At 43.4% G+C, this 72,089-nt stretch overlaps 2 protein-coding genes across 2 annotated transcripts in view; one reads left to right on the top strand and one right to left on the bottom strand.

Moving 5' to 3' along the window:
- The window catches only part of GNA15 (G protein subunit alpha 15), a 148,499-nt gene extending 140,250 nt beyond the window's left edge, over nt 1-8,249 (top strand). The window contains exon 7 of the mRNA XM_082259721.1: nt 7,593-8,249. Coding sequence (XP_082115847.1) covers nt 7,593-7,822 — 230 coding nt within the window. The 3' untranslated portion in view covers nt 7,823-8,249. The remainder of the gene's footprint in view (nt 1-7,592) is intronic.
- Nucleotides 8,250-25,792: 17,543 nt separating this feature from the next.
- LOC309544919 (mast cell protease 1A-like) lies at nt 25,793-70,183 on the bottom strand. The gene is made up of 5 exons (XM_082243926.1): nt 70,111-70,183; nt 44,972-45,116; nt 41,277-41,412; nt 30,974-31,225; nt 25,793-26,156 (listed from the first exon to the last, which is right to left on the bottom strand). Exons 1-5 carry the CDS (start codon nt 70,178-70,180, stop codon nt 26,004-26,006), a joined length of 756 nt encoding a protein of 251 aa, XP_082100052.1. The 5' UTR covers nt 70,181-70,183; the 3' UTR covers nt 25,793-26,003.
- Nucleotides 70,184-72,089: the final 1,906 nt, after the last annotated feature.

Below are 72,089 nucleotides of genomic sequence, written 5' to 3'. Positions count from 1 at the left end.
CTGGAAGTATAATTTTTTTTACAGGAAACACATCTAACTAATGATACGAATATCAGATTGTACTCAAAAGATTACCCGATTATGTACTATGGAGACTCCACAACTAAACGAGCAAAAGGAGTAGCAATAGGGTATAGTGATACTGGCTGCAGATTTCAGTTTCTGGATGAACCCACAAATAGATAGTACATCACATGCACTGGGGAAAAATAGCTATCAACTGCGAAAAGTGAAGAAAAAACTATATCAAGCACAGTTGGTAGATGCATGGAGGGTACAACACCCAGGTGTCAAGGACTATACATTCTAGTCACCAGTGCATGGGATGTATTCTAGACTGGATTATATTATGATAGATCATAAACAGCTAGATTTAGTAGTTAAACATCCATTGAAATATTATCCATATCAGACCAGGCACAAGGTATAATGGAAATAAAGATACTGGAAACCCAAAATAGAATAAGTAGTTGGAAATTAAAGAAGATTGAAGATTTTTTACAAGAGAAAGAGCTAGAAAAAAAAAAAAAAAGCAAGGAAGAATTACAACAATATTTCTTGTTTAATGAAATGCCAGGGATATCAGATACCACAATTTGGGAGGCACATAAGGCTTACATAAGGGGAATCCTGATTGTTACAGGTGCAAAAAAGAAAAAGGAAAGGATAAGCAACAAGAGAAAATTATTCTCAGAAATATATGAGCCTGAACAAATACACAAAAAAAAAAAAACAGATGTAGGAAAACAACAGGCCTTGGTGCAAGAAACAGATGTAGGAAAACAACAGGCCTTGGTGCAAGAAACAAGAAAAGTATTTAAAAGAGTGGCCAAACAGATATAAATGGCAAAATAAACCTGGAAAATATCTTGCAAGATCTTTAAAAAAAAATCAATGAACTTTATAGGGAAAATAAAAAATAAAAATGGGGAGATGGTTTATTCAACATAAAAAATTGCAGAAGTTTTTTAAAATGATTATAGTTCCTTATACTCCGTAAGATTAAAAGGATCCCAGGAAACAGAAATAATAAAAAAAATAAAAAATACAGTATATTAGGGAGGCAAATCTACCTAGAGTATCAGCGGAAAAGCTGCAAACATTAGAAGAACCAATAATGAAAGAAGAAATTGAGCTAGCATTAAAAAACACAGCAACAGGGAAGAGTCCAGGACCCGATTGGCTCACAATTCACTATTATAACATTTTTAAAGATCTATTATTCCTCAAATTTCGTTCTTATATAAATGGGTTAGGCGAAGTAAATATATAATACCTAAAGAGGGAAAGGACACAACTGTGTGTTCTAGCTACAGACCTATAGCAATATTAAATGCAGATACAAAATTATATGAAAAAATATTGGCCAGTAGACTAAAAGAGTTAATGCCTGAATGGATTCATGAAGATCAAACAGGATTTATACTGGAAAGAGAAGGAAAGGATAAAGGAGTAAGAACTGTGCTCCTAATGCAAAAAGTGGATGGAAATAGATCCCCAGCACTAATTCTGTCAATAGATGCTGAAAAAGCATTTGACAGGGTAGATTGGGGATTTATGTTCAGTACAATAGAAGCAGTGGGGTTGGGCCCCAAGATGATCCAGTGGCTTAAAACATTATATAAGCAACCAACTGCTTAGGTTAAGGTAAATGGCACCCTGTATGCACAATCGAGATGTACAATGGAACAAGACAGGGATGCCTGCTCTCCCCCCTATTATTTGCGTTATCATTGGAGCCATTATTGACTACCATATGGAACAGCAGTGACATAGAAGGGGTAAAGATAGGAGAAGTAGAATACTAAGTAGCGCCATGCGCTGATGATATGTTGTTCTATATATGTAAACCTAGAATTACATTACCAAATTTAATAAAATAAATAAAAAGATATGGTAATCTTTCAAACTTAAAAATGAATCCTATGAAATCCGAAACCTTAAATATAAGAATGAACAAAAAAGAAAAGTTAGCCTTACAAAAAGAATTTCCATTCAGCTGGAGGAAAAAAGACCTAAAATATCTGGGGATAAAATTAACATAATCTCTAAATAATCTATACTAAGCAAATTATATACCACTTTTGAACTAAATAAAGTTGAAAAAAAATAACAAGGAACCCACTCTCATGGTTGGGACAGATTACCCTGGTAAAAATGGTGATATTGCCGAAAATCCTGTACAAGTTTCAGATGCTACCAATATCAATCCCATAGAGGTAGAGTATTTTAAAACACTAAATATAATGATAAACAAGGTAATATGGCAAAATAAGTAACCGAGAATACAGCTCTCAATACTAACTAAAAATAAAGCACAGGATGGGGTAGGAGCATCAGATTTTAAAGGATATTATAATGCCACTGTACTATCACGATGGGCAGAGTGGACAATAATAAACAGCGATAAGGCATGGATGTACATTGAAAAAACATTGAGTAAAACACGGTTAAGAGATAATATTTGGGTTCCACATAAATATAGAAAATTAGATGTAAATATTCACAAATTGACTAGAAATTTGTTTAAGGTTTGGGATTCTATATATAGACAACTAAAATGGGATTATAACTCACCATTCATTTCACTCATGGGGACAAATTATTTTTTACCGGGAAAATATACACAATTTGGGGATTTGATAGTAGACAAAAATGCACAGTTAAAAAATATAATGGAAAAGGGGAAGTTACTTTCATATGATGATTTGAAACACAAAAAGGAATTATTGATTTTCAACGAATGGCGGTATTTACAGGTAAGACATTCTGTAACAACACTACCTCAGCCTATTAGGTCAGAATAGGAACTTTTTCCATTCGAATGATTGTGCAATTCGCAGTTGAAATTATAACACTGCATGTCTCAGATATATAAGATTTTAACGGAGATAGCGGAGCCAAGAATGCCGCCATACATTGAAAAATGGGAAAAAGATGTAGGATCACGGTCAGAGGAACAACAACTAGATAAAGTATTGAGAGCTGTTCATGAAGTAGCGGCAGATATAAACTTGATCGAATTGAATTATAAATGTTTGGCCACATGGTACATAACCCCGTGAGAGTCAGTCAGAAAAGTCTTCACTGTGTTGGAGAGGGTGTACAATGGGGCATATATGGTGGGAGTGCCCAAAGATAAGGGAGTACTGGCAGAGTGTGTGGCAATATTTATAAGAGATCACCGACATAGAGATTGCTGACGACCCATGGGCATGCCTTTTTCATAAGACAAACAACACAATAGGGCAGTACAGGAAAACAGTAGTGCCATACTTGATGAACGCCACAAAGGGGGCCATACCAAAAAAATGGTGAGAACCAGAAAGCCCCATGATAAAAAAAGTGGTTTAAAAGAAGTGAATATATATATATATATATATGAAATGGAGTATCTGAGTAGTTGTGAAGAGGGACAATTTGAGAGGTTTAATACCACCTGGGAAAAATTAGTAAAATTTATGTATCCTGGATAAAGAATTCATTCTAGCCTGTTCGGTGCTGTTCTATCTCTTTAATGTTGGGGCTTCTGTGAAGTGATGGTACAATGGATTGTGGGGAATGTAGTTGCGAGGAAAGTGGAAACTATGAATGACTCGACTGAGAGAGTAGGCCGGAGGCCTAGCGGAAGGACGTCCGAGAGAGAGCGGCGTTTGTGACAGAGCTCGGGGGTAGACCGAGAGGAGAGACACTCAGAGAGACTGCGGGTGCTTATGAGGAGTGCCGGACTCTGGTGCGGAGGACAGGGGGGACGCGGATCCCCATCATATCGGGTGAGAGAAATCCAAGTGGAAGTAAACACAGTGATTTACTAGACAAAGTCAGAGAAGGCCTGTGAGGCAGTTTAGTTGGACAGAGAGCTGCCTTGATATACATATAACAATTGCCATCGGACATTTTAGTGCTGAGTGATACGCGGCAGACCAAAAGGCCTCACTTTACACTTTCAGTTTCCAGATTGTACATCAACTTGACTGAGTTCAGAAGCCTAAGCTCCTTCCCAGTTTGGATTACAATTGAACTTTGCCCTTACAGTGGATTACAAATTGCCCTTACAGTGGATTACAAATGTCATTCCTTGAGTGATTCGAGATTTTTTGCCGGCGAAGACTAGCAAGGCCTTGCTCAACAAGGAGACTCACGCAATTCATAATAAAAGGGGGCCCCCTGTGGGAGTGCACTCTGATAGGCTGCATAGCAGTAGGTAGATAGAGTCACTGATAGAAGTTAGATTGGCAGTAGTACTGTTCAATATTGCATTGAATATATTCCTGTGGTCGCTCTCACACTTCAGTTGAGGAATGGTTTATTGATGAGCAATTGATACATCAATCCTCTTGCAATATTTCATAACACGCATGTTTATTTACCATTTTGTAATATCAGATCCTGAGTGCTGAATCCTAGATAATTTTGGGTTTGAGGATTCAGGATCTCTCTGTTATTCTTGGACTTTTGTACTCCTTGTTATATTGAAGTTTCAACTGTTTATTCTCTTTTCCTAAAGACAGTAAAACTGGTCTTTTATTTAAACTTGGCTGTGTCTATTCACTCAACATGTCCGATCCTATGGTGTCAAGTGGGTTGGAAAGTGCTCAGGGCCAAAGAAGTGAGGAGGATGTGAACACACTCAGAAACCCCTCTGGGGGTAGGGCTACATTTAAAAAAAACAAGGAAATACACAGAATTATGGAGAGAACAGAAGTAGTAGGAGGGTTAGGCTGGCCATACATGTTCAATTGTCTTGTACAATTTTCTGTTAGATTTACCAAAAACCATATAATATGAGGTCAAAACTAAATAACACTTTCAATTGTATCCAATTAGGCACGCCTTTGTACTACATAATTGAAGGTAAATCTAAAGAAAATTGTACAGAAAATTGTGCTGGATCAGGTAAATAGTGGAAATGGAAAAGCGTGTGGCAAAAAATAGGTTGGGAGGGGAGGGAGTAAGAGGGGATGGGGGGAAGGGTAACAGAGGAAATATGTATAGTAAGTGAGGAGATTTTAAATGTATTACCGTGTATTCTTGTTTGTTATTAAATGGAAAAAATAAAGATTGAAAAAAAAAGTTAGTACAACGCTAAAAATGCATCGCAAAGAAGGTGACTTTGTGGAAAAGTGATGTAATTTATGAACTCTTGATAATCCAAAATTTGATGAAAGAGCCACTCCACTGTAATGAGTACTTGACACACACAAGTGTACTAAATGTTTCCTTATCTCTTTGGCCTAGAGACTGGTACTTTTGCAGAAAAGAACCGGTTTGATTAGCAGCTTTCGGTCTTTCAGAACATTCCTCCCTTCCCCATTCCATTCAAAGTTTGTTAGTGAAGTGCTGAGATGTTGGGTTCTCCTGCCGGTCCCTGTGGCCAACTGCCCTGAACTGAGCCCAACACTCACAGACACACCAGTAATAATTCAAAGGGATTTATTACAGCATATACAAGCCCTGCAAATGAAGTATAATTCTAAAAATTACAACAATAACAGTGATAAATCCGATACCATACACAAAAGCAAAAACAAGATAAAAATGGTGGTAGCAAAATACAGTAAACCAAGTGCACAAAAAAGGAAATTTATAGGAGGCAACATCAATAGACTATCTATGGCTTTCAAGGCTTTAACTAAAGGGTTGTAAAACCTTACATACTGTATATGCAGCAAAGGGACTAGCCTCAGGTGATATAAAGATATGAATTCAATTCTCCTACATAGGTGTACCTGTTTATCAGCAGCCCTCTCTCTGCTACATCAGTGAAAAGTACACAGATCAAAGGACTTTTCTTAGCAGCAAAAAGCAGGGATTTGATGTCACACACATTGCACAGCTAAAGCACAGAGCTCCCTGTAATCTGAGAGCCAAGTGGAGGGAAGGGGCACACTTCCTTTACACAGGCCCATAGAGAAACAAACAGCTGATGCTGTCACCTGCTGTGTGCTGGAGGGTGAGCAGGCTGTCACCTGGGATGTTGTGGAGTTGGCTTGACCTACAGTGAGGTGTGAGTGAGTCATGCAGATGGCAAAAGGAAGAAAGTGCAGATAGAAATAACACTTGGTTCTGTGAAATGAGGCAAGTACATACTATAAAAGGTTATGCTTTGTTCATTTTTCACATTTACAGCCGTCACCCTCCTCCTGGGACCTGGCTTCCCGCCCAAAGACTTCCTGTCACATGTGCCCTTGGCTTTTATGACCTATCCCAGGATGCACCACTGTTGTGCCAACCCACTGGGACAGCCAGAAAAGCCTGTGTGTCATTGGCTGGGTTTCCTCCACTGTCCAACCGGCTTTCTTATTTGATACAGTGGGGACACTCCCTCAGACCAAATGAATCCCACAAAGACACATGTAACAGGCCTAACTATTGATCAGACTCCCCTGATAAGCAGGCAGAGCAAAAACTATGCTTTTCCTAGTACCTACCTAGGAGGGTGCTACACCTAAAACAAAGCCCTCCAGTGGCACACTGTCGCCACTGACGAGACTTCCATCTTCACCCAGTCTTTCTTCTGGATTTGTGGCCTCCAGCTACATAAGTGGCCGGGGGAACGATGAAGTTACTCCATTGCAAGCACCTGGAAGACACCATTTATGGCACCGGCTCTGCAGGTCCGGCACGGTATGCCAGACCTTTAGAGCGCATGCACCAGTGACGTCACCGGCTGCATGCAGTGTGAATATCTCCTAATAGTCCTAAACAGTGAAAGTTTAGGAGATATTCACAGTACCTACAGGTAAGCCTTATTATAGGCCTACCTGTAGGTACAAGTGGTAAAACTGCGTTTACTACCACTTTAATAAAGCCTTGCATTTCCTAGACATTTGTTAAGCAGTTTATAAGTGTTCAGTGAGTTTGTGAGAGGGATTCTGTATGCTTCTCAAAGACTCACAAGACATGCAAAATAAGCAATTCCATTTAAAAATAGCAGTGAATAGCTTCTCAATATAGAACTGAAATATTATTTAACAATGAAAAACAAGTATGATGAAGATTTGTGGTATGCAAATATACAAAAAAAAAACACTGAATTTAGGGTAAAAGACTGTTTTTTATTGTGTTCTCCTAATTAAAATAGTTATTTAAAATGTAGCACTACCCCCACAGGAACGGCATGGTATGATGGGTTTCCTGTTCTGCCACAACTCTTAAAAAAGTTGTAAAGGCTGAAGGTTTTTTACCTTCATGCATTCTATACATGAAGGTAAAAAAGCCTCTGTATGCAGCTCCCACCCAGCCCCCCTTTTTCTTATCTGAGCCTGATCTCGATACAGCGATGTACATAAGAGTCGCTGCTGTTTTGGCTCTCTGCCTTCTCATTGGCTCAGAGCTAGTTAGGCGAGAATGGGGTGGGTGTCTTATAGACACACAGAGTGGGGCTCGGGAGGGAGCATGCACGATTATGGCAAAATTACCAAGCATTTTCTGTATTTGCAGAAAATGTACTTGGCCTGAAAAAAAAAATGCATCCAACACATCTAAGGACTGGTAAGATACAATATAATACATTTTTGTTCTTGAGTTTAGATATGTTATAAAGCTGAACTACAACTACAGGTTGTATAACTTCCTCTTTTTATCTCTAGGCCCTCGTCAGGATGCCCAAGCTGCTACACAGTATATCAGGGATTACTACAAAGATATCTTTAATAAAACAAAGCCACAAGATATTTCAGAAAAGGATAAGAAAGATGCAGAGCGTACACTTTATATCCACGAGACCTGCGCTACGGAAACTAAAAACATCCAAAGAGTGTTTGAAACCACAAAGGAAGATGTACTCCGAAAGTATCTTAAAGAGTTTGGAATTGTATGACCGCCATTGCCAAAAATCCTAATTTGCTTCTTTATTTATCTGCCACCTGCACAAACATAGAGGAATTGTATCTTGGACATTGGTGCACCTCCATTCAAGTATTTACCTATGTGAACAGTTATCATGCACAGAAATTGACAGAAACTGATGGGCTTGGCTGACCAATGGGTCAAATCTTGTGATCAATATGGCTTCCTTGCTCTATGGATGTTTTATGAAAGATGAACAGGTCATGTTGCAGCTGTGTGTGGGTCCAAAAGATGGAACTTTCTGAACAAGCTTTCATCTCTATATTCCTGTAACTTCATAACAATTGTGTATCCTATTACAAAATAATCTATGTGAAAAAATGCAGATTAAAGCCCCATACAATCAGCCAGTACAGTAGAAACCGTCTGATATTTGGCCCATGTGTACAGGTCCTTGTCCAACAGAAGCCCATCTCACGACCGGCTTCTGTCAAACGAGCATGCTGAAAACCAGCAGCCATTGGTTGCGACGAGAGCTGACCTGTGTGTTCCGGTGATGGGGGGGGGGGGGGAGTAGGGTGTCCCTGTGTCCCCCCTGTCAGAACACAGTAGCAAAGCAGGGAGATTGTTGTACTAACTTTGCATAGTTAGTACAGTGAGGCTTTCACGACTGACTGTGAGTGTTGGAACTTGTGCATGTACCAGTAGTAGGTAAGCAAGAGATGCATCTGAGAATCTGCATGCTTTCAGGTGATTGCTTTTTTGAGTTTGCATCATAGGGTACAATCATAGTTCAAGGAAATCCAGGAGAAATCCTGAGAGCATGAACAGACAAGTAGTAAGGCTGGCCATAGATGTTTTTTTTTCAGCTAGCAGACACTGACTGCATGTTTAGAAGTCCATTGAAGCACACCTGATTGTGTGTGCAGCTGTTGTACTGAGCAGGGGCTGCAGGCTGATTGTTACAGTTTGATATGTTGTAACACTTTTTGAGGAATATATCCAAAATACAGATGTCAAAAGAAAATACCTTTCCTTATGCTTATAGACCAATGCACTTGCAGCAAGATCCCCCTTTTCTTTTCAGAGTAGTTTAATGTGAAATTAAACAAGCTTCAAAATATTCTTAGAGTTCTTAATAAGTACTTAAAAAAAAAAAAACATGGGAGTTACTATTACTGGCCTGCTTTAAAATACAAAAGTGCCCTTGTGTCAATGGTGTCACTGCAAAAAAAAAAAAAAAAAGAAATGTCCTTGAGTCAATGGTGTAACTGAATAGAAAAAATATTTCTGTGTCAATGGTGTCACTGGAAGGAAAAAATGCATCTGCATTGGTGGCTTTAGTAGTAGAAAAGAATACCCCTGCCGCAGTGGTGTCAATTTTTAATCTGTGTGTATCCCTCTCCGTTCAACAGAAGTCAAGCGTTAGACTTCTGTCAAACGGACACACTGGAAAACCTTTGTCGATTAGCGGCTGTGGCCAGTCGACTGCAGCTACTGAGCAATATATTCAGACAGCAGCAGAAGCAACTGTCAGAATACAATGTCACGGCAGGGGGTTTTCCTCCATCCACCGCACTTGTGTGGATGGATGGATCTGTTTTGTTTTTTTGTTAAGCTTAGTGACTGAATGAAGAAAAACTAACCATCTATGACCAGCCTAATGCCCAGTACACACGATCCGAAAATCGGACAACGTTCCATCCGTTTTTGTTTGGTTGCTAGGAACTCTCAATTATATTCGCAAATGGGAGAGGTTACTTACGATACGAATTTTCTCGGACGATTATTCAAAAGCTTCCGGTATGCGTAACCACGTTGTAGCGTGTGAGGGGAAATGATGTCTACTGCTCATGCGCTGTCTACTGCTCACCATTTTTTTCGGACGAACAACATACTGATAATACGATTATCGTACGATGTGTTATAATACGATCAAAATGTTTATGCTTGCACGACCGGATAATATCGGGTGAACTGTCGTGATCGCCTCTCGTAAGCTGTGTACTAACGATCAGATTATCGTCCGATCTTTTCACAAGCGTTATTTTTCGTCCGATTTTCGGATCGTGTGTACGGGCCATAAGCCTAGACAGCTTCCCTGCAGCATTAAGCCTATGTTGCCTACCACTGGGAGTGCTTACATGGCTCTGCTCTCTATTGATCCAGCCTGGGTGGACAGTTTTTTTTTTTCCTGGCTAGGCTAAACTACTGCACCAGTAGAGAGAATGGGTTAGTGAAAGGAACAGGCCAGAGGACTCACAGTGTGGTATGCTGGAGGCAGAACATCTGGATTGAGAAAGAAGTGGGTTCTCAGTGGGTGCTCTGCTGTTTTTCACCCACAGTAGGAGAATATCGAAGGGAGGACAGAACAGAATCAGCAGCTGTAGAGACTGCCAGACATGGACAGCAGTTTTCTTTGACAGAGGTGACACTGCCTATCACTCCTGTTTATCAGATAGCCGAAGAAAGGAGCAGCTGTAAGCTCCCTGTGTGCCCCCCACCCCGACATAATAACATTGTGACCAGGGCACATACCCCCTCTTCCCTCCTCCTTATCCTTGCACTGGTTCTGGGTCATTGACTCAGTTAAGAAAGTATAAGTATGACAACCCTTCAGCTTTCACCTTCAAAATATGTCAGCTGCTACTTTAAAAAAGATTAAAGAATACGAAAACTTTTAGTTGATGTCACCTACTTATCTAATCACATTTCAGACTGTAACATCTTTGTGTAGTCAGGCTACTGGGAAAAAAAAAAAAACACATTTCTGATTAGTTTCTGTGGGTAACCACACTTTGCTTATTGCCCAATAAGCTAATAACAAGGCTGAAATATCCAATGACACACATGCTGTAATTAGCTCAAAAGAAAGGCAAAGCGGACATTATTGAAAATCACAAGCCATAGTGGTCTTCGTCCTGGTTTGTATAGTGAGTGTATGTGATCGGTGTGATAAACCAACCTTTTCATTTACCCTTGCGATCAATGACTCCAGGGCTGAACTTAAAATGACCAAGAATTCTATTATAAACTTGAAATTCTGCAAAATTACAATTAATACAATATGCCTATGATTGCTATTATTTGACATAAAAACATTTTCTGTGCCCATATCTGATTTAGGATTACTTTTTACTGCCACCACTTGTCATCCCCCCTGCTACTGAGGCATTCTTAATGGACAGTGGCAGGACCAAGCCACCTAATGGGCATGCAGTTGCCTTGATAACTTAGGATTGGCTTCATGCAGTGACAGCTTCCTGGTGGGATAGCTCAGGTGGGTTCAGACTAGGATCTAAACATGCCTTAGCTCATACCTGCTCCTTAGTAGCACAAACCATTCTCATGTTCGGCTACTGCTCTGTCCAGTTGCCAGGAGAAAATAAAATGCCTAATACTTCTGGGTAGGAAACCTATTCCCTTTTACCATATGAGACAGCACTGGTGTTTGGTTAAAAAGGAAGTAAACCCTCCTCTGACACTTTTCCCTATAGGTAAGCCTATGATGAGGCTTACCTATAGGTACTGTAAATATCTCCTAAACATGTACCGTTTAGGAGATATTTACCTTACATGCAGCCAGTGACGTCACTGGCGCATGCGCTCTGAAGGAACGGCCACTGGTGCCGTTTCTTCAGAGCCCTGTGCCGTGACCGTCGGCTCCCACGCGCGTGCGCGGGAGTGACGTCACCGCGGCTCCGGCCAATCAGATGGCCGGATGCTGCGATCCCGGAAGACGGGCAACTGGACATGTCGCCCGTCATACAGGTGAGCGGGCGGCACGGCGGGGGCTCGTTCTTAGGTAAGTATTTCATAATGAGCTAGTATGCGATGCATACTAGCTCATTATGGGTTTCTCTTTCAGGTTGCAGCAAAAAAAAAAGTTTCATGAGTTTACAACCTCTTTAATATCTCAGTGCTGTCACATGGTCACAAAAGACAGCCCTTAGGATGACTGCATCAATGGATAGCAGGTTGACTTCTATAACAGATGAGTTGACTGCTAGATCCAACTGGAGCAGTAGAAATTGGTTTTGCTGCTGATAAAAGGTTTCCTTAGCTCAGTCCTGGAAGATGAATGGAATATGGAGTCAGTATATGCTGCCTGGGCAAAGCAGAGGTTCACTTTAGGCATCTGACAATTTAAGCTGCTTAGGGTTGGGAGGTCCTTGATACTGCTTTGTGCAACAGTACTAAAGATGAGTATTCAATATGCCAGTGTAACTTTAACTATTGCAGTCATGGCTGAAAAATGCTTTTTTTTTTTATCTAAGGAGCTGCTGCATGTTCAAACAATCTTTAGTGGCAAGTTGTTTTTTAACACCCAAGTAGTTGTGTGACATATAGTTTTCGCTTGTCAATGTATTATTGTGGTAATTTATGTACTGTTGTGTTCTGTCCTATTTTTTTTTCTTGAAAAAAGAACTAATTTCGCACTGGTTTACTTTATTGGTGTTAAGCAGCCATTCTGCAGTAGTCAGCCTTAATTGGCAAATGATCAGCTTGTGAGTTTTAAACCTTCTGAGTTACCTTGGATAGAATATTACTGGGAAAGGATCTAAAATAAAGCTAGACCCAGAAATTAAATATGGATGGAGGGGCTACACGACTAGTCTGAGAAACTGACCTGGTAAAGGGGGGCCTTATAAAGACCTTCCTGTGAGGTTGTGGATCTGCCCAACTCAGTGATGTCTTTCACTGCCCAGCTGAGTTTTTTGCCAGTCACCATGTGTGGAGCGGTAAAATGACTGGAGTAAGGGGGGTTGTCATCTACCTGAAGAATACCAGAATGTGAGAGGCATGAACCGCAGGTTGGCTTCACACCTTCATTCATCTTTTTTACCTTTCTGACTATCCGTGGAGAACCGGAAACCCAATTAAATACCTGTTAAAAGCCAATATGCCCTTCCACGGGTGCCTGAACTGTATCATGGATTCAGATTTGCTAAGATTTTCACCCAACAGGATTTGCGAGGTGCCTATAACTTGGTGCACATGGGAGCAAAAAATCGAAAAATACTTTTTGAACCTGTTTCAAAAGCTTTGAATATTTGGTAATGCCCTTTGGGTTATGTAATGTACCTGCTACTTTCCAGTACTTCACAAAGGATATCTTAAAACACTTAGTAAATACTTTTTTTATTCTATACTTGAATGACATCTTGTTTTTTTTTCTTTTATCTAGGTTTTGCAAACTTTTCCTGGAAATTTATCAAAGGGGTTCTGCAATTATTGCATTTATCACTCCTCCCACACACCCTAGCAAACAGAACAGCCATTTTCATTGGACTCTTTAGGTCCAGTCAGCTTTCTATCAGCTTTAAATCTTATTTACAACACCTATTCTGAGTCACTCAGATCCAGCTCCATCTAACATTCTTGAAGTGAACGTCAAGGTCCTAAAGCATTGATACATCCAGTAGCATATTTATCTTGACAGAGAAATTGGCCATGACAGAGAAATTGGAGGTATATGATATGAATGTGTAATGTATATGTAAAGCGCTGCGTAAATTGACAGCGCTATATAAGTACCTGAAATAATAATAATAATATATTCTGTAAGAACTTTACCCAATACTAATATTCACTGACCACAACAATCTAGAATACCTGAGAGCTGCTAAACCAAGTTAGGTGGGCATTGTTCTTTCACATTTTTTTTGTCTGCATAACCTACCAGCCATGGTCTAAAAAAAGTATGCCAGACGCACTACCCTGTATACTGTTCAGATAAATACCCGCGCTGAAATTTAAGTACCACAGAATATTTGAAAGCTGCAACCTCTAATGTGTGATATCATCACAAAAATGCTAATTTATATATTGAACAGAGTTGTGCTAAAAATTGATAATGCATACCTTTGAAAGGAGGAAAAAAAAAAGGAAAATATAGGTTGTGACAAAGTCCCATATAAATAATACCAATGTGTAGGATCTCAATTAGCCCACACATGATTCACTATCCAAGGTAACAAATGTCACCGTCCACGACCAATTATGGATATCCACCGGAAACACACCACCACCGTAGAAGCAATACTAATGCCTGCTTACCAGCAGTACTGTACCACTTATCACAGGAGGCCAGCAGTGCCTTGTGGCTGATTACCCCGCCAGGGCCCTGTAGTGATATTCCTGTGGACAACTCTGTTTGTACTACCCTGTATGCTCTCCAGCCATAAAAAAAACCCTCTTCATTTGGCATTATTCTATCTACAGGGATTTTTTTGTTCCTAGTATCAGACCTTTTATCTCAGATTAAGTCTGTAGGAGAAATATACCGCCTCAAGGGGTCATATTACATTCAAATGATGATTTGTTCTGGTTCGAAGATAACATTGTTAAACAAAAAGATCTTAAAGTGGCTGTTCTAGGACTTTGTTCATGACCATCCCCCAGCGGGACATTTTGGCAGAGTTGTATAAAGTACTCGAAATCATACTTGAGTAAAAGTACAAGTGCTCGATCAAAAAGTGACTTGAGTAGAAGTGGAAGTGCTCGATCAAAAAGTGACTTGAGTAGAAGTACTAAAGTATTCAACATTTTTTGTACTTAAGTATTGCAAGTAGTTTTTTTTTTTAAAGTACTGAAAGTAAAAGTACAAGTACTGTGTTATGTAGTTATTAAAGAAAGAAGTCAAAAGTTTATTAAAGTTAAAGTTATTAAAGAAAGAAGTCAAAAGTCAAAAGTACACATGACATTATACACATTTTTTTTGAGCTTCATGAAACCTGCCATCTACTGTTCTGGCAGTGGTAATTTTTATAATAGTAACGAGTAACTATGCAGCACAAAAAAAAATATCGGAGTAGAAGTATTGAAATCATCAAAAAATGTAGTGAAGTAAAAGTGGAAGTAGGAGAAAAAAATTCTACTCTAGGAAAGTACAGATACCGCCTTTCGGTACTTAAGTACAGTAGTGAAGTAGTTCTACTTAGTTACTATACATCTCTGCATTTTGGAGAACACAAAACATCTGATCTGGTAGAAAGTTTTATTCTAGTCCCAATCTGAGATCCCAATCTTGGAATTGACTCTAAGAAATATGTTGATGATTGTGTTACTTGTGTACAAAATAGAGCATTACTGGATCTTGGGGTCTGCTGAAGCCTCTTGAAATTTGCCAGGCCCTGGAATCTGCTATCAATGGCCTTTATAACTGAGCTTCCTCCATCTTAGGTTTATACTACCAACTTGTTGTTGTGGACCACTTAACTAAAATGCCACATTTTTTTATGCATGAAAGGGACACTGTCTGCTATAGATACAGCTCAGGTTTTTGTGAAAAAGATTGTACTATTTTTTATTGTCTCAGACTCAATTTACCTCCAGGTTTTGGAAAGCTCTCTGCAATACTTTAAATATTGAACTGTGGTTTTTCTCAAAATACCACTTGCAAACCAATGGTCAGTAAAGACAAATCAGACATTAGAGCAATACATCTATTGTTGTCCTCTTAGACACAAGGTTACTGGGTTTCATTGTTGAAGTTAGCCAAATTCTCCTACAGTAATTCAAGCCATTCAACCACAAATCAATTTCTGTTTTTTTTTTTTTTTTTTTGCAATTCATGATTTTCATCCACCGTTCTTACCCAGTACAGTTCTTTGACCACTGTGACCTGCAGTCTGGGATATAGTAAATTTATTCAATACAAATAATCCTAATATTTGTTTTGTAGCTTTATTATAAATAACAAGTTGCTTCATGGGGCAGCGGTCAAGTGCAGGAGGACCATACAATATTTTTTTAGAATAAAAAGAAGGGAGATTAATTTCAGGTGACTGTGTGTGGCTGTCCATAACTAACTTAAAGATGTCCTGTGTCATACAAAGAAATTGGAATGTATTCATGTGCGCCCATTATCGATAAAAAGGAAAATCAATTATGTTTTATATGAACTTGTATTGCCAGACTCTTATAGGATACATCCTGTTTTCTTCATATCATTATTAAAGTCTTGGTGGCAGACCTATTTCCAAATTAAAATACAAATCTACTTGAGCTAGTGATGGTGAATGGGTATAAGGAGTATGAGTTTGAAGCCATACTAGACTGTAGGAATTGGAAAGGTCAGGTTCAGAATTTAACCAAATGGAAGGGAACCTGGCTTGCCTTGACCTGTTCTTGCTCATCTGCCTGTTACTGACCTTGGCTTGTTCCTTGACTACTCCTCCACCTCCTCCTTCTGTTCCTGATTTGCTTGTCCGACACTGACTCTGGCCTGAACTCTGACCATGCATTTGCTGCCATCTCTGCCCACCTGTTGCTTACCTGTTGCCTAATTTGAATTTGCACTAGTCACCAGTTCTTGCACCGTGACTACTTACCTACCTTGCTGCATTCATATCCAGCCGGCCACTCCATGCCCTTATGCCACTTCTGTTTAAGGGAGGCAAGTCTCACCTCATCAGACTCATCCATCAGGTACATAATAGATGTATGTTAAGAGTCCTTTAGGAGGGGCCTGTCCTTGAGGATTGCATCAAATTTCATGGTGAACTTGGGGGTTAGAGTTTGATAAAAGGATTTGTAGTATGACAGGATTTGGCTGTCAGGCCTGTGAACTTTCCAAGTTTAATAGAATGTGTGGCAGATACCACTTTTTCTACTGAGATAAGTGATTCAAGGTTGTTGCTCGCAATAAGTGTGAGACAGGGCATAGTGCAGTTCTGAAGGTATGTGTAAATGTCTTCTCAGTGTAAAGACTTGTTGTTAGAGGCAAGGCTTTTTCAATTGGAGCGTGGCGCGGCATGGCGTGGCAGAACAGAGTTCTGCCACACCAGGCCCTAGCCCTGTGCTTGCTTCTCAGTACTGTTGTTTGTAAACACAGGAGCCCAGCTTCTGTGTTTACATGTGACAGTACTTACTTCCCAGCTGCTGGCAAAGAGTCCTTCCTGCCCTGCATATCCTTATGAGAAGGAAAAAGAAAGAAAGCAGCTCAAAGCAGACCACAAATATATTATGTTAAAACACATAATAAAATAAAATTTGTAATCCAGGTCCAAGTCAGATAATTGTAGACACTTTTTCATTTCTATGTATTTTGTTGTGTAAGTGTCTTTTTGATATGAATAAAGTATACATTGAAATAGATATTATGTCATGTTGTCTCCCAGGTCCCATATACATAGGTTTTGGTATAAGTCTCATTTAACAAGAGAGGTTGAGCCTCAATCAGGTTTTTATTGCATTTTTTCAACAATATTATGTTAAAACACCAATTTATTAGAGGAGTCAAAAGTAAGTATAGGTATTGCACTCACAAAAGGGGGGAAAACTCAGGAAGGCAGCATCAACACAGAGGAGAGGTCCAGTCCTGTACACTCCAGCCCCAGTCAAGAAATTACCCAAGCTTCTCTAACTGTTAGAAAAAAAGCCTGCATCAGTGAAAATAATGTAGCACCCTCCTAGGTAGGTGCTAGAGAGAAAGTATAGTTTTGGGTCCTTTCTGCTTAAAAGAAGGACTGCAGGTAAACCTATATTGTTCTCTGCTTACCAGAGAGCAGGATCTATTAGCGAGGTCTTCTCATTGTGCTTGGGTGCAACTCGTTCTCTATTCAGAGTGTTTCACACTGGTCCAATAGGGAGGCATATTGGACAGTGGGAGCAAACCTGATGAATGAGTGCACAGGCTTTTGATACAGCCCTGGTGATTTGACAGAGGAAAAGTGCCTCAGTGCATGCTTGGATAATGTATAAAAGCAAGGAGCACATGTGCTTAAGGTCTTTCAGCTGGATATCGGAGTCCCGGAAGGAGGGGGTGGCTGACTCCTCCTCTGTAGAGGGGATGGGAGGCCTCAGGTGGCCTATGCCAGGGTCCCAGATCTGTCCCCAACTCGCAACTACGCCAGCCTCATCAAAAAAGTGGAGACCTTATACACCCCACCTGGGAGGGGAGACAGGCAGAAACTCCCCAGGTTCTCTTGCTTTCAGCGCTTTGTACAGAAGAAGGTGGCCCTGGAATATGGATATGACTATCCATAAACTCCTCCGGAGATAATGGAGGAGGTGGAGAAAAAGAGAGGGGCTTGGTGTGATGAAGCCATTTGGGATTTTCTTTATGTCCCTAAACCATACAGAAACCAGTCCAAACCTCAACTATGGGACACCTTCAAATCTGTCAAGGCAAATTGGAATCTGGGGCGGTCCATCTACATTGACATGGAAAAGGCCAAGCCTAGGCCATCAACATCCAAAATCCTGAGGGAAAGATCATCAGCATACCGTATCCTGATTATTACTACTGAGGTGTGCAGAGTTCTTGTCCCTGTCAGGAAAATTACTAAATTGAGTTACTAAAGGGGCTAGCTAGCTAGCCTGGAGAGTGTAAAATGTTGATTGGAGAGAGAGAGTTACAAAGGGGCCAGTGTGCCTTGAGAATTCTGTTGACATCAAAGGTGCTGTTAGGGCGGAAGCCCTATTCCCGCATCCCCTTCCCGTCTATCCTTGCAAAAGAAGATGGGATTCAGCAAAACTGCTACAGTTTCTCCACCTGGGAAAAGGACATCTGCCACAAAGAACTTCTCCTGTTAAAGCCAGGGGCTGCTACCTAGAGGGGGCAAAACCCCTTCTTCACAGAGACTTCCTGTTTAAAGGACTTTGTGAAGATTTTCTTGGTCTTTGGACCACTTTTGTCGCAAGAAGAAGTTTTGAGAAAGGACACTTTGCGAAGATCCATTGAGCCAATGGGCCAGGATAATTATGTATAAAAGAAGGGACAGTTTGTGAAAATACTTTGTTTAAGAACACTTTGCGAAGACTCCTTGGGCTAGTGGGCCAGAGCAATGCTAAAGGAAACTTTGTGCGAGTTGCCACCTTGTGAGAAAAGAGTGGCGGCTCACTGTGCTCGAGGTTTTTCGGCTGTATGGTGGAGTCCCGGAGGGAGGGGGTGGCTGACTCCTCCTCTGTAGAGGGGTTATGAGGCCTCGGGTGTTCCACCTGAGGGCCTAGAGAGTGCCAGTGAGGAACTGAACCCAGAGGTCCAGGGAAGCTGACTGAAAGGGGAGACACTGTAGGATTTGATTCTGCAGTGCAGTTAGTACAGATCTGTGTCAAGGGGCCTGACCTGAGGGGGGCCACCCCCACAGCTAGAAGAGTCAGTGGACGGGTGTCAGTAAAGGGGATGATATCAAGTGTCGAAGATAATGTAGGATCACTAAGTCTATTGCTGGAGAGAAAAGAGCAAGGAGACTTAACCCTTTTCATACAAGTGGCAGTATGGATTAAACAGCGCTGCTGTTTCCAGAAGCAACCCATTGAGGCAAGTGAAAGTTGTCCTCATCTATTGTGAATAGTTACAGTAGGAGTATCCCACTATTCTCTTCTCCCATCCAAGTTCCAAAATAAATACTAAAAACCAATACCCCTGGACTTTTTACTGTGTGACGAGCCATCGGGAGTAAGGAGGGATATATGTGCTATTCCTTAAGTGACTTTGTGCTGGTAATCAGAGGAGGCCCGAGAAGTCATCTTACAGCAGGCCGTACAGGGTCAGTGCTACAATAGCAACTTGTCTCAAGAAAGACACAGGACTCAGTTTCAGTGAACATAGCCACCCATCTCAGGAAAGAAGAAGGACTTTCCTGAGACAATCAGCTACGTTCCCTGATGTAAGCTTTTACGTGACAGTTGGAGTGGTTTGATTTGTTTCCAGATGGGGCTGGAGTGCACAGGACCTAACCTCTCCAGAGTGTTTTATTGCTGCCTTCCCGAGTTTTCCCTCATTTTTTGAGTGCAATACCTATAGTTACTTATTACTCCTCTAATAAATTGGTGTTTTAATATACTACATTAGTGATTCACTTTGCATTGCTCTGTTTATAATTTCTTTACACGTGTATGCAGCCCTATTCTCCAATCAACCTTATGGCATGTGGATCCACTTGTAGTGTTTTTTTATTTAGGGTTGTTTTTTATTTAATATTATTTTTATTTACTCCTTAACCCTCCATTCTGTACTTAAAGTATAGGCTCACCTTTGGGAACATGTTACACGTTCCACCCGTTTTTAGGGTGGAACATGGAACATGTTCCCGCTCCTGCAGCCTCCCCCGATCCACCTTCTAACTGTGATCTTCTAATCGCACCCACTGTTACAATTGGAAAAGAATGTGGCTGTGCAGGGCTCCACCCACACAAAGTTCTGTGAATGGATGAACTACAAGTACCGACAGCCTTTGCAGCTGACGGCTTGTAGTTCTCAATGAACTACCAGGGCGCTCTAGGTAGCTCAGTGATGCGTCCTATAATTCAGCACCTGTCTGCCCATATGAGCAGATTCAATACTTTGAACTAAAGAACCTTTAAAAAGAAGTGGATTTATTCTTTTTTTTAGAAAGGTGAACTTATCCTTTAAAGCACCACTCTGTACGTAGCTCACTCACGAACACTGCACTCTGTATGTAGCACACTCCTGAAATCTACACTCTATACATAGCTCACTCCTAAACCTTACTCCCTGAATGCAGCCTACTCCTGAACTCTGTAAGTAGCGTACTTCTGAACCTTGCACTTTGTATGTAATGCACTCATTAACCCTGCAATCTGTAGGTAGAGCACTCCTGAACCCTGCACTCTATACTTAAAGCACTCCTGAACCCTGAACTCTGTACATAGCTAACTTCTGAACCCTGCATTCTGTACTTAGAGCACTCCTGAAACTTGCACTCTGTACATAGCTTACTCCTAAATCCTTCACTCTGTACTTAACCACTTGCCGACCAGCTGCTGTAGTTACACTGAGGCAGGTCGGCTCTGTTACACGAAACAATATACCTGTACGTCCTTTCGTGTAGCAGTTAGTGGAGGTGCGCGCGCACGCACCGATTGGCTAGAGGGGGACCAAATCAGCGGGTCCAGAGGACGCAATGTAGTGATGTCACTGGTCCCATCAAAAGTGTCAGTTAGGTGTCGGATCTGTCCACCGCAATGTCGCAGTCCCGCTAAAAATCATAGCATAAATCTTTCCCCTAGTTTGTAGACACGATAACTTTTGTGCAAACTAATCAATATATACTGTGACAGGAAGTCAGGTAAATCTGTGGATGTAGTCACAGACAGGAGATACATTTCCACCTGGTTTAGAAAATTCACCAATTACTATAGGGTGTCGGCTGCAAAGGCAGCAGGAAAGGTAGCCAGGATGGCTTAAGGAAGTTGAAAGGCCTTCAGCTGTTCGGAATGAGGAAGTTAAGGCCTCTATAATTCGTCCAAAGGAAGTCTATTGATTGCTGCCTCCTGACGCTGTGTGAGCTGGGGAGAGGAGGACAGTCAGATGTGTGCCTCCCGACGCTGTGTGAAGCATGGGAGAAGGATTGCTGCCTCCTGACGCTGTGTGAGCTGGGGAGAGGAGGACAGTCAGATGAATGCCCCCTGAAGCTGTGTGAGCATGGGGAAGACCTCCTGGAGCGATGTGCGCTGAGGAGGGTAAAAAGTGTGAAGACCTCCTGGAGCGATGTGTGCTGAGGAGGGTAAAAAGTGTGAAGACTACTCAAGGTGAGGTCTTGGACTATTTCTATGTGGAAAGAAATAAATGAACTGTTTGCTATGTGAAGAGACAAGCAAAGGAATGGTTGCTATGTGAAGAGACAAACAAAGGGACATGTTCAATGTGAAGAAGCAAAGGGACATGTTCAATGTGAAGAATCAAAGGGACATGTTCAATGTGAAGAGGAAAAGGGACATGTTCAATGGACATTTGTTGTGTGAAGAAAAAACATGGACTATGGAGTGTCTGCTGTAGGATCAGCAAAGTTTGCCCAACAGTAGGATTGAGACAGACTCCATAGGTAGGTTCCTGTATGTGAGAAGGTAGCCGCCCACAGTGGCAAGGATTTATTTTGTGTTTTATTTTTATTTTGATGTTTTTGAGGCTTGCACTTGTGTGAAGTAAATTGCAAGAATAAACCAAACTGTTGTTTGCAACCACTTCTCGGCTATCTCCCTGTGTAAACGCACCCCCCCAAGGGGTCATCCATACCCGCCACCGAGCTAATCTCCCACAATACTTATTAGGATTTTATTTACCAAAAATATGTAGCACAATACATATTGGCCTAAATTGATGAAAAATTTAGATTTTTAATTTTTTTATTGGGAATGTTTTATAGCAGAAAGTAAAAAAAACATAGATTTTTTTTTTTTTTTAGAATTGTCGGCCTTTTTTTGTTTTTAGCGCAAATAATAAAAACCGCAGAGGTGTTAAAATACCACCAAAAGAAAGCTCCATTTGTCAGAAAAAAAGGGCAATTTTATTTGGGTACAGCGTCGCACGACCGCGCAATTGTTGGTTAAAGTAACGCAGGGTCCTTAAGTGGTTAAAGCACTCCTGAACTCTGCACTCTGTACAAATCACTCCTGAATCCTGCACCCTGTGCGTCCTGGTATTTGACAATGCCCTTTACCAGCATTGGAGTTGGTGTGGCTGCCGCAAGTTTTAGGTTGCCGCACGTTGTATAGTGTGCTAAAGTATTCACGGCAACTTGATGAGTTAGGGAGTCTTTGAGGGTGGAAGGTGTGCAATTGTTACAAAACTCCTGATGACGACTACAAGCAGCTATGTTGGCTGTTGGCAAGATCTATGCAATTAAGGTTTAGATCTACTTTAACCACTTAAGCCCCGCAGGATTTGGCTGCTAAACGACCAGGGGGTATTTTGCGATTCGGCACTGCGTGACTTTAACGGACAATTGCGCGGTCGTGCGACACTGTACCTAAACTAATTTGACGTCCTTTTTTTCCTACAAACAGAGCTTTCTTTTGGTGGTATTTGATCACCTGTGCGATTTTTTGATCACGCGCTATAAACAAAAAAAGAGCGTCAATTTTGCAAAAATAACAATATTTTTCACATTATTTATATGAAATTCCCCAAAAAAAAAATGTAAAAATCAAAATTTTTTTACCATTTTTGGCCAATTTGTTTTATGCTACCTATGTTTGGTAAAAAAAAATCGCAAAAAGCGGATTTTTATTGGTTTGCGCAAAAGTTATCGCGTTTACTAACAAAGGGAAAGATTTATGTCATTTTTGTTGTTTTTTTTTTTTAACGCGTAATGGCGGCGATCTGCGATTTTGTTTGCGGTACTGCGACATTGCGGCGGACAGATCGGACCCTTGACTGACATTTTTGACACTTTTGGGGTTACCAGTGACATTTCTACAGTAATCAGTGCTATACATATGCACTGTTACTGTAAAAATACACTGGTAGTGAAGGGGTTAACTTTATTTGAGAGGGAGGGGCTGTGTGTGTCCCTAGGGGCGTGATTCTTACTGTGATTGGCTGTGGCTTTAGCTGTAGGGACACTGATCAACGGTTCTACATTGTAGAACCATGTGATCAGTGTTTTTACACCGAGGAGAATGACAGGTGGCTTGTTTACACAAGCCGCCTGACTTTCTCCCTCTCCCCCGACGATCGCCGAGTGACCGGCGGACATCGGGTCCGCCGGTCATGCGCGCGGGGGGGTCCGTGACCGCGCGGGAGCGGGAGCACGCCTCCGCGGGCGCGCGCTCGCTCCCTAGAGCCTCACAGGCTAGCGACGTAGACCTACGTCGCTCTGCCTGTGAGGGGCTGACTGCCGCAGTAAATATACTGTGAGCAGTCGGCAAGCGGTTAAAGTACACAACATGTAAATGCAAAGATCTGAACTGAACTACTGAATAAAATATGGAAGTGTATAATGAACTAAAAGAACAAGGTAATTTATCTTGGTATCATGTAATAAATAGACTCTGTCCATTGTGAATTTGTTATATACAAATGTCAAAAGGGCATTTTTGGTAAATAATTTAATGGTCAATGCACCCAAAACTGACATTTCAGTTTTTGGTAGATGCTAGAGAGATAAACCCCCTAACAGTTTCTACTCTGACTCGACTGGCAAGATCTATGTACTGGATTCCCTGGATTTGCATTTCTGCTATGCCCATTAGAAGAGGTTTTAACTTTCTTTTTTTTTTTTTTGTATTTACCTTATATCAGCAAGAATGCAAAAGGAGGAGCTGGAATATACAATGATGGGCAGGAATATTTAAAACTTAAAGGTGGACCGGAGATAAATTATAGAAGGAAGGGGTTATCTCAGTTTATTGGGTAGATTGGACTTCTCATGTGGCCTACCTCTAATGCCACATCTTGACTGAAATCATGTGGCTAGGTGATGCTTAAAGAGAGGGAAAACACTTATTAAACAGCAAACACTGGGTTATTTTCATTTTCTTTGCAGCTTCTCTTTCATTTGGTGACATCATTATGCACAGTTAGCCTAATGTTTTCATCTCATCAACGTAGTAGCAATATTCAAAAAAGGGCAAAAATATGTACCTGGAAACTACAGGCCAGTCAGTCTAACATCAATAGTTTGCAACCTAGCTGTCATCTAGATAAAAGAAGGCCTCTGAATGTGGGGTATTTGGATTTTGCAAAAGCACTTAATCCAGTTTCCCAAAAACGCATAATTTACAAATTAAGGTCTGTTGGCTTAGACCATAGGGTATGTACCTGGATAGAAAACTGGTTACAGCGCCACAACCAAAGGGTGATGATAAACAGTGTGTACTCAGAATGGTCTGGAGTAGTAAATGGGGTACCCCAAGGCTCTGTCCTGGGACCAATTCTGTGTACATTTATTCATAAATGACATAGAAGATGGTATAAATAGCTCAATCTCAGTGTTTGCTGATGGTGCAGGGCAATAACTTCACAATAGGATATAAAAGACCTCAATAAAATAATGGGGTGGTCAACTACAGGGCAAATGAGGTTTTATGTTGAGAAATGTAAAGTAATGCACTTGGGGGCCAAAAACATAAATGCAAGTTACTCATTAGGGGGATTCCGGGATAGAAAAAGTTCTGGGGGTCCTAGTAGTTCCGCAATACATGCAATGCCAATCTGCAGAAGCAAGGCTAGCAGAATATTAGCATGCGTTAATAGCAATAAAAATATAATTCTACCACTTTACAGACTTTAGTCTAGCCACATCTTGAATACGCCCTCCAGTTCTGGTCACCAATCCTCAGAAAGGATGTGCTGGAGAGAGTTCAGAGAAGGTTGACAAAGCTAATAAGGAGACTGGAGGAACTAAATTCTGAACGACTACATTAAAAAAAAAAAAAATGTATTCTCCCTGGAGAAAAGACACTTGAGAGGAGATATGATAGTGAAATCTCAATGGTGATTCTAGCATAGGGAAGAAAGGATTCTCTTTCAGGGAGCTTAAAGTGGTAGTAAAGTCCAATTTTTACCTTGTACCTACAGGTAAGCCTATATTAAGGCTTACCTATAGGTATAGTGAATATCTCCCAAACTTTCACTGTTTAGGAGACATTCACACGGGATGCAGCTGGTCACATCACTGGCACATGTGCTCCGATATCTGTGCCGTACCTTCAAGCTCGGTGCCGCGACTGTGACTCCAGTGTGCATGTGCGGTAGTGATGTCATCACGTCTCGGCTATTCATACAGCCAGAGCACTTGAACCCGGAAGGAAGACTGGGTGAAGATGGAAGCCCTGTCAGCGGTGACAATGTGCTGCACAAGGGATTCATTTTAAGGTAAGTATGCCATATTATGCCAGTATGCGGTTCATATTAGCAATTATAACATTAACTTGCAGGTGGACTTTTTTTGAATTTTCTTTACTGACTTTATTACCACTTTAAGAAGACACGTGGCCACTCAGTGAAATTGGAGGAGAAGCGGCTCAACCTTAAACTGCGTAGGGGGTTCTTTACTGTTAGAGCAGTAAGGATGCAGAACTCCCTTCCACAATCATCGGTGTCAGCGGGAAGTGTGGATAATTTCAAAAAAAATCTTAGATGGGCATTTTAGTGAATGCAATATACAGAGATATGGGAAATGGTATTGACCAAACACACTCACACATACTGTACATACATCTACACAGATTGAACTAGAAGGACTGGTGTCTTTATTCAATCTTACCAACTATTAAATTATCATTAAAGTAAGCTTGGTTCTGAACATATGATGCTATATAATGTAAACATAAAATGCTGCTTAAATTTTTTATTAATTATGACTGCAATTATCTGACTAAACATTAATCATGACTCCTGTTACATTTCAGTACTAATGCTAACATATGTGTATGTTCACAGAGATATTTAATTATCATGACAATCTTAATTTGTTAAAGGAAAACAAATGTGGCCAATTGAGCACAAACAGCATTGTTTAGAGTTTTGGGAAATTATTTTCTGACATGGTCTGTTTGATCCAATCCAAGTACTTGCCAACTCTTGCATAGACACCAGGGGGGTGATTATAACCAAATGACACTATACCTTCCTGCACCCCTTTACAAATCAGAGGCCCTCCGGAGTCTCCCTACAAGCAAAGATTAGAGAAATAGCATTAGGTGAATTCAATAAAGATAAATGTGACAAGTTTCATAAGTACTGGTATAATATCTAGGGGCCACAACAGGCTTATCAAATTGGTGTTTAAAGGACTGGATTAAATTCTTCCTGAATGCTAAGTAGTCTGCACTTTCAGTTCTCCTCATCTCAATTAAGGATCGCATCCTGCTTTGTAACCAATAAAGAAACATAATGTGGTGAGCCCATTTATTGCAGTGTTTTCGATACTGAGGCGCTCCAGAATGGACAGCATGGAGACCTGATAGACCAGCTAAAACCTGGAGAATGAAAGGAAAAGGGGAACAGCAATAAGCCCCCTTTTCCTCATGGGAGAGTGGCTGGGGAAATAGATAGAATAGTTATGAGGTGATATTTCCCTCCTTTTTTCCTCAGGTAAAGAGGGAGGGATTTCAAGGGTATCCGGAGGGAAGAGAGGTAGTGGGAGTGGCATTGCAGTGGTCAGAGCACCTATAGGATTAGGATAGAAGTTTCTAGAGCCCTCTGAGACCCTATATAAGGTTGAGCTCCCCTCATTCGCCTCAGAAGATTCAGCAGTGTGAATTCCCCATCCCCCCCCCCCCCTTGTCGCGGCTGTTATATTATGTGGTTGTGTCACCTATGCGGTAGTAAAGGGGGACGTTTTTATATTATTTAAGTGTGGAAGTTGATGCTTTTAATGTGATTTATTTATCCGGCCTGAGCTGTGGTGGCTATACTGTTGAGTGTGTTTAAATCTTTATTTATATATTTATTGATTGAAGTTTGTTGAAATTTATAACCAATAATAAACGGCCGCGGCCTATTTATTTTCCAAATAATACAGGTGTCTGCTTTTTTATTTATTTAAAGTAAGTTTAAGATGTTATTGAATCCTTCCTACTGTCCCATAGTAGCAGGAATATAAATAATGTGCTTCTGGTGAGTGCATATGGTGGTGGAGTCACATAATTATTGATGCTCTTCATGTGGTGGACATCAACATTTGTTTATATGCTATATGCGTTTATATCATGGATTGCTGATAAATGCATTGGGATATGCATGGGGATGGGCATCTTATTTGTTTTTTCTGGAGCTTCCTCATTGGACCAATAAATTAAACTCTTCACTGACACTTTTTTGTTGGAATAGTTTATATATCACTCACACTTACATTGTGATTTTTTTTTCATTTATTTATTTTTTATTACATTTATAAGAGATGCGCGTTACAGTAAACCCCCACTCCATCGCGGTTCAGTTTTTGCGGTCCCGGTATATTGCGGGTTTTTTTGTAATGTTATTTTACTATATAAATCATTAAAAATGAAATATTTTTGTGTTTTCCATAGCTCTTGCTATGTCTCTCAGTATCTTTTGTGTTTAAATGAGTTTGTATTGTTTTAAAAGTGTGTTTAAAGACCTTAAAATGCTTTTACACGTACAGTGACAGTAAAAAAAACATGCCTACAATGCATTTTAATAGGGTTTTTCTATTTCGCGGATTTTCACTTTTCACGGCTGGGTCCGGAACGTAACCCCCGCAATGGAGGGGGGTTTACTGTATTTTGTTTTATATTGCATCTTGTCTATTAGAAATTGAGTAATACATCCTTAGAAATCACTGTAGTAAACACGACTAAGTTCTCACCTATGCGTTTTTGAGGGCGTTTTGGGTTTTGTAGAAACGCACTGTAGTCCATTTAACATGGTTTCCTATTATTCCTATATACATTTTTCAGCCACTGTGTTTTTGGAAAGGGTCAGGGACTTTTTTTCCCGCAGAAAATTGCATTTTGCTTGTAATAGACTTCAATGGACCTGCACCAGAGATGCAAGTGTTGCGTTTTTCTTATGTGTTTTTAATATGTTTTTGCATTTTTTTTCTCCTTAACAAACTAAATGTGGTTTATTCTTTTAATAAAAAAAAACAAGAAGTCCCTCGGTGTGGATCCAGCGTCAATCACGAGAAATACCGCCGTCGACCCAAAACAAAAAAGTCTGCAGTCGTCGCTGGCTCCCACCGTCTGCCTGCTCCGCTGTCTGACAGTTCCTAAAGTGTTACTAAACCCACAACAGTAAAATCTGGCTGTTGATGCAGAATAGCATGCTTGTTATACTCACTGTGGAACTTAGGTGATTATTCCTCTGCATTGTGAAAAAAGACTGTATGATCCTGTATGCACAGATCCTGCCCCTCCTGCAATGTCACTCTGGACAAGTCCAGATAAGCACAGTAAATGTAGTTCAGCTGCACATGCTTAGTTTGGTCTCTAATGCTCAGAGAACACTTCCTGGTTTTAGCTGAGCTATTCAGGTCACATTGTATTAACATCACACATGTGGGCTTGTATACAATTCAAAAATGACAGCCCAGTCCCTTCATCTATCCTCCATGACCAGTAACTAAAAAAGAACACAGTGGGTGGCATGTCACATCTTGATCGATGGATGATTTTTTTTTTCTTGGGAGGGTACATGTGATCAGCACAGGGCCAACCAGCACTATCCAGACATGTTCAGACAGGGAATTATTGGTCTTAAAGCCTGATAGGACAATTGTGGGAGAAATTAAAACTCCTCCTACAAACTATCAGCATTCACTGATACAAGTCACAAGATTGCTCTAATTGCTAACAGCTGATGAGAAAAGGTACTTATCAGTTTAAATGTACTAAAATAATTGCATTTCCATGTTCTGTGTACTGTAGGAGACCAGATATAGTGAATGCAGGATCTTGGTTTAGTAACACTTTAAATAGACACCCGGTGACATTACCAGAGGACATCATCTTGTTACGCCATCAACTGGTGCAGGCGGCAGCGTTCATCGTGATTGACACTGGATCTACATGGGGGGACATTTATTTGTTTTTTGGACACACTTTTTCGTGAATGAGTAGGGGTAAAATATACCCTTATTTAATTCAAACAGGAGAGGCGGGATCTGGGGGCCACCTTGTGTTAAAGGGGGCTTCCAGATTCTGATAAACTTCCTGCCTGCAGAACCACACAACCACTGGCCAGAGTTGCAGGGAAGAGGCCCTTGTCCCAAGAACATGTTGTGGGGAAGAGGTCCTGCCCCACAGCACCCTCCCATGTTGAGGGCATATGGCCTGGTATGGTTCAGGAGAGAGAATGTTTTCTCCCCCTGTCCCCCCCCCCCTTCCCTGCCTGCCAGGCAGCATGTTGGGATAAGGGTCTGGTATGAATTGTGGGGGGAGGATCCCTCTGCTTTTTTTTCTTTGAATTGTGGTGTGGAGTTTCCCTTAAAATTCATTCTTTCTTATTTTTTTTCTTACATGATGACTCATTGGATGTTAGGTACATGGCAGCCGCCTGCTCCTTAACCACTGGCTATTCATAGTTTGTTAAGGAGAAACAAAAACACAAGATGCATGAAAAATGCATAAAAAAATCCTTTGAAAGAAGCAGGTTCAAAAACCCAAAACGCACCGCAAAACTCGCCGGAAAACTGCATCAACCACAACCGCATAGATGTGAACCTAGCCTTTGACAGTGATTTCTACTAGCTTCTGGGTCCCATGCAGAGTGGCTGCCCTGCTGCACTGTAAACATAGGAACTCTGCAGCTCATCATGGACACCATTCAGAGAAAGCTTTGCATGTTCTTACCACCTTACCACCACTCTCTACCTCTTCCAATCAGAGAAAGTTTTGCATCCACTGAGAAAATACAAAGCATTCTCTGAATAGCGCCCATGCCGAGCAGCAGCAAGGCAACCATTCAGCATGAAACCTGAAAGCTAGTAGAGATTACTGTACTGGCGGGGCTTACTACCAGTTTCTAGAGGGATCCTATAGTTGTGGTATCCGCATAGTTACATTGTTCCACACTGGAATACTATTCCTCCCACTAACACCAATGATGGGGCACTATTCCTTCCACTGACACCAATGATGGGGCACTATTCCTCTCACTGATACCAATGATAGGACCCTATTCCTCCCACTAATACCAATGATGGAGCACTATTCCTCCTGCTAATCATTGGGGCACTATTCCTCCCACTAACACCAATGATGGAGCACTATTCCTCCCATTGACACCAATGACGGAGCACTATTTATTTCACTGCCACCATGAATGGTGTACTATTCCTTCTACTGACACCAATGATGGGGCACTATTCCTTCCACTGACACCAATGATGGATCACTGATCCTCCCACTAATATCAATGATGGGAACAATTCCTCATCCTACTGACCACCAACCCTGAGCCATTGATATTGAGACATTTTCTACTCCCGATAGCCACAGCCGGCTCCCATACAGTTTTAAAGACAATAAACTGGCCCTTTGTTTAGAAAGTTTGGAGACCCCTGCTGTAGGAGATTGCTCTTCATGCGAGCTTCCACTGAACTACAACTGTACATGCAGCCATTCAAAGTGCCACACCCACAGACAGTGCAAGAGGGACAAAGAGCAACTGCAACCTTTCCCTGCAAACAGCATCATAAAGGGCCTTTACAAGTATATTAGTAGTGATTCACCATGTGCAAACATTCTCTTGATAGCAAACCTGGTTACCTGCGAATTACCATGCATATTGTGTTAGAGGGTCCATTAATTTGAATACCATACCAAAAAGCACAAAAAAGGTGCATGTAACAATTTTAGCAATGCAATGCAACACAACGTATGTTGTGCTGCAACACAGGTCCATCAGCATAGTGCATCGGAATGCTATTTAGAATAATCGGGTTACTGCAGTGCAAACCCTACAATGTTTTTGTCCTGACTGGCATACTCCTTGAACTTGAAAAAAATGTCATTACATTACCTGACTAGAGTCTGTGATTTTTGTATTGCTCCCTGCGCAGATCATCCCATCAGTCAGCTCATGATAATAACGGTGGCACAATCTTCGGCTTACAATAGTGACGTTGGTCTCAAATAATTTGTCAGAAGAATGGATCTTGTCAATCAGTCCCCATCCAGCAACACTGCAGGGAATGTCCTTTGGAAGGTCTCTGTTAATGACTGGAATTTCAATTGTCTGCACATAGCGGTTTATCTCAGCTGAGGATATGAGCTGGTGGGAAAAGGAAGTAAAAAAGAACTGGTTAAAAAAAAAACAGTACTTGACTAAGGCTGGCCGTACACTATACAATCTTGTTGTACAATTTTCCTTTAGATTTACCAAAACCATATAATATGAGGTTATACCTAAACACTTTCAATTTGTATGCAATCAGGCAGGCCCTTGCACTACATAGTTCAAGATAAATCTATAGAAAATTGAACAAGAAAACTGTATAATGTATGGCCAGCCTAGGTCTTCTAGGACCAACAAGTAAACATCACAATTTAAATATCTGGTCAACAGTAAACATCATAGGTGACAAATGACCAATAGTCATGGGTAAATCTGCCCAAGTTTGATTCAACAAGGTTCCAGTGAGTCTTCTTAAAAAATCTGGCAAACTCAAACTTAGGGCAAATCTCATCAAAGTCTATGAGGGCAAATCTTGTGACTAATTGCTGGCAATTTGTTAGGGCTAACGGACAAACTACTGTCCCCAAAAAACATGGAAAGCTGGGTGCTGGCATAAGAGACATGTACCAATGCAAAAAATAAATAGCACAGCAGGGGGAAGGTCTTTTCATGCCATTTGGAAGGCAGCATTGAAAATATACAAATCCAACAAGCATAGAGTATGCCTTGAAGCTTAATGTGGTTATAAAACAACGTGGTTTTCATGGACCGTCTCAGCAACAGAGTACACTGACAGCATATATTTGCCTGTGAAATAGTTTTTTTTTTCCTTTTACAATTAGCTTACATACAGCAGCAGCACTCCAATATAAATGATTTTAGTTTGAACAAGAAAGGCTTTTTCTCATATAGTTTTAGCAACAAAACATGCTTTTTCCTCAACTGGTAATGAACGAACTTTGACTGGCAGATAGAAATTGGCTAGGAGTTCACTGTGCCTGTCTTTGTTATCTGTGATGTAAAACTGCCCTGCCACTGGCCAGTACTAGAGATTGAAAGTACAGACAGGTGTTTTACTCCAAGGATTAAGATACTGCAAACGACACAGCAGTGTAAAACTGGCCAGCAGCAAAATTATAAATTTCAAGGCTAGGCCCAAATTTAATAGAGACAAAAAGCAAAGGCTTGGGCTTTACTCGAATAATTAGGATACTGTACAATTTTAAGCAGAGATAACAAGTCTAACTGGTGTATGCCTAACTTTTATTTTATCTGTGGGAAGAGGTGGATGTGTTATTTTAAGTGATATAATTTAAGGTGGTTTAGGGGCAAAATGTTCTTGCACCCCAAAATACCACCCTTGAAAATAAAGACCATTTTTTCTAAAGGAAAGATTTGCAGGCTGATTTTACTTCTAGTGACCTGCACATATTTTTTTCCACCACTCATATAAAGATGGTGTTTATTTTACTCCTACAGCTATGATGGAGATTATTTTACTCTCACTGACACCAACCATGTTATGTCTACTCCTAGTGACCTGCACAATGGAATATTTTTTCCCACCACTCACACAAAGATGGTGTTTATTTTACTCCTACAGCTATAATGGAGATTATTTTACTCTCACTGACACCAACCATATTAAGTCTATTTTATTTCAATGACACAAAAATTAGACTTATTTTTACTCCCACTGACACACAATAATGGTGCTTGTTTTACATCACTGTCTGCAACAATAGTGCTTGCTTTATTGCATTGATACCAACAATAGAACATATTTTGTTCCCACTGACACCAGTGATATCCAGTTTATTGTTTTCTGCCAACACTAACAATGGAGTTTATTTTTAAACATGCTGACACCAACGAGGGCACTTCGTTTATTCCCATTTTCTCTTGAGTGTAACCCAAAGCAAAATGAGAAAGATGCAACACAAGCAGTCATATGCAGTAAAACCACCCATACATTTTTTGCCACTTTTAGCCATGCCCCTTCAGGTGCAGCTGCCTTTTTCTTATCTGACCTTTTAAGGTGTTCCTCCTTATTATTTCAAAATGTTGTCAACTATGTTACCACTAAACAGTACTTGCAACTCCCCCATCCTTGCTTTATGAAGTGATGCATAGACTGATGGGAGTGTGGGATGGGAGGAAGAAGTGACATACATGCACCCATCAGTACATGCCCCCGACCCTTGCTACAAAGAAAAAACAGAGTCAGAACAGTCACAACTAGAAAAAAAATGGGAAAAAATATATTTTTCATCACTGTCTTGAATAAATGCAAGGCTATAACAAGAGATCATTTGTTCACTACACTGACATTTAGAAGAGGAGCCTAGCTATGGGAGGTTATCCCTGTTGGGGTTTTTTTTTATTATCTGTGTCCCATTGGGGAGATATCCCTTCACTTTCTGTCCTGTAGACTGCGACTGGTAAGTGTCTCCACTGGAAGATTTCTGCCCTTTTTACTGGCAACTCAAAAGTTTGGATGTTGTCTCACTTTCATTCCCCATAGTTGTAAATCTCTGACATGAAATATGAACAAATCTTATCCCTCTACAGTATGTACTTGTCTCAATCCAAAGCGCTAAGCAAGCATCATTTCTTTCTGCTGTCTTGTTCCTCCTTTATCTTAAAGAGTTACCTCTGACAAGTTTTCCTGAGGGAGGGAGCTGTGCGAAGGGGGGTGTGTCCCTTCTCTCCAATAACTTTGGAGAAGCTTTCAGAAGAATGGGGGGAAATGTAAGAGGAGCTGCATGGAGTATTCATGAGGGCCCTAACCAATCCCCAGAAGGACTGGAAGGGGGTAGGCACCTCATATATACTCAGGGTTAGCCCAGCAGGGGCAGAAGAGTTTGGGGGAAGTATGGAGATGGAGTGCTGAGGAGGCTGTCGGTGGCCCTTGAGGGTAGCCCCCTAGTCTGGGGGGTGACCTAGGGGCCTGGGGTTCAGGTGCAAGAGGGATCCTCTCACAACACATGGTGGAGTCCTGTCCAGTGGCACGGGAGCAGGTGTGAGGCAAGCATGTCCAGAAAGATCTCCAGGGAGAAGACAGCAGCGTGGCTGGTGAGTAAGACAGTTGGGGAGGAGCAAAAAACAATCAGCGCAATCAATAATTAACCTTTAAGTTGGCATGCAAGCTGAACACTGACCCAGGTACATTGAGAAAGCCAAGACAGAAGATATACAAGCATAAAAGTGCAGCGCAAATCATGAATAAGAAAATGAGTATAACAGAAAAAAGTCCATGCACAGATGTTCAAACCCCAAACGTCTTATTTTATAATCACTCAATGATAGCTCAAGTCCAAAGACACTGCGCTGGAAGAAATCCACTCAGAGTGATGGTCCTTTCACCAAAGGCACTCAGATGTGCTCACAATAAATAAAGACCCCTGTATTACCAGCAGGTCAAATGGGCTTAATTCAGGAACACAGGAATTTCCTCCAATCACCACCAGCCATATAGTCAATATTTGAGCTTATGGTAGACAGATTTCACTCCCTCCAAAGGAGTGGACCACACATCCGATAAGTAAAAATATAGGGGAAAGAAACGGATCTAAGTGCACACTGTATGTTTAATATAAGTTATTTAAAAGGAGAGACACTTACAAGATGACAAACATTACAAGCTTCTTTATAACCAATCCGATTCCAACTGTATGCAGGGTACAGCGTACAGCAGTCTCCAGCCCGCAGCGAGAGCCGAACGGTACATGAGAATAGCAGAGGGTGACGTCAGAGCAGAAGACTCTTAGGGAGGACTGGCAGACAGCCTGAGAGGACTGAGGAGTGGCAGTCTGGGATGGCTGTAGAGTCAATCTGGGAGGACTATAGGGAAGATAAGTCAGAAGGGGTAGTGAAAGGGGCAGCTGCAAACAGGTGGGCTGGCGGTGCCTGAAGAGGTGGTGATGGGCTCAGTAGCCTCAAGAAAATAGAAATATAGCTGGACACTGGGACTTTTTCTACACACCAAAGGGGCCCACGGTCCCTGCCTGTAAAGGGCCATTTCTGGATCTGGAGTGCCTTCTCAGATCCCACCCAAACAATGTTTCAGCTGGGTCTGTGTTTCTGCAAGAAAGTGATGTGCTAGAGGAAGAAGAGTGTAGATAGAAAGTGTATATAGTTGGGTGTCCCCGAAGAGACTTTTGTTCCAGTCAAGTGGGCAATGGCATTACATAATATCCCTATTCCCATGCAAGTTTAATACCCCTAAAAAACAAAACAAAGCTTCATGGACTGTTTCCTGTCTTAGTGAGCCTGTGGAAATGTTGGTGTACCTGGCTGTGCAGGGTGGGGGATCCCTATTTAACAGTGGTTCCTACGGGGGGAAGCACTACAAACAGGTACATCATATGTAAGGGGGTTTGTTTCATCTCTGTGTATCACCTGAGGCCAGTCAGTTTACTAGGTATATGTAAGGGTTTACAACCACTTCAAGCAATACAGACAACAATAAAAATCTGACGTGTGTTCTAATTTTTCACCACTCTATCTGAAAATACAAAAACAAAAATATTTTGCCTTAGTTTTCTGGGGCAAATGGGTACTCTCCCCCCTGTGACATCCTTGCTAACATTGTCTAGGGATTAACCAAAGAGGTATTCCCTGTCAAACGGTATTCACAAGAGGCCTTTAGTGAACACTAATGCTCCTCAGACCAACATTTGAGCCAAAGGGTCCTCCGCATGCGTACCAGGAGGCCCATTTTGGATATTTGGTTTATAATATCAGCCAGTCCATCAACACTATAGAGTAAATCCACAAGTATGCGCTCCTTGATCCTGGGACATAACCTTGGACCAGACAGCTAAGGCTGGCAGATTTGCTATGGTCACAATGGCAGGTTGCAAGGCAGGACCTGCAAGAAAAACAAAAGGCCTTAGAAAAGCCATCTAGCCTTTTCAAAAAGTGTGCTCAACATGACAATTACAGTCTCACTAAGACAGGAAATGGCCGAGTACACAATGGGGACAGTCCCTTTCTTTAATAATACCTTCATGGGATATTGCTGGGCAAAAAGTGTAGGAGGAACAAAGACTTTTTCCAGGTTAGTCCAATCACTATACGAGAACAGCTGCAAAAAGGAATGCACTGGAAAATTGTTAGCGGCCTGATGGCTTTTTAGAGGACCCAGGCTTGTAACTTTAGGCATAGATGATGCAGGTATCTGCCAATCTAGACATGTGCGGACTGCGTCCAAAAGGATGAAATTATATCCATAAGTTTTGTAGTTATGTCTGTAGACTAGGACTCCTCTTATACCAACTCCTCAAATAAGGATAGGGCACAATCCACCTCATCCTTGGCTGACTGTGTGGGTCAGATGGACTTTGGAGGAGAGCGCATGGAATTACATTTAATGTCCCTTTGTTCTCATTCTATCATGACTGCAATTTTGTCCAAAAACTCAGACATAGAAGCTGGGAATTCTTCCCTAGATAACATCTAGGAAAAAGTAACTTTGGAAGGGGTTAAGGAAGACTCAGAGAAGTGCTGTGACTGGATATAATGATCCAAGTTATCCATGTCAGGTCCTTTGGAGGGGGGCACTGCAAGACCCCAAAGCACTCTTAGTGGATCTCAATCCAGGCCCCTGCACCCCCATAGGTATGAGGTAAAAGATTGTTTACAAGTGCAATCAAAAAATATCTGCTGAAGCAGGAAGGGTTAACGCCGTCCGTGACCAGGTCACTAAAAGGCTGCAGGGAGCCCAGATAATATCAATAGAATTGTAGGTCTGCTGTAGGTGCAGAGAAGATGGTTGAAAGTCAACAAAGTCCATGTGCACCTGGAGAAAAAGGTGCACATATGTGGAGTATGACCACCATAGAGGAAACTCACACAGGATAAAAAGGGCCAAGAGCCAACAATGCAGCAAAAATGCCTGCTTGAGTGCCCCATTTGAAAACTGCAAAGAAGTACATACATATGTGCATGGGTTTCCATAGTTACATAAATCAAGGTATGACTTACAATCCAAGGTGTAAATGTATATATGATAAATCTCTCTACACGTTTCACGAGACAATGCTCGCATCCTCAGGAGAGACATATATAGACGCCTGAAATTAGAGACAATTAGAGACAAGGTTGTTAGGCATCAGAGCATCCTTATCCTTCCTTTCTGATCTGATGCCTAACAACCTTGTCTCTAATTTCAGGCGTCGATATATGTCTCTTCTGAAGAAGTGAGCATTGTCTTGCGGAACGCATAAAGAAGTTTACCATATATACATTTACACCTTGGATTGTCAGTCATACCTTGATTTATGTAACTATGGAAACCCATGCATATATCTATGTACTTATGTCTACCAGAATTATTTTTAATTGTATGTACCAAAGTGTTTAAATAATCAATACATTATGTACAATTTATACCTCGTGGTTTGTGTCCCACAAAGTCCCTTGGGCATTCTTCTTCTTTGTATTTATATATATATCGGGACTGAGCCTCTCTCCTGCCCCTCACATGCCAGTTCTCCTCTGTGCCACTTTGAAAACTGCTGTCACTCACATTATACCGACCAACCAGGTGATCATTAGAGCCTGATGGATTAACCACTTAGGTGAAGCCAGGGGTGTATACACTGAACAGGCTCCCTGTATGTACTATCTCCCTAAGGTTCATAAAAATCTGATTCACCCGCCCGGTCGTCCCATCATCAGTGGGATTGATTCGGTAACATCAAGGGTGGGGAAGTACATTGATGGCTACCTACAACCGTTAGTGGTGTCCACTCCCACCTTCTTGAGAGATTCTACCCAGGTCCTGAGGCTTTTGGATGATGTTGTGTGGAGGGATGGCTATTTGTTAGCTACTGCTGATGTGGCCTCCCTCTACACCATCATCTCTCATGACCATGGGCTTAGTGCAGTATCATCATTCCTACAGAGAGACCCACAATTCATCCCGGCACAAAGGGATTGGATACTTGAACTCCTCTCCTTCGCCATGACACATAACTATTTTTGGTTTGGAAGTTCTTATTACCTCCAAACCAAGGGTGTTGCCATGGGCGCTAAATTTGCGCCCAGTATGGCGAACCTGTTCATGGCGAAGTGGGAGGAGGATTTTGTTTTCAAGGACCAAAGGGATGAACTTATTTTGTGGAAACTATATATTGACAATGTCATTTTAATTTGGAATGGCACCGTTGAGTCTCTTACTGCATTCTTTGAGGAATTGAATGACAATACCTTCGGGATTCGGTTACAGCATGAGGCAAGTGATTGTAATATTCACTTCCTTGATCTCAATATTACTGTTAGGAATGATGCTTTGGTGACAACCACCTATTTCAAGGCCACAGACCGCAACAGCTTTATTGGCACGGATAGCTTCCATCACCCTTCATGGTTGAGATCGGTGCTAAAGAGTCAGTTCATTAGGGTTCGGAGGAACTGTACCCGCTTGGAGGACTATTTACATCAGTCCCAGACGTTGAAAGATAAATTCTTGGATAAGGGGTACTCTGGCTCCGAGTTGGACCGGGTGATCAACGAAGTGGCCAACATTGATAGATTTGATATGCTGCAGGAGAAACCAAAAGACAATGATGCCAACGGGGGTTTCACAACTTCCTTTGTGACCTCATACACTCAGCAGTTTCGAGATATCAAAATAATTTTTTTCCCGACACTGGAAGGTGCTGAGGAATGACAGATTCTTGGCCCCAGTGGTTGGTGAGCATCCCACAGTGGTCTATAGGGGGGGCTCCCCCTCTTAGACTGAGAGTAGCACCCAATATTGTAGATCAACCCATGAGAAACACCCACCTTTTCCCATAAATCAAACGTTTCTTTCCTTGTAGGAGATGTGTGGTCTGTAGGATTAACGCCATCAAGGAAAGAAAAGTCACTTCTTTTTGTTCCAAGACAACACATAAGACCTATCCCATTGATAAGTTCATTACTTGCTCCACACGCAATGTGGTTTATCTGTTGGAATGCCCATGTGGGTATCAATATGTGGGCAGAACCACCAGAGAGATGCGGATTAGAGTTAATGAGCATCTTGGCAATATTCACCGTGGCTTCCCAAAGCACAGTGTATCCAGACACTACTTGGAATGTCATCACAAGAAATCAGCTGGCACTAAAATCATAGGTATTGATAGATTTACTGCCCACTGGAGGGGTAGTAATGTGAGGAGGGAGATCTCCCAGCGTGAAACCCGCTGGATATTTGACCTCAAGTGCTATACTCCTTATGGCCTTAATGTGGACTGGGACGTCAACAGTTTCATTAACAATAGTTGATGGACAGGTTAGCGTCCCATTCCAGAGAAATCTCTAGTCTCCACTACCTATGATTATTTTTGTTCAAAGAGTTATTTTAAAAGTTTTTTATATTCTAATATTTATGTATCAAATTTGGAAGTTTAGTTACACTTATCATTTTGATCATGACCATTATGATTTTCCGGTCTACATGCTACTAACTAGTGATGCACTGTGCCATTCATTTGAGGTGGTGTATCATTTATCATGTAATATGTGGCATTTTTAAGTTTATATATTGTTTTGTCTTACATGCCACCCAGGGGGTATTTTTATGTGTTTTGTACCTTCTGCGTGGGCTTGTGGATTGCATATTTATTAATTTTACCTACTAGCTTGGCTAAATTCATTTTTGATAAGCTTATTGTTTAGCGAAATTAGTGACAATACGCTTGATGACTTATTATTTCCTTTCTCAAGTGGTGCGCCGCTTAGCCTGGGACATATTCCTTTGGCTTGTCACTCTGGAAGTGATGTGCAAGTCGTTTGGATTAGGGCTTGCGGCTGTGCCTCATCTAAGCATTTTGGTTTACTGCAAGTTAGGGCGGAAGTGCTTCATTGCGCTTCTCGCCGGAACCGGAAGTGCGTCGTCACACACACCGCAACCGGAAGTGCGTCATCGCATACCGGAAGCGGAAGTGCGTTACCGCATTTCCAACGAGGGGACACTACAAATAGCGTGCTGCATGTGGAGGGCTTTGCCTTTGACAACGTCTGACAAAGATGAAACGCGTCAGTCACGCCAACCCTCATGCAGACATGCCTCCAGCCACAGCGATTGCAACTGGAATTACATGCTTTTATCATTTGATGCCATGTGAGTTTTATTCCTTGATATTATTATTTAATAAATGTACATACTTCACCATTGGAGCCTCATTTGTTTTTTGGAGGGACAACACCATTCATTATCCAAGGCATTTAACATTTCAGGATGCAATATTCTGGATGAAGTTAATTGGTGGATCTGGTGCGGGATTCTGGAGTGGACCCTATCCTGGTGGTTATTTCCATGTTTCTGGCTTGGTTGACCTTCCTTAACAGGGAGTCTATAGTTCTGGTAAGAGCATTACCTCATTTGAGCATGTGGTGACCGTCAGGATTGTGTTCTTGTCTATGGTGTTGGACTTTCCTGCATTCATTTCTGCACCTCAGCAACTGGTCTCACAGGATCTCATGGACTTTGCATAATCTGTGTTTTTTCCAGTATTTGTTATTTGTGGCGCTGTACCTCATTACATATTGTTCTTTGGTCTGATATCACCTTTGTACTGGCAGCCTAAACTACTTATTTGTGTATTGAAGCGCAGTATTTTGTATAATAGCCGTATTCACAGCAGATGAGATCGAGAGGAAGCCTTGTGGCACCCCAGAAAGTACATCAGGGGTAAGATAGGCCAGAACCAGGAAGCATGTCGCTCCTGCCAGTCTTTTCTCCTCTGCAGGCACACCCTAAGTGGTCATCAAGGTCAGGGTTCCACCAGACGGGTATACTACAGCCCTCGACTTGTATAGCAATCTGTGACTCAACATGATGCACATACAGTAAGTATCTAGGCAAGTGTCTTCAGAAGGGTTCAGTGTCAAAAGATACATTATAGGCCAGCCCAGCTTTCTGCTCAGTGGGTCACATATTCAGCTGCAAAATTAACCTTCCAGCTACTGAAGAAACTTACTAGACAGAATAAAAAACATAAGAAGAGAAGAAAATACATCTGTCCTCCTTTGACACTTGCAAAAAACTGAGGCAGGCTTGAAGTGGGAGGGGTTATATTGGACTGTCCATGTACCTAAATACTTCATCCTGTGTCCCTTTATTTACATTTAAGAAAGAAAGTTTTCTTCTCACCTTTAACAACATGATATCGTTATTTGTAATCTCTGGATCATACTCTGGGTGAACGTGATAGCTCTCCACACCCAAGATCTGTTGACTACTTTCGGGTTCAGATACATCATGGGCCCCAAGGACAACTGTGATATCCCTGTACAGACAAAGCCACCAGCAGGGTCAATGAAATTGAATCAGGTTTCTTCACTATTAAGATTGCATTAACAGTAACAAGCTTTCCACGGGGCAGTATTTTGTTCAGACATAAAGTATATAATTATTTTGTTTAATGTGACAAAATGATTCAGCAATCCCTGGTTCTTTTTTATGTTCATTTAAAGGCACAGATAAGTAACAAACAATAAGCAATGTTGACAATGTTACTGGAAAATGGGGCCTTTGGGTGTCCTCAAACACACTATTTAAATTAGTTTGGTCCTTGCCCCTACCAGACTGAACAAGAAACCAGGCTCACATGCTCTAACTTTCCTTCAGCTCCTGGGGATTCACCAAGTGGAAGCACCATACCACCAGGTTGGCCCCTGATTTTTATAACAATGGGACCATTCAGCTGAAACCCTCAAAGACCTGTTATCTGCCCTCTTGCCAATTAGGTAATTTAAAACCCTAAAATGAAGGGTGGGTGGGAGAAGTATCCCTTTGCACTTTTCAGAATTAAAGTGGTTGTAAACTCTTAGACTCCATTCACACTACCGCGACTTGTCAGGCGAATGGTCAGCCTGACAAGTCGCGGTCCATTGTGTGCTACGGGAACCGTTCTAATAGGAGCGACTCAAGCCGCTCCGACTTAGAAAAAGGTTCCTGTACTACTTTGGGGCGACCTCGGAGCGACTTGCATAGACATTCATTATATGAAGTCCGTGGAAGTCGCGGTGCACGGGACTTCACAGGTCACCCCCGAAGTAATTCCGTGTTAGTGTGAACCGGCACTTACATATACCCAGTAAAGTGACTATCCCCAGGTGATACACAATCTGCAGTCTCCTCTTCTCTACATCTGTTCAAAGTCCAGAATTTATACAGCTTTTCCGAGAGTTCAGAAAGCAGGGGATGGAGAGCGGAGATAACACTTTGCAGAGCTCAGTGAGCACAGGTCACCCCCCCCCCCCCACCACACACACATACACACAAATACACACACACGCAGATTACAGGAACATAACTGAGGCTGTCAATTAGCTCCTCTGTGTTTTTTTTTTTTTCTTGGTGTCAGGAAAACTTGTCTGAAAAGAATCATGCTGATAGAGAAGCAGCAAACAGAAATTACACTTTGTAAGTGCTTATAATTGAGACAAATACACACTATAGAGGGATGTTCTTTGTTTATATTTAATGTCTGAGATTTATAACCACTTTAAGTCCCACAGTCCCCACCGCATCAACCCCTGGGGCTCCTCCCTGCTAATTTAACCTTTACCTCCACACCTTAAACTCACAATTTACCCCTATCTTGGACCTATTCCCCCTTAATCATGCAGACCCTCTATTCATTTGTTCTTCCTCAGACCTTGCTTTCTATCTAGTTGTTATTTACAGAGTTTTTCTGATAACAGTACTGATGACAATAATTGAAAGATGTCTTCATCTAACATTTGTATCAAACTTTCTATTGTGGCAAAAACATTGATTTCCAAATATTGGACAGAATACACTACATAAAGAATGTTTTAATAGTCTCAGTAGATAACAAGTCATAAATGGAATATATTGCTTTGCATATAGTTTATTTCTTATGGCTAGTGCCAAAAATTTAAATATAACATATGAAATATTATATAGAGATATTTGGTTTATTAATTTTCAGCCAGTTGGTGGAGCCTTAGGCTCCTTTACCTGTATATCCTTAAAGCAGAACTCCGGGTATGATCTGTATACATACATTTCATGCCTGTGGGGCCATTAGAGAAGATAATAATCACTGTAGCAGTCAGCATTACTGCAGTGATAGCTACGATCTTCCATGAGCAGCTTTCCCTTTGCGCATTGACCACAGGGGGTCGCTTGCTTGGCAATGCTGCCATTCATTTCATTTTTTCAATGCATACAAGGCATTCTTTGATTGGAAGAGGTGAAGAGGAGGGGCAGTGATGTCATAATCCCCACCTTGGCCAATCAGAGAGCGCCTTATATTCAGATCTGTAGAGCAGATTTTTCCAGCTGAAATCACAAGTATATATGAACAGCTGCAGCCAGGAAACCTGTACAAAGCAATGACAGGCTGTGAGGAGCCAAGGGTATCCACAGCTGTTCACAAACATCCACACATTAAGCAATTACCTGTGGTTAGGACAAATGATTGGCCCTGGACGGGGGCAGATTGCATCTATTGCATCTGTCCCTAACGTCCGGTAACCCTTGGATGAAAACTGCTAACCGGCTTTAAACGTAAGTGTGAATAGGCCTGAAGAGTCCATGCAGAACTTGCTGGCTTTGTGAGCCTTGATCATTTAAACTGTTGGTCTGGAACTTTTTTTGTTTTCCTATCCTAGTCCTGTTTTATATCCTGGCAGGACTTTTAAGCCTCATTTACACTTGTGCTATATTCTGAAGAGATATCTGCGTTGGTTCACTCCTCAGAGTATACTCTGGGCTAAAGAAGTGTACACAGATCCAACGCATTAAAGTGTACTGTATACCTTTTCTTAATGAAGTGGCACTAAAGCACTTTTTTTATTAAACGGGCGCCTCTGCTGACCATACATTGGTTCCATTGTATTCTATCTACCAATGTTCACCGGATCTGATCGCAAGCTAGCATGGTGCAAGGATTTCCAGAAAACCCAGCCAAGCATTGAATGCGACCACCCACACTCTGTGTGGAGACATATTCTTCACATGTGTTAAAATCGGTTGCTTGACCCTAGAATGGGTATCCAGCAACCTTAGGAATGTGAGTTTATGCTTACTACACTTTTTGACTTACTTTTCTTATATGTTCCCTTAGAAGGATCTCTCTTGTGGCTTTTAATCCCCTTTTTATATATTTTTTCCTTGGCTCTGTTCATCTGGAGCACCACTGATTTACCATTCAAATGAATGGGCTGGCGATGCATCAAAACGTCCAAAAAAAACCACCACAGAGGAAACATTTGAACCCAGTACAGTTCAGAGAAATATAATGTCATCAAATGTATGGAAAATAACATAATTAACATGTCAGGTTGAATCTGGTGTTTGTGGGATTAAGAAACTGATGATTTGATACATGCAGAGTGTAGTTCTATATATCAGATCAGCATCTCTGGAAGGTTTCAAAGAAACATTGTGAATTGAAGGCATGTAAGCCCAAATTTGTTCATGGCAGCAGCAATAGATATATTTATGACATCCACAAACATTTGCTTCAGGTGTATCTCCCTGGTGCATGTAGTGTAAAGAAGTAACAACGTTACTTCTTGGTGCATCCCTACAATCCTCCTGTGTGTTACTATTACTGTGTGTACCAATAAATAGTTTGCACTGCTCTCTTTCTCTATCCTTATAGATATATTTATGACATCTACAAACATTTTCTTCAGGTGTATATTCCTGGTGCATGTAGTGTAAATTACAGTGATGGATTCACCTACAGTGAATATTTAGTAAACGTCACATTCATTGCTTTACAAACATGCCCCATAAATTTCTTTTCATATCTGAATTACATGTATTTACACTTGATAACAACACTAGGATAGTATCTTGTCACTTACCCAAAACAGTGGGCTGCAGACAACACCCAGTTTGGAGCAATTAGCGAGCCTCCGCACGAGAACTGACCAATGTCTAAGTATGCCATGTAAGGCCGTGAATGTGGTTTTGCCTCATCACCTCCAATAATCCCATAGCGGAGCTTCCCTGCAAAATACATTGGAATTTATCAACCTGCATATTTTAGGAAATGTATTTAGTTCTTTTGTAGTATGGAGTTATCAGCACTTCAGACACAAGCAAGCCAATGAGACTTTGAGAATGGTTTACTAAATGGGTTGAGAATCTTTGTTCATAAATTAAGAGAATTTTCAGTTCATTTTTCTAATCATGAAAAAAAGTTAATTTATAATTGGTAGGTGAAAAAAGTAAGCAGGAATTTAGTATGGAGTAAATAAAGAAAAGAAACGGAATAAAAACTCTGCATCTCAAAAAATTAGAATATTATCAAAAATTTTATTAGACTCATTACACACAGAGTAATAGATTTCAAGCATTTCTCTCTTTTAATTTTGAAGATTATGGCTTACAGCTACTAAAAACCCAAAATTCAGTATCTCAGAAAATTAGAATATTGGGAAGAAGTTCAATATTGTACTCATGGTGTCAGACTCTAATCAGCTAATTAACTCAAAACACCTCTTAGAGTTTCCTGAGCCTTTAAAGCGGTAGTATCCCGCTTTTTTACTCTTTTACCTACAGGTAAGCCTATAATAAGGCTTACCTGTAGGTACAAATAATATCTCCTAAACCGGCATGGTTTAGGAGATATTTACAGTGCATGCAGCCGCTCGCGCGAGCGGCGCATGCGCTCTGAAGGTCCGGAGGGACCTTCAATCTATTTGCCGGGAGCTTGCCGGAAAATCACTCCCGCGCGCATGCGCGGGAGTGACGTCATTGCGGCTCCGGCCAATCATCGCGCCGGAGCCGTCTCTTCCAGCCAATCACCGCGCCGGAGCCGCCGAACCCGGAAGAGACGGCGAGGGATCATGGCAGCGCCCGCAGCGATGTCCGGGGGTCCGTGTCGGGGCTTCGTTCTAAGGTAAGTAATACATAATGAGCTAGTATGCGATGCATACTAGCTCATTATGCCTTTGTCTTGCAGGTTTTTTTTTTTTTTTTTTTTGAACTTTGGGTTTACAACCGCTTTAAATGGTCTCTCGGCCTGGTTCAGTAGGTTACACAATCATGGGAAAGACTGCTGACTAGACAGTTGTCTAGAAGACATTGGCACCCTCCACAAGGAGGGTAAGTCACAAAAGGTCATTGCTAAAAAGCTGCTGCATCCAAGTATATTAATGGAAAATTGAGTGGAAGAAAAGTGTGGTAGAAAAAGGTGCACAAGCAACAGGGATAACCGCAGTCTTGTGAGAATTGTGAAGCAAAGGTCATTCAAGAATTTGGGGAAGATTTAAAAGGAGTGGACTACGGCTGGTGTCAGCACTTCAAGAGCCACCACACACAGATATATCCAGGACTTGGGCTACAACTGTTGCATTCCTTGTGTCAAGCTACGCCTGAACCAGAGACAATGTCAGAAACGTATCACCTGAGCTAAGGAGAAAAAGGACTGGACTGTTGATCAGTGGTCCAAAGTCCTCTTTTCGGATGAAAGTAAATTTTGAATTTCATTTGGAAATCAAGGTCTCAGAGTCTGGTGGAAGTGGGGAAAGGCACAGAATCCAAGTTGCATTAGGTCCAGTGTGAAGTTTCCACAGTCAGTGATGATTTGGGGAGCCATGTCACCTGCTGGTGTTGGTCCACTGTCCAAAGTCAACACTGGAAAATCTAGAAGTCTTCATGCTTCCCTCTGCTGGCAAGCTTTATGGAGATGCTGATTTCATTTTCCAACGGGACTTGACACCTGCCCACCCTGCCAAAAGTACCAATACCTGTTTTAATGATCATGGTATTACTGTGCTTGATTGGCCAGCAAACTCAAAAGAATCCGTAGGGTATTGTGAAGAGGAAGATAAAAGACACCAGACCCAACAATGCAGGCAAGCTGAAGGCTGCTATTAAAGACACCTGTGCTTACACAAGCCACCTCAGCAGTGCCACAGGCTTGTAGCCTTCATGCCACACCACATTGTTGCAGTAATTCATGCAAAAGGAGCCCCGACCAAGTATTGAGTACATAGTATACTGTACATGGACATACTTTTCAGTAAGCCAACATTTCTGTATTAAAACATCCTTTTTTTTTTATTGTTCTTATGTAATATTCTAGTTTTCTGAGGTACTAAATTTTGGGTTTTTACTAGCTTTAAGCCATGATCATCAAAATTAAAAGAAAGATATACTTGAAATATAATACTCTGTGAATCTACAGTATGTACAGTAATATATAAGTTTCACTTTTTGAACTGAATTACTGAAATAAATTAACATTTTGATAATATTTACATTTTTTGAGAGAGCACCTGTATATCTACCAGCTATTTGAACCAGGCAATAAAAAGCTCCAGCACCCAGGGTACTCCAACATTAGGAAGATTTACACTGAACAGTGGACCAATCACCATGCAGCGGGTGGGGGAGGATGAAGATGGAGGCTCTGCAGTGGCTCTGAGGCCTACACCATGTGCTCAAGCTGCAATGGATCCTGGGCTTGTCCCTATGCAAGGGGAGTCCTTACCAGCCTTCCAGGATTGAGTGGTGAATAGACTTCACCGTTATTACTAAGGAGGAACAAAAGCTTGCTGTCCTGAAAGCAGATTTCAGGAAAAGGAAATGCACAGTAAGACCAGGAGCAGTAAGATGGAAGTCTTCAAGCTGAAGTTTCTGAATGAGGCAATAAAAAAAGCAGAAGTTGGTGGCCTCTCTGAAGGAAAGCAGCGGTGTTTTCAAAGAGAAGTATGAGAATGAGGAGAGATTCCAACAGATGAAGGAGAGTGCCAGTGTGAGTGTCAGCCTGAGGGTGGATGCCACAGCAACGGCGACAGTACGGATGGGAAGGAAGGGAAGTGGCTTTACATGGTGGTCCCAGTACTACCCCTGTCTCAGGATCTGTCAAGTCTGAGGAGTCGGTATCTGCCCACCTCCCTTCCCAACAGCCTGGGCCATGATCATCTCAGGAGCAGGTTGAGGAAAATGGCAGATTGCTTCAAGCCATTGTGGAAATGGAATCTCCTTTGAGTGGCAGAAAGTTTTCCACTGACTCGTCAGATGAAGATGAGGAGGAGGTTGTCATCCCTTAGCCTGTAAGGGAAAAAATTGTGGACAAATTTATATTTGTTAAGTCTGATCAAGATGGCGGCAATGCTACAGTGTCTGCAGATTGCGGACATGCTGGAACTGTTTCAGTTCATAAAAATGCTGGTGAAGTATTGTCTATGGAGAATCTAAGTGTGTGTGTCACGGAACCATGAACCAGACGTACAACAACAGATAAGTGAAAATAAGACAGCTTTATTGAAAATCAAGCTATAAAGCAAAAGTCCAAACGGATGGCGAAACCGATGCAGAGTCTTTGCGAAGCCAGGGGTCAGGAACCAGCAGGGTAGTCAGACGAAGCCAGGATCAGGAACCAACAGGGTAGTCAGACGAAGCCAGGATCAGGAACCAACAGGGTAGTCAGACGAAGCCAGGAACAGGAACCAGAAGTAGCAGCAGTCTTAGTAGCATGTGAACACAGGAGGACCAAGCAGGGAACTGAAGCCACAGACCTCCTATATATATGAGCTAGGCATCCAGGTCCTCCCAGTGGGAAGGAGGAGCCGCAGGGTGGGAGGCTACAAGAAACCCAGAAACCAAGATGGCCGCCAGCACATGTCAAACGAAGGAGAACAGCAAGAAGGTAAGACCATGACAGTACCTCCCCCTCAAGGGCCCCTCCTCCGCGGAGTAAAGAACGGTTTCTGAGGGAAGCGTGCGTGGAAGGCTCGGAGCAAGGCAGGAGCATGGACATCTGCGGAGGAAACCCAGGAACGCTCCTCTGGACCATAACCACGCCAATGAACCAAAAACTGCACCCGACCGCGGACCAGGCGTGAGTCCAGGATATTGCTCACCTCATACTCCTCACGATTGCCCACTCGGACCGGACGAGGCCGAGGAACCGAGGAAGTGAAACGATTACACACCAGAGGCTTCAACAGGGAGACATGAAACACGTTGGAGATCCGCATGCCAGGAGGAAGCGCAAGGGCATAGGCTACCGGGTTTACCCTGCGAAGCACTCGGAAGGGACCAACAAAGCGAGGCGCCAGCTTGGGAGTGGGCACTCGAAGGTTGAGGTTGCGGGTGGACAACCATACACGGTCTCCGGCCTGGTAGGAAGGAGCAGGCGCTCGTCTGCGATCAGCCTGGAGTCTCTGGCGCTGCGCAGAGACCTCAAGGGACTTCTGGATCTGTACCCAAGAAGCACGTAGGACGGAAAGGTGATCCTCCACAGCCGGAATATCCTGGGGAGAGAATACCTCCGGTAACACGGCAGGTTGGAACCCATAGTTGGCCATGAAGGGAGACGTCCCAGAGGAAGAGTTCACTGCCGTGTTCCTGGCAAACTCAGCCCAAGGCAGGAGGTCAACCCAATTGTCTTGGTGATCGGAGACATAGCAACGAAGGAATTGCTCCAAGGCCTGATTGGAACGTTCTGCGGCCCCATTGGACTGAGGGTGGTAGGCCGAGGAGAAGGAGAGATGAATCCCCAACTGGGAGCAAAAGGCGCGCCAGAACCTGGACACAAACTGACTCCCCCGATCCGACACAATCTCCTTGGGCAAACCGTGCAACCGGAAGACCTCCCTGGCAAAAATCGTGGCCAACTCCTGTGCAGAGGGTAACTTCTTGAGAGGAACACAGTGACACATTTTGGAAAACCGATCCACAATCATGAGAATGACCGTATGGCCTCGGGATGCAGGGAGGTCCACAATGAAATCCATCCCCAGGTGTGACCATGGGCGCTCCCCGGTGGCTAAGGGTTGCAGAAGGCCCAACGGAAGGTGCCGAGGGGACTTACTCTGGGCACAAACGGAGCATGCCGCTACATATGCGGCGATGTCGGAACGTAGGGAAGGCCACCAGAACAGACGTGAAACAGCCCAGGACAGCTGATTCTTTCCAGGATGCCCCGCGGTCTTGGAGTTATGGTAGGTTCGCAACAACCGAGTGCGCAACTCCTCAGGCACAAAACATCTGCCGTTGGGTCTCCCAGAGGGAGCACCAGATTGAGCCGCCAAAATCTGCTCACCCAGGGGAGAGGTCAGGCTGGTGCGAATGGCAGCCAGGATCTGATTCGGAGGTATGACCGAAGTCGGAATCGACTCCTCCCTGGACAGGTCGGAGTACTGCCGTGATAAGGCATCAGCCCTGATGTTCTTGGAACCGGGTAGGTAGGAGACCACGTAATTAAAACGTGACAAGAACAGAGCCCATCTGGCCTGACGTGGTGTCAATCTCTTGGCCTCAGAGAGGTAGGTCAGATTCTTGTGGTCCGTCAGGATGAGGACCGGAACCACCGAACCCTCGAGCAAGTGCCTCCATTCTTTAAGAGCCTGCACGATGGCCAATAACTCCCTGTCACCAATCTGGTAGTTGCACTCCGCGGAAGACAGTTTCCGGGAGTAAAACCCACAAGGAAGCAGAGGACCCTCTGGTGTTCTACGCTGAGACAGAAGGGCGCCTACTCCCGTCTCAGACGCGTCCACCTCGAGGACAAAGGGCAACCCAGGGTTGGGATGCGACAGAATCGGAGCCGACACAAAGGCGGACTTTAGAGCCTCAAAAGCTCGGATGGCCTTGGGCGGCCAGACCTGGGAATTACTGCCCTTCCTGGTCAGATCCGTGAGAGGCTTGGCTAGCATGGAAAAGTCCCTGAGGAACTTCCGATAATAATTGGCGAAGCCCAAAAAGCGCTGCAGGGAGCGAAGACCACTGGGCTGGGGCCACTGTAAGACAGCCGAAACCTTCTCAGGATCCATGGAGAACCCCTCAGCGGAAATGATGTAACCTAAGAAGGTTACCTGGGATCGGTGAAATTCGCATTTCTCAAGCTTACCGAACAGCTTGTTCTCTCGTAACCGTTGCAACACTCGTTTGACATCCAGAATGTGGGTCTCCATGGACTCAGAATATACCAAGATGTCATCCAGGTAGACCACCACACACTGTTTTCCGTGACCTGTTGCAGCATCGTTGATGAATTCCTGAAAGACTGCGGGCGCATTGCACAGCCCAAAGGGCATAACCAAGGATTCATAATGACCGGTCCTGGTGTTAAACGCGGTCTTCCACTCATCGCCCGCCTTGATCCTTACGAGGTTATATGCCGCCCTCAGGTCGAGTTTGGTAAAGACCGTGGCCCCTTTAAGGCGATCGAACAGCTCGGAAATCAAGGGTATCGGGTAAGCGTTCTTGATCGTGATGCGATTGAGACCCCTGTAATCGATGCAAGGCCTCAACTCACCGCCCTTCTTTTTCACAAAGAAAAATCCAGCCCCTGCCGGGGACGAGGATTTGCGAATGTGTCCACGTGAAAGCGCCTCCCTCACGTACTCCTCCATGGCCTCATTCTCCGCTACCGACAGTGGATAGACTTTGCCACGAGGAGGAACGGCACCAGATTGTAACTCGATGGCACAATCGTATGGGCGGTGCGGAGGTAGGGCAACCGCGCGCACCTTATCGAATACATCCCGGTACTCCTCGTATTCAGGGGGCAACAGAGAGTCCGAGGAAGTACACAGCAACTTGACAGGCCCATGGATGCAACTAGTCCCACACTGCGGTGACCACGAGAGGATCTCGGCCGATCTCCAATCGAAAATCGGATTATGCTTCTGGAGCCAGGGGTACCCCAAGACCACCGAGTAGTGTGGTGACGAAATAACCTGGAAGCAGACCGACTCTCTGTGGACGGCTCCAATGGCTAACCCCACTGGAAGGGTCTCATGAGTCACGTGTGGCGGCAGAAGGGGTCTGCCGTCTATCGCCTCAAGAGCCAGAGGAGAACCTCGAGCCTGCAGAGGAATGGAATTGGCGGCAGCGAACACACTATCAATGAACAAACCACCAGCACCAGAGTCCACCAACGCCTGGGTCGTCACCGAGCCCCCGACCCAGGAAAGGACAACAGTGATCAGTGGTTTGTCAACACGGGAAACCGGGGACGAGGAGACTCCACCCAAGATCTGCCCCCGACAGGATCTCAGGTGCGAGCGTTTCCCTGGACGGTTCGGACATGCCAACCGAAAATGCCCACCGAGACCACAGTACATGCATCGGCCCTCGCGTCTCCGGAGTACCCTCTCCCCCTCGGACAGGCGAGCAAACCCCAGCTGCATGGGTTCACCCCCAGACAAGTCATGCCCAGGAGGCGTGGGAGGAGAGGGAGGCACGGGTGGGACAACAAAGGTAGGCGCCAATCTGTTAGGAGGCCTCCGCAGACTCTCCTTAAAGGAAGGTCTCTCCCTGAGTCTGGTGTCAATCAAAATCAGGAAAGAAATAAGAGACTCGAGCTCCACTGGTAGGTCCTTAGCTGCAACCTCATCCTTCAAGGCATCCGAGAGACCATGAGAGAAAGCAGCGACCAGAGCCTCATTATTCCAGCCCACCTCTGCTGCCAGGGTACGAAACTCAATGGCGTATTCAGCTACGGATCGTGAACCCTGTCTGATGGACATAAGGAGCTTCGCAGCAGAGGCAGCACGAGCCGGCACATCGAATACCTTCCGAAGAGAAGCAACAAAACCGGAAAACTCGGCAACCACCGGATTGTTGTTCTCCCATAAAGGGCTGGCCCAGGCCAAGGCCTTGTCCGAGAGCAGCGAGATTAAGAAGCCCACCTTTGATCTATCAGTAGGAAAGGCATGTGGCAGCAACTCGAAATAAATGCCCACCTGGTTGAGGAAACCTCGGCACTGAGTTGGCTCTCCCCCAAAGCGCTGTGGAAGGGGGGCAGAACCGGACATACCCCGAAACACCGCGGGCGCAACAACAGGTGTCGGGGTAGACTCTGGCGCAACAACCGGAGCGGCAGTAGGAGCGGACCCAGGAGCGACAACCGACCCATCGGCAACGGGAGCGAAATGAACCGTGCGTTCAAGCAGGGTTTGCAACGCCACGGCGAACTGACCCAACAGGTGATCCTGCTGATCAAGTCTGGCAACCAGCGTGGGTAGTGAGGATGGCCCTGTACCGTCAGAATTCGTGGCCTGTGGTACCGTGCGTTCAAGCAGGGTTTGCAACGCCACGGCGAACCGACCCAACAGGTGATCCTGCTGATCAAGTCTGGCAACCAGCGTGGGTAGCGAGGATGGCCCTGTACCGTCAGAATTCATGGCTTGGTCCTAATGTCACGGAACCATGAACCAGACGTACAACAACAGATAAGTGAAAATAAGACAGCTTTATTGAAAATCAAGCTATAAAGCAAAAGTCCAAACGGATGGCGAAACCGATGCAGAGTCTTTGCGAAGCCAGGGGTCAGGAACCAGCAGGGTAGTCAGACGAAGCCAGGATCAGGAACCAACAGGGTAGTCAGACGAAGCCAGGATCAGGAACCAACAGGGTAGTCAGACGAAGCCAGGAACAGGAACCAGAAGTAGCAGCAGTCTTAGTAGCATGTGAACACAGGAGGACCAAGCAGGGAACTGAAGCCACAGACCTCCTATATATATGAGCTAGGCATCCAGGTCCTCCCAGTGGGAAGGAGGAGCCGCAGGGTGGGAGGCTACAAGAAACCCAGAAACCAAGATGGCCGCCAGCACATGTCAAACGAAGGAGAACAGCAAGAAGGTAAGACCATGACAGTGTGGAAGACTTTCCTGTGATTGCTGCCACGGACAAGATTGCATCTGTCAATTGATCCTTGCAATCGGCAAGGAATGCAGGAGGAGATGGTAAGAGAGATGGTAAGAAGCCAAACAAAGAAGTTGTCTGTGAGAACAAGGAGCAGGTGTCCCACATTGACACTAAAACCGCAGATGAGGAGTGCCAAATGGACACAAAAACACAGGGCAGGAGTGCCACATGGACACTAAGACTGCAGAGCAGGAGTGCCGTGTGGACACAAAAACACAGGGCAGGTGTGCCACATGGACACTAAGACTGCAGAGCAGGAGTGCCGTATGGGTGCTAAAACAGCTGATGTTTTTTCTAAACAGAAGACTTTACCTAATAACAGGACTTCTGGTAATTATGGTACTTCTGGAACTGCTGGAGGGAAGGACTGAGGATCAGATGGTGAGTAATTTACCAAACCTGATTTCAGAGGTTCCTAGACAGCCACTAAATGTGTCTAAAACCCTTAATTCTGTGCCATCTGTCCGGGTAAGAGCTATGCTACGGCTGTATCGGGACAAGTTCTTGCTGCTGCTAGAAGGGAGCCAGTTGTTGGACTTTCACCTAACGCACCGTCTTCCTTTAAAAGCAGGAATGTGGTACAGCTCAGGTGGGAAGGAGGAGGTATTCCACCTATTTGGAAGGTGGTTGTGGATAGGATTCTAGCCATGGGATTAAAGGTAGAGGATATTTATGCTCTCATCAGTCTTGCACGTTTCTATGAATATGATTTGTCATTTGTGCGTCCGGAGTCACTAGATCTGTTTTGGGAGTGGTATGAGCATGTATATAGGGGCCAGCTGGACTGGAAAGGGCTTGTCCCGAAAGTTTTCTCACGACAGCCCTTGATAAAGAATGTCACTATCTTGACAAAAAATGAGTCTATACCCCTCTGAGGATTTATGGGTCTGGATGAGGAGGTTTGGTTAAACGTTGTGTTACTTAAAAAAGATTGTGGATGATAGAGGAATCTTGACGGGTGGGTGGTCAATGTCTATGAGTTTGAGAGTGTGTGAGAATGTGGTCCAGCATTTTGCTGGCACACTACAGGAGACTGTGTAATGTTCCGGTACCTTTGGTACCCTAAATTACACTTTCCACAAGTGTATGCGCCCTACCATTTACTTTTGGAAAGGTGCGCATACACCTTTAAGACTGGAGCTGTCATCACTCAGCGCCGGACTAGATGGCTATTTAAGGCGTCGGCTCTCACTCACATGTGTTCGTTCAAACACCCTTATCTGGATGCTAACCTTGCTTGAAGCTTCCATGCTTGCAAGCTTACTTCGCTGACGGAACCTCGCTGCGCTGATCCCTGTATCCCGCTACTGGATCATCCGCCTCTCCTGAACCACCCTTCGGCTATCGCTAATAGTGCTAAGTACCCCGCAGGGGAATTCTCTATAAACTTATACTAAGCTTACACTATCTAGCTCTGCATAGTAAAGACTGTTTATCACATCTGCATAACTAGATTGCTAGCTCTTGAGACTACTGCTACTTTTCTGCACTGGGTTGATCTCTTTTGTATGTCCACCTGCTATTCTATCATCTGCTATCATACAACATTGCTAAACCTTCCTACATCCATCTGCTACTGTCTCACCTTCAAGTGTCTATCACCTACCACCTCCACTCAACCTATCCCTCAACCTTCATCATTGTGTTACCACATACATAAAGTCATTCTAGGAAACCAGCTTGCTAATTGTGTGTATTTACTGGCTGAAATAAGACCTTCCACACATGATGAGTCATTGAGGTTGGGAATGGTATCTCAGCATATCTCTTACATGACTTCTGACGTGGAACTATTTCTGCAGCTGAAAATCCACACCATATAAGAAACGCAGAAGCGTTACAGATTGAACGAACCAAAAAATGGATTCAGCAGAAATAACCACTCAGGTGACACAATTAAAACAGCAAGTATCTGCGTTAATACACGCACTTGCTGAATTAAAAGAAGACAATCAGGCTCTGTCGCAGCAGGTAATTAGACTGACACAACTTACCTCTGCTCAGTCCCCTGAACCCAAGATAAATCCCCCTTTGGTATTTACAGGCGATCGCAAAAAATTTCGCGAATTTAAAAACGCATGTGAGTTACTTTTTTTGCTAAAACCTCGTACCTACCTTACTGATCACATTAAGGTTTGTACTATTATTTCTTACCTATCAAACGATCCTCGAGCCTGGGCAGATTCTCTTTTTGAGAAAAACGACCAGCTTCTCAACTCCAATGCCTTGTTCCTGGCAGAGCTCACTAGCCTATATGATGACCCCAATAGGCAGAGTACTGCTGATCTTCAGTTAAGATCCTTGAAACAAGGAAGGAGGCCTGTAGAAGACTTTGTCGCAGAGTTCAAGAGATGGACCCTTGATTCAGAATGGAATGATGCATCTCTGAAAACCCAATTTAGGCTTGGCCTATCAGAAGCCGTTAAGGACGAGCTCGCCCGAGCGGATCTGCCAAAAACCCTGGATGCACTAATACAACTCTGTATTACCATAGATAGAAGACTACGAGAAAGAAAGGCTGAAAAGATGGGAATGCCATTATCCGTTTCCTCTTGGAGTCTGGCCATTGACCCCGTTCCTATGGAGATAGGAACCATACGCCCACCGCTATCAACTATGGAAAAAGCCAAAAGACGAAATGAAAATCTCTGCTTGTACTGTGCATCCCCGGATCACAAGATAAACGTCTGTCCCCTAGTCAACAAAAGGAAGGGTGAGTGTTCACATGTCTCTCTAGGAGGATTGACAACTTCATTCACTAACCCCTACATTTCTGTTTTTTTGACATTACAGTGGGACCAGAACAGGATTACTACTAAGGCCATGATTGACACAGGATCTTGTGGAAATTATATGGATATATGTTTTGCTGCTTTAAATAAAATTCCTATTATTTCTAAACTCAAACCTGTCTCAGTAAGTCTTATTACCGGTGTTCCGTTATCCTCTGGTCCGATCACTGATCAGACACAAGCACTTCTAGTCACTATTAACGAGTCTCATAGGGAGACTTCTACCTTCGATTTAATACCATCACCCCACTTTCCCATTGTGTTGGGACTTCCCTGGTTGCACACACACCAACCAACCATAGATTGGAAGAAACGGTCCTTGACCTTCCCTTCTTGTTATTGCGAGGAAACGTGTAACCTCCCGTTTTCCGGGAAGATTCTGTCTGTGGTGACAGATGAGTTTGCACCACTATGTTATCAGGATCTTTCTGAGGTTTTTCTTGAGAAAAATGCTCAAGCATTACCTCCTCATCGAGACTATGATTGTAGCATTGATCTACTCCCAAATAGCAAATTGCCGTTCGGTCATGTTTATCCTCTTTCACAGGATGAACTTGCCCATCTCAAAACCTATTTGGATGAGAACTTGGAAAAAGGTTTTATTAGACCTTCCACTTCTTCCACAGCAGCAGGACTCTTTTTTGTTCGCAATAAAGATTCAAGTCTCAGACCTATCATCGACTACAGGAAATTGAATGCTATCACGATAAAAGATCGCTATCCTCTACCACTTATCCCTGAGCTCATTGAGCAGGTGCGTGGAGCTACCTATTTTTCAAAATTAGACCTGAAAGGAGCATACAATCTCATTCGAATCCGTGATGGACACGAGTGGAAGACTGCGTTCAGAACTAGATACGGATTGTTCAAGTATCTTGTGATGCCATTCGGCCTATGCAATGCCCCTGCAGTTTTCCAACGATTTATAAACGATATTTTTAAAGACTTACTAGATGTCTGTGTTGTGGTATATCTGGACGATATACTTATATATTCACGGACCCTGTCTGAACACATAAGACATGTAAGACTTGTATTATCGAGATTGCTTGCACATAATCTTTATGTGAAGCTGAAGAAATGCTTGTTCCATAAAGATGAGGTACTCTTTCTAGGCTACATCATATCCAAAACAGGAATCGAGATGGACATGAGTAAAATATCCTGCATTCAGGATTGGCCTACACCAACTACACGCAAGGCGCTACAGCGATTCCTGGGATTTTCAAATTTCTACAGGAAGTTCATAAAAAACTTTTCTGCTATTGTGAGACCCCTCACACAGCTCACTAGCATAAAAATACCATTTAAATGGTCAGAAGAAGCAAATAAGGCTTTCCACTTGTTAAAGACAAGGTTTACTTCCGCTCCCATATTACGCCATCCAGACCCATCCCTCCAATACATTCTGGAGGTAGATGCGTCAAACCTGGCAGTAGGAGCAATACTCTCCCAACGACCTACCCCCACTTCACCACTTCATCCAGTCGCCTTTTTTTCTAAATCCCTGAGCAGTCCCGAGATAAATTACCCCGTGGGTGAGAAGGAACTGCTTGCTATAAAATTGGCTCTGGAGAATTGGCGACATTTACTCAAAGGCACCCAATTACCAATAATTATATACACGGACCATAAAAACCTCCAATATCTTCAGACTAGCAAAACTCTCTCGCATCGACAGGTACGATGGTCACTATTCTTTCTAAGGTTTAACTTCCTAGTGACCTACACACCTGCAGATAAGAACAAAAAGGCGGATGCACTATCATGACTAACTGAAGAAAATTACTTTGAAATTCCTTCCGTTCCTATAATACCTCACAAACGCATTATTGGAGTTGTCCGTTCCTTGAAGGAAGAGGTTCTGCATGGTATAAGGTTGGATTCACCCCCACCACAACTAAATACCGATGCAGAAGGCTTCCTCTACTACAACAAAAAAACTTTACATACCACCTACCCTACGCACCAAGATCTTGGAATTATCGCATGATGTGCCTATGGCAGGACATATGGGTATGACAAAGACTTTCAATTTGATTTCTCGGCAATTCTGGTGGCCTGACATGAAAACATCTATACAAAAATTCGTCTCTTCATGCAATGTCTGTGCCAGGTCCAAAATTGACACTACGAGACCATCCGGCCTACTATGCAGTCTACCAATACCCCAAACTCCATGGGAGGTTCTGTCATTGGACTTCATCGTAGAATTGCCTCCTTCCAAAGGATTTAATACCATCTTGGTGTCAGTGGACCATCTGACAAAGATGGCACATTTCATTGCTATTCGCAGACTACCTTCGTCCAAACAAACGGCAGAACTCCTGATGAAACATGTCTTCAGATTACATGGTATCCCAAAAACTCTTTTGTCTGACCGTGGATCCCAATTTATTTCTAAATTCTGGCAAGAACTATGTCACATACTACGGATTGAGCGGAAGCTCACTTCTCCTTACCATCCGCAGACCAACGGACAGACTGAAAGAGTCAACCAATGCATCGAGCAGTATTTACGTTGTTACACTTCTTACCAACAGGATGATTGGTTGGATCTTCTCCCCCTGGCAGAATTTGCCTACAACAACGCAACTCACAGTACAACCAAGCAGAGTCCGTTCTACTTGAACTATGGGTTCCATCCCTCTATTCTCCCTCCACGCATCCTTCCTTCAAATAACCCAGTAGCCTCAGACTATCTTTCCCAAATAAAGGATTCTCTGGGTTTACTAAATACTACCATTGCACACGCTCACAGTCAACAAAAGAAGTACTATGATCTTCGTAGAAGACCTTCTCCACAGTATACTATCGGGGACCTCGTTTGGCTCTCAACAAAAAACTTGAGACTGAAGATGCCTAGCAAAAAGCTTGGACCTCTGTTCTTGGGACCTTTCCCAATCAAGAAACTTATTGGAAAAGCTGCAGTGCAGCTTACATTGCCAATGGACCTAAAAATCCATCCCATTTTCCATGTGTCGCTACTAAAACCCCATGTTCCGGACCAAGGAATAAGGCCTAATATTCCACCTCCCCCTCCTGTACAAGTTGAAGGTGGAGAAGAATACGAGATAAAAGAGATTCTGGATTCTCGTATCTACAGAAGAAGACTTCAGTACTTGGTTAGATGGAAGAACTATGGGCCCCAAGACGACACCTGGCTAAACACCTCTGACATACATGCCCCTAGATTAATCCGCAATTTTCATGCGAGATACCCAGACAAACCAGCTCCAGAGGCCTTCAGGAGCAGGCCTTAAAGGGGGGGTATTGTAATGTTCCGGTACCTTTGGTACCCTAAATTACACTTTCCACAAGTGTATGCGCCCTACCATTTACTTTTGGAAAGGTGCGCATACACCTTTAAGACTGGAGCTGTCATCACTCAGCGCCGGACTAGATGGCTATTTAAGGCGTCGGCTCTCACTCACATGTGTTCGTTCAAACACCCTTATCTGGATGCTAACCTTGCTTGAAGCTTCCATGCTTGCAAGCTTACTTCGCTGACGGAACCTCGCTGCGCTGATCCCTGTATCCCGCTACTGGATCATCCGCCTCTCCTGAACCACCCTTCGGCTGTATCGCTAATAGTGCTAAGTACCCCGCAGGGGAATTCTCTATAAACTTATACTAAGCTTACACTATCTAGCTCTGCATAGTAGAGACTGTTTATCACATCTGCATAAACTAGATTGCTAGCTCTTGAGACTACTGCTACTTTTCTGCACTGGGTTGATCTCTTTTGTATGTCCACCTGCTATTCTATCATCTGCTATCATACAACATTGTTAAACCTTCCTGCATCCATCTGCTACTGTCTCACCTTCAAGTGTCTATCACCTACCACCTCCACTCAACCTATCCCTCAAACCTTCATCATTGTGTTACCACATATATAAAGTCACTCTAGGAACCAGCTTGCTAATTGTGTGTATTTACTGGCTGAAATAAGACCTTCCACACATGATGAGTCATTGAGGTTGGGAATGGTATCTCAGCATATCTCTTACATGACAACTGACGTGGAACTATTTCTGCAGCTGAAAATCCACACCATATAAAAAACGCAGGAGCGTTACAGACTGTCAGAGACTGCGACACAGTACAGGAGATGGTCAGAAGCTGCGGAAACACTACAGGAGATGGTCAGAGGCTGCGGACACACTACAGGAGATAGTCAGAGACTGCAGACATAGTACAGGAGACGGTGAGAGGCTGCGGACACACTACAGGAGACGGTCAGAGACTGCAGACACAGTACAGGAGACGGTCAGAGGCTGCGGACACACTACAGGAAATGGTCAGCGGCTGCAGACACACTACGGGAGACTGTCAGAGACTGCTGACACAGTACAGGAGATGGTCAGAGACTACTGAGACAACAGAGGAGATAGTCAGAGGCTGCAGGCACACTACAGAAGACTGTCAGAGGCTGGGGTCACAGTACCGGAGACGATCAGAGGCTGCGGACATACTACAGGAGACTGTCAGAGGCTGCAGACACACTGCAGGAGACGGTCAGAGGCTGCGGGGCAGAGTACAGGAAATGGTCAGAGGCTGTGGACACACTAGGGGAAACTGTCAGAGACTGCGGACACACTACATGAGACGGTCAGAGGCTGCGGACATACTAAGGGAGACTGTCAGAGGCTGCGGACACACTACAGGAGACAGCAGACATAGTACAGGAGACAGTAAGAGACTGCGGACACACTGCAGGAGACGGTCAGAGGCTGCAAACGAAGTACAGGAAATGGTCAGAGGCTGTGGACACACTATGGGAGACGGTCAGAGACTGCAGACACACTACAGGAGATGGCAGACATAGTACAGAAGACAGTCAGTGGCTGCGGACACACTACGGGAGATGGTCAGAGGCTGGGGACACACTACAGGATATGGCCAGAGGCTGCAGACACACTACAGGAGATGGTCAGAGGCTGCGGACACACTACAGAAGACTGTCAGAGGCTGTGGTCACAGTACCGGAGACGATCAGAGGCTGCAGACATACTACAGGAGACTGTCAAAGGCTGCAGACACACTGCAGGAGATGGTCAGAGGCTGCGGGCAAAGTACAGGAAATGGTCAGAGGCTGTGGACACACTACGGGAGACTGTCAGAGACTGCGGACACACTACAGGAGACTGTCAGAGGCTGCGGACATACTACAGGAGACTGTCAGGGACTGCAGACCCAGAACAGGAGACATTCAGAGGCTGCGGACACACTGCAGGAGACTGTCAGAGACTGCAGACACAGTACAGGAGATGGTCAGAGGCTGCAGACATACTACAGGAGATGGTCAGAGGCTGCGGACATACTACAGGAGATGGTCAGAGGCTGCGGACATACTACAGGAGATGGTCAGAGGCTTTGGAAACACTACAGAAGACGGTCAGAGGCTGTGGACACACTACAGGAGAGGGTCAGAGACTGCAGATATAGTACAGGAGATGGTCAGAGACGGCGGACACAGTACAGGAGATGGTCAGAGACGGCGAACACAGTACAGGAGAACGTCAGAGACGGCAGACACAACACAGGAGATGGTCAGAGATGGCAGACATAGTATAGGAGACAGCCAGAGACTGCAGACACACTGCAGGAGATGGTCAGAGTCTGCTAACAAAGTACAGGAAATGGTCAGAGGCTGCGGACACACTACGGGAGACTGTCAGAGGCTGCGGACACACTACAGGAGACAGCAGACATAGTACAGAAGACAGTCAGAGGCTACGGACACACTACAAGCGATGGTCAGAGGCTGCGGACACACTACAGGAGACGGCCAGAGGCCGCAGACACACTACAGGAAATGGTCAGAGGCTGTGGACACACTACAGGATATGGCCAGAGGCTGCAGACACACTACAGGAGATGGTCAGAGGCTGCAGACACACTACAGAAGACTGTCAGAGGCTGGGGTCACACTACAGGAGACGGTCAGAGGCTGCGGACACACTACAGGAGATGGTCAGAGGCTGCGGACACACTACAGGAGATGGTCAGAGGCTGCGGACACACTACAGGAGATGGTCAGAGGCTGTGGACACACTACAGAAGACAATCAGAGGCTGTGGACACAATACAGGAGACTGTCAGAGACTGCAGATATGGTACAGGAGATGGTCAGAGACGGCGGACACAGTACAGGAGAAGGTCAGAGATGGCAGACACAGTACAGGAGACTGTCAGAGGCGGCAGACACAGTACAGGAGACGGTCAGAGACGGCAGACACAGTACAGGAGACAGTCAGAGACGGCGGACACAGTACAGGAGAAGGTCAGAGACGGCAGACACAATACAGGAGACGGTCAGAGATGGCAGACATAGTACAGGAGACAGTCAGAGACTGCGGACACACTGCAGGAGATTGTCAGAGGCTGCGAACAAAGTACAGGAAATGTCAGAGGCTGCGGACAAAGTACAGGAAATGGTCAGAGGCTGCGGACACACTACGGGAGACTGTTAGAGACTGCAGACACACTACAGGAGATGGCAGACATTGTACAGAAGACAGTCAGAGACTGCGGACACACTACAGGAGATGGTCAGAGGCTGCAGACACACTACAGGAGATGGCCAGAGGCTGCAGACACACTGGAAACACTGCAGGAAAGGGTCAGAGGCTAGGAACAAAGTACAGGAAATGATCAGAGGCTGCGGACACACTACGGGAGACTGTCAGAGACTGCGGACACAACACAGGAGATGGCAGACATAGTACAGAAGACAGTCAGAGGCTGCGGACACACTACAGGAGATGGTCAGAGGCTGCAGACACACTACAGGAGATGGCCAGAGGCTGCAGACACACTGCAGGAGATGGTCAGAGGCTGTAGACACACTATAGGATATGGCCAGAGGCTGAAGACACACTACAAGAGATGATCAGAGGCTGCGGACACGCTACAGAGGACTGTCAGAGGCTGGGGTCACAGTACCGGAGACGATCAGAGGCTGTGGACATACTACAGGAGACTGTCAGAGGCTGCAGACACACTGCAGGAGACGGTCAGAGGCTGCGGACAAAGTACAGGAAATGGTCAGAGGCTGCGAATACACTACGGGAGACTGTCAGAGACTGCGGACACACTACAGGAGACTGTCAGAGACTGCAGACATACTACAAGAGACCGTCAGAGGCTGTGGTCATACTACAGGAGACTGTCAGAGGCTGCGGACATACTACAGGAGACTGTCAGGGACTGCAGACACAGAACAGGAGACATTCAGAGACTGCGGAAACACTGCAGGAGACTGTCAGAGACTGCAGACACAGTACAGAAGATGGTCAGAGGCTGCGGACATACTACAGGAGATGGTCAGAGGCTGCGGACATACTACAGGAGATGGTCAGAGGCTGCAGACACACTACAGGTGATGGTAAGAGGCTGCGGACACACTACAGGAGATGGTCAGAGGCTGTGGACACCTTACAGAAGACAATCAGAGGCTGTGGACACACTACAGGAGATGGTCAGAGACTGCAGATTCAGTACAGGAGATGTCAGAGACGGTGGACACAGTACAGGAGACAATCAGAGACGGCGGACAAAATACAGGAGAAGGTCAGAAATGGTAAACACACTACAGGAGATGGTCAAAGGCGGCGGACACAGTACAGGAGACGGCCAGAGACGGCAGACACAGTACAGGAGACAGTCAGAGGCAGCGGACACAGTACAGGAGAAGGTCAGAGACGGCAGACACAATACAGGAGACGGTCAGAGGCGGCGGACACACTACAGGAGACGGTCAGAGGCAGTGGACACAGTACAGGAGATGGTCAGAGACAGCGGACACAGTACAGGAGAAGGTCAGAGACCTTTCAGAAATGCACAGATTTGCACTTGAACAGCTCAGGGTTTCAGGGTAGCAGTCATGCAGTCTATGGGGGGAAAGACATACCTGGCCATCAGGCAGTTTTAGAGGTCCGGAGGTGGGGCATCCACTTAAATCTCCTCTAATTCTACGGCCGCTCCAACCAGGGTACACAGGCTGCATGGGGGGGGGGGGGGTCAGAGCATCAGTAGAGCTCCTGGCCCTGCCCCCTCTTTGCTGGCTGGGGAATGCAGAGGTCCGTGGGCTGGGCTCTCGGCTCCTACTACAACAGCTCCTTACTGAGTGCACAGGCTGCATGGAGCTTTGGCCCTGCCCCCTCTCTGCTGGCTGCAGAATACAGCACTGGTTCCCGTGTCCCCAGTGCGCTCTGCAGTGTTATCATCGAGGCCCCAATTTGCCAACATCACAGGGCAAACAGGGCAGCTCCTTTGGATGTCGGGGGGGGGGGAAGGAGTAGAGGCACGGCCCCTCCTTTTGGTCTCTTGTGGCTGAGCCTTACACTGGAGTTGCGGTACTTTTTTCCGGCATGGTAACCTATTGGAGGATTATTGAGGTAGAAATGGGGAGATGCATGGTCTTGGATGTCTCCATGGGGGGCAGGACCTGCGCCTGATTAACATCTATGGGCCCCAGACAAAGTGGGACAGGAAATGCTTCTTCATGAAGATCAAGCCTTTTCTTTTTACAGCCCAGCAAGTTGTCTTTGGTGGTGATTTCAACACCGTCACTAGGATCAAGGACAGGAAAGGTACTGAAACCAGGCTAGACTGCAATGGCTTTTTTTTTAATCAAATGGCTAGAGAGGCAGGTCTGGTTCATTTCCACATTCACTGCTGCCCAGACAACACGGGATTCACTTTTCCGTGAGGTAATAGTCAGAGTAAAATAGATATTTTTTTTTTTTAAAGGGAAACTCTGCCTTCTCGGCACCAGTGTGTCAGGCGGTGGAGTTTACTGATCACTGTATTCTGTCTGTGACTCTGAATAGCCCCAATACACCCCCATTGGGGGAGTGGTACCTGGTGAGTCAATCCTTTGGGGATCTTTTTTTAGGCACAGGTATCGATCATGGATTTTTGCAGCAGTAAGTCAGAGCGGTGGAAGCTTACAAAACAAAGGACTCATTGGGTTTTTCAAGGTCATAGGAAGAAATAAACAGCTTGATAAGTATGTCACCTACCAGCATCTGCGGAGGAATCTTGGTAGGCTTGTCTCGAATAATTGGAGATCAGGTGATGATCTCTGAGGTTAAACTCTTGCTTAGGGAGTATCAATATGACAGGCATGCCTCTTTGGTTCTGGAAAGGGATTATGGGAAATATCACTCGCCCGATCCTTACCAGAATTGCAAATAGGGTAGAGCAGTTAAGTCAGTTGTAGGCCTGGTTGACAGTACGGGTTCCTTGATAAGTCATTTATTTATTCTGCATATATGTAAATATGTTTTTATTATGTTGTATGTTTGTAAAATTTTTAATAAACAAAAATTTACACTGAACAGTGGAGTCCTCCATCCACAAAAGCTATAACCTGATCCTTATGTGAGCGGGACCTACTTCCTGTACCTCGTGATCGGGCCATAGATCTCTGCAAAATGAGTTTGGATCCTGTTGTTATTGGATATGGACCACTAGGGAGGGAGCCAAACAAAGACCCCCTCGCTACCAGAGGACCTGTCATCTTACCAGGTGGTAATGACTGGTTGCTTGTATTGTGTTCTTCTACTTGGTTATCCAACTACACTCTTCCTCCTTGTCTTGCCAAGTTAACCCTTTTGTAGAGGTGTTACTTCATACTTCATAGTGCTTTACAGACCCAAGTTCTTTTAATACACCAAAACCGACATACACCCCTTTGAATACTTTTAGACCAGGCTCAGAATGGTTAATGTAACTTTACTGAAGAACTGCAGCATAATAGTTCAATGAACAAAGTCCTACCCCTAATCCTAACTAGAATAGCGTAGTGGCCCAGGCGGTGAGAGTCCATTATGGCATTGTCCATGACTTGGATGTCTTCCGAAAACCGCAATTCCTTTAGCAGCGCCAAACACGTGTGATCACAGGGGATTGTGGAACTCATAAAACCCAACGGAACTTGGAACTCGTGAACCTCAGCTGCCCCCCTTTTTATAGCATAGGTGGGCTGGCTAGGACCAAAAGCCTGGGAACTGAGCTATAAACATTTAACCCCTTTCCCAGCCAGTGCCAGCCACTGGTTCACTAGACTATATACATTTTAACCTGCCTACAGTTAATCTGGGAAACCACCTCTTCTAGGTAATGTGCTAACAGGAAGTCCTGAGCAAGGACAGACAAAATACATGGGCTGGGGGGTACGAGGTCTCTGAATTTATTGACTAGGATAGTGTTGTCCTGAGGGGTCAGAGGGCGAAGCTGACCCAATGGTATTCTGACATGAGAAGAGCAGGAAATATAATTTTTGAAGGCAAGGTCTGCAGGCACCATAGTCCCTCACTATAAATGTATTTTAATTGACTTCGTCCCCAAATGGCCCTAAAGAAAGTGTGAATGCATGAATGATTGCTGTAGGGGAATTAGACTGCAAGCTCTCCTGGAAAAGGGACTTAAATTAATCCAGATACTCTAAAGTGTTAAACAGTAAGTTGGCCCTGTCTGTATATGTACGTCCCTAAATAATGAATCCATCAACATTTAAAACATTTATATTTACTTAACACCATTTTGTTTTGCAGATAAGAAATCTTTTTCAATGCATATAAAATTGCTGCCAAAGGAAATCTTGGTTTAGATTTTTACTAGCAGGAATTGCATTTGCCCCATGCACGAGTCCTACAAACATTTTAAATTCTGTATGGTTTTATAGTGTGACCATGACGACAGAACTTAGTAGATACAGTAGAAGTAACATAAATACATAGAAATCACATTACTACATGTAAAATTTTATTTTACATAAAAATGTGATGTTTGTCTCTCTTTTGCAACTGTAAATAATAAAAGCAAAGTATAACCCAAAAAGATTTTTTTAAATAAAATACAAAAAATATTGATTGATTCATCTGCTGTGCAATTTCCTCTATTGTTCTTTATAAGCCAACCATACACTGGTATTATAGATTTTTGTACATTTGAAAATGCCAAAAGAGACTTAGCGAATGTGGTTCGAAAGTACTTTAAAATTTCAATTGATTTTAACATTTGATTTTGGAATGAACATCATTTCCTGAATGAAAACCACATTCTCTGTAAGAATTTAATTTGTTTAAGAAAAATTTCCATCCTGCTCCTTCGTATTTTCTTGTCACTACAGTCATAAACAATTGTACCCACTAACCATTAGAACATCAAATAAACGTTCTGAAAACACAAATTTTGTAATGAAATTCTTCTAGTGTATGGCCAGCTTTACTGCAATGAATGTGCATAGGACATCAGCACCCAATATTTTCTGAACGAGTCTGCGTCAGTGATTCATTAGGTCTTAGCCAAAATCTATTCACCGACTGTGTGTACCTGGCATTGAACTGACTTTCTGTAACAGACAGTGAACTATTTGAAGGAACAGCTTCCTACGGGCTGCCAAATGGAAAATGAGTCTGTCTGACTGCACTCTGACCACCATGGTTTTTAATACTGTCAGTATATAGATAGCTGGTTAGCAAGGAAACCTTACTATTACATTGTACACCTTACAGTATTTCTTTTAGGTTTCCCTTTCTTTAACAGATTAGCATGCCCACTTCGGATATTGACATAATTGTGTCTTTATTCTCCCCTGGAATAGCCTTATATAAAGCTATGTAAGTTATATATTATGACTTGCACATCTATTGCCACGGCAGTGGAAAATCCTGACACCTGTATAGGAAGATTATGGCATACCCGTAGAACTAAATTGACTACTTGGACATTAGCTCAATTTTGCAGTCAGTTTTTATTTTTACATTGGATCCACTGCACTAAAGCTGGGCTCACATGTACAGTATCTCACAAAAGTGAGTACACCCCTTACATTTTTTGTAAATATTTTATTATATCTTTTCATGTGACAACACTGAAGAAATGACACTTTGCTACAATGTAAAGTAGTGAGTGTACAGTTTGTATAACAGTGTAAATTTGCTGTCCCCTCAAAATAACTCAACACACAGACATTACTGTCGAAACCGCTGGTGAGTACTCCCCTAAGTGAAAATGTCCAAATTGGGCCCAATTAGCCATTTTCCCTCCCCGGTGTCATGTGACTCCTTAGTGTTACAAGGTCTCAGGTGTGAATGGGAAGTAGGTGTGTTTAATTCGGTGTTATTGCTCTCACTCTCTCATACTGGTCACTGGAAGTTCAACATGGCACCCGATGGCAAAGAACTCTCTGAGGATCTGAAAAAAAATAATTGCTGCTCTACATAAAGATGGCCTAGGCTATAAGAAGATTGCCAAGACCCTGAAACTGAGTTGCAGCACGGTGGCCAAGACCATACAGCGGTTTAACTGGACAGGTTACACTCAGAACAGGCCTCCTTATGGTTAGCCAAAGAGGTTGAGTGCACGTGGTAAATGTCATATCCAGAGGTTGTCTTTGGGAAATAGACGTATGAGTGCTGCCAGCATTGCTGCAGATGTTGAAGGGGTGGGGGGTCACCCTGTCAGTACTCAGTATTCCAACATGATAACGACCCCAAACACACCTCCAAGATGACCACTGCCTTGTAAATGTGATGGACTGGCCAAGCATGTGTCCAGATCTAAACCCTATTGAGCATCTGTGGGGCATCCTCAAATGAAAGGTAGAGGAGTGCAAGGTCTCTAGCATCCAGCAGCTCTGTGATTTCGTCATGGAGGAGTGGAAGAGGACTCCAGTCTCAACATGTGAAACTCTGGTGAACTGCATGCCCAAGGGGGTTAAGGCAGTGCTGGACAAAAATGGTGGCCACACAAAATATTAACACTTTGGGCCCAATTTGGCCATTTCACTTGGGGTTGTACTCACTTTTGTTGCCAGCAGTTTTGACATTAATGGCTGTGTGTTGAGTTATTTTGAGGGGACAGAAAATTTACACTGTTATACAAGCTGTACACTTACTACTTTACATTGTAGCAAAGTGTAATTTATTCACTGTTGTCACATGAAAAGATATAATAAAATATTTACAAAAATATGAGAGGTGTACTCACTTTTGTGAGATATTGTACAGTATGTGTCTTTTAGTGCATTTGCAGTTTCCTACAATGTGTTTTTTTCCAAAGATGCAGGGACTTTTTTTGTGCAGAATGATGCATTTTTGGCTCCAAAGACTTAAATGAAACTGCATCAAAAATGCATGTACATGCGTTTTTGGTAGAGTTTTGTATTTAACAACCAGTCTCTGCAAGAAGCATTAAAAAGGCATCAAAAATGCATAAAAAAAAGCAACCTCATATGCATAGATATGAACCTAGCCTAAGTATGTACCTGGTGTTGATAACAGGTAAGTGGATAGAATGGCACATACAAGATGCCCTAATATGGTGCTTTTGTGTATATGGCTGATTGGTTTTAGCTGTCAGTTACAATAATAACATGGTTAAATAGTGGAAAGTGTCAAGCTTGCAGAATACAAGTAGGGCACTGATGCTGGTGGCTGACACTCTTTGTCTAATGCAACAGAAAAGTCCTATAAATGACATTAAGCATTAGCCTGTAGTTCAATGGAAGTTAGCATGCTTACCTGCACATGGGGATGGTAAATAAAGAATAGAGATGAAGAAGATCGTAAGTAAGACTTGGCGTTGCTCCATATCACAGTTTTTTTTTTTTTAAACTGTGGCTCTTGCAAACTGTCAGCGTGCATCTCCTTTTATATTCTACTCAGCACAGATAGTCATCTTATCACAACCCAACCTGTCACTAAGCTATAACAGGCATAAAATATGTGCTACATATATATTTAATTCATTTCATATTACAATGCATTTTTCTATATAAACAAAAGCTAAATATAATAAAATTTACAGCGTAAATACATGTATGTGTATCTTCATTTTGTATAAAGTGTATCGGCTCTCGTGCTATCAGAGTGCGTGTAAAATAGATAAACAAAATGTGGGGGGTTGCTGCTAGCACTTTATAGCTTATCCACAGCTATTTGAACAAAAAGTGTATAGTGCTGCGCTACCTTTTCGGTGATATAATATAATCATATTCAAAATATCATAGCTTAAACCCGCTATTTAACCACTTAAGCCCCGGAAGATTTTACCCCCTTCCTGACCAGGGTTTTTTTTGTGATTTTTTACTGCGTGACTTTAACGGACAATTGCGCGGTCGTGCGACGCTGTACCTAAACGAATTTCACGTCCTTTTTTTCCCACAAACAGAGCTTTCTTTTGGTGGTATTTGATCACCTGTGCGATTTTTTGATCATGCGCTATAAACAAAAAAAGAGCGTAAATTTTGCAAAAATAACAATATTTTTCACTTTTTTTTATATGAAATTCCCCCCCCCCCCCCCAAAAAAATGTAAAAATCAAAATTTTTTAACATTTTTGGCCAATTTGTTTTATGCTACATATGTTTGGGAAAAAAAAATCGTAAAAAGCGTATTTTGATTGGTTTGCGCAAAAGTTATCGCGTTTACTAACAAAGGGAAAGATTTTTGTCATTTTTGGTGTTTTTTTTTTAACGAGTAATGTCGGCATTCTGCGATTTTTTTTGCGGTACTGCGACATTGCGGCGGACAGATCGGACCCTTGACTGACATTTTTGACACTTTTGGGGGTACCAGTGACATTACTGCAGTAATCAGTGCTATTTATATGCACTGTTACTGCAAAAATGACACTGGTAGGGAAGGGGTTAACTGTATTGGAGAGGGAGGGGTTAAGTGTGTCCTAGGGGCGTGATTCTAACTGTAGTGGGACAGGTCTCCTAGTGTAAAAACAGAGATCAACGGTTCTACATAGTAGAACCGTCTGATCTGCATTTTTACACAGGGGAGAATGACAGGCGCCTTTCTCCCGCTCTACCGACAATCGTAGTGTGACCGGCGGACATCGGGTCCGCCGGTCACACGCCCGCACTCCTCTGTAAAGGAGCCTCAGCGGGCGCGCGCCCCAGCGGGCGCGCGCCTCAGCGGGCGTGCGTTCGCCCGCTATTGGCTCAAAACCCGGTGACAGGCTGCCGCAGTAAATATACTGTGCGCAGTCGGCAACCGGTTAAAATAAATAATAAATAATCACATTTCTATGTGTAATGAAACATCTTGCTGACATAAAGTGTATAAAACCACACATGTAATCCTCTAAAAGTGCACCATGCAATTGTGCAATAACACAAGTCTAAACAATAATATATATAGAATAATCACAAACAATACATTTAAATATGAACTGAAATTGACAAATTGACATATGCAAAAAGTCCTTAAAGCGAAGTTCCACCCAAAAGTGTAAGTGCTTATATGCTTTCTCCCCCCTCCGGTGCCACATTTGGCACCTTTCAGGGGGGAGGGGGGAACAGGTACCTGTTTTTGACAGGTACCCTTCCCCACTTCTGGGAGACAGCGCCGCGGCGCTGCCCCTTGGAAGTTCGGCCTCTCCTTTTTCCTCCGCCGCGGGGTCAATTACAAAGCGCAGCACACTTGCGCATGCGCATTAGGGAACCGGCAGTAACTGTCAGGTTCCCTTACCCTGGATGGTGGCGGCAGCA

This window comes from Pelophylax lessonae (assembly GCF_965119305.1).
Source record: "Pelophylax lessonae genome assembly, chromosome: 1".
In the NCBI taxonomy this organism is placed as follows: Eukaryota; Metazoa; Chordata; class Amphibia; order Anura; family Ranidae; genus Pelophylax; species Pelophylax lessonae.
The sequence above is the reverse complement of the archived record's forward strand: the minus strand, read 5'-3'. Positions and strand labels throughout refer to the sequence as shown.

Coding starts and splice junctions, on each gene's coding strand:
- LOC309544919 (XM_082243926.1), bottom strand. CDS start 70,180: ATGGAGCAACGCCAAGTCTTACTTACGATCTTCTTCATCTCTATTCTT. Junction 41,413..44,971: donor TCTGCAGCCCACTGTTTTGG/GTAAGTGACAAG, acceptor TTGTCTGTACAG/GGATATCACAGTTGTCCTTG. Junction 31,226..41,276: donor ACGATATCATGTTGTTAAAG/GTGAGAAGAAAA, acceptor TTTTCCCACCAG/CTCATATCCTCAGCTGAGAT.